Here is a 72,089-nt window from a genome sequence, read left to right as displayed (position 1 = left end):
GATCCATCTCTGTTATAAATTGCAAGCTCCATTTTTGGGTGCAACAGTTCATTTGATGCTGCTATAGTAAATCCCAGGCACAGTGTGCTACTACAGTGAACAAATTCAGTTGTTTGCGTCTCTTCCCTATCCATATACTACTCCAACAACACAGAGGGATCTAAACTGCACACTTAGAGGCCAAGCGTGACAAGTTCAGGCTGCCATAAACAGGGTGCACAAAAAACAACCACAGCAGAGAAAATTTTCAGGTATTGAAAAAAACACTGGGGAGAATACCTCCACACTTTAGCTATAATAACAGGGATCTGGGACTGCAGAATAGCCCACCAACCAGCCCACAGAAAATATCCCCAGGTAGGGCTGATTTCAGCTTGCCTCAGCTCTATGTTTTCTCTTTGCTCTTTCTGCTCTTCCACAATCCTATCTGGTCACCACATGATGTGTCACAGAAGAGGACAGTGATTAGTGCCAGCTGTGAAGTGCTGAGAAGAAGCACTTGAAGGAATAGTAGACCCTACTGCTTCTGTGTGTGCCAGGCAAAACACAAAATCATACCGTCTGAGGTCTCCAAAAGTTGTCTTACATCTTTGGGGGAATTTTTACACTAGCCCTTGAAGTGATCTAAATGCTTTTATGTTTAAGTACACAATAATTAGTGAACTATGCATTGGGAAGAGTTCTACCACTATAAGTGGTTCTACAAGGAGTCTGAATAGACACAATCACAAGCCAATTTCTTATACATACTTGCACCAGCACCAGTACTCAGCCTGGTCTTGGGTCTGTGCCCCTGCCCAGCTCTGCTGTGTAGAGGTGGCCTCTTACCACCAGGTTATTCCAGGATGAATACAAGACCATGATGTGTTTGGTTTTTATCTCATCACCAAGGAAATCCTCACTTCCTTACAGGGAGTCCTTCTGTCTCTGGCATCCCTACCTCCAACCGGTTTAACGTCTTCTGCAGTTGAACCTTCTTGCCCTCTGTGCCAGGTCACTTCTTGGTCACAAATCATTACTGCTGAGTAGTTACAATTTGAATTTCCCCTTCACATCTTCTAGAAAACACATTGTTCTCTCTTTTCTTTAACTGTGGGCATTATACCTGTAGCCTGCTCTCAGTGAAGACAGTAGAAGTGTTTTCAGGGTGGGACGCGAACTTTGAAAGGCACATGGCCGCAAACAGTGCCCAGAGGAGCCAGGCAACTTGTCATAAGGGCTTCCCTGTTGCAAATAAACTTGCCATGGGACACCAGAGGAAGCACTAGAGGGAAATCTTTCACACTTGCACCACCTCCACCTTTCAGAGAACACCATATTCAGCCCTTCATGCTGATACACAGAGCTTCACCAAGGGAAGAGACACTTCTAGTAGACGTTGCCTATGTTGAAAATCTATGTGCATTGAAGCAGGAAAGGTCTACACTTAAAAGACAGAAAAATCATAATAAAGAGGTTTTAATTTGCATGCTAGCAAAACACATGGGTTTTTTACTGCATGCTGATAAGGACCCAGGGCATTTGCCTACTAGCCCCAAGTTTGTTGACATACTTGAAGTGAAAACTACACAGTAATTACCTAGGCCTTCCATTTGTCTTTCTACTTACCTAATCTATAGAGAAAAAACAAGAAACACAAACTGACCAGTCTGATTCACTAAAATTGTTAGGGACTATATTCAGAATTAGGTTTCTGCCTCGATCACTTCTGTCTGTAAGCAACACACGTGCACCATTTTATATGGTGGACCCATGCTTGCACCTCTGAATTGCCAGAGAGGACTGAATTATAATTCTGACCTGATTTACACTGCGCATTCTGTATTTCCAATTTTAACCTGAACCACTGGGTCAGAAGTTGAACTCTGTTTACACTGGGAACTGTTTCGTCAAAATCCAATACAAGTTTTTTAATGAGAAATTTGTTCTAACTTAATTGAAAGAAAAAACCAAGACATAATTATTTAGTTATGGGGTTGAAATAGAAGTTCAAGCAGTAAAATGTATATACCTTTACACATTCACCAGTTTTATCCTTTTATATCCATGGCAAAGTTTGCATTTTGTTTTGGCAAGCAGCCATATCATGCTGGAAAATAAAAGGAAGCGCAGTACAATGATTGAAAGGATAGCAAAAGACTTGGGAGATCATGTTCTTACCCTGATACCTATTTCTAGCATGTCCCTGGGCTTTCAGCTTTTCTGATAATACTGTCATGCAGCTTTGAAAACAAACTCACAGGTTACTCATTGCCCCCACTGCACATTCCTCTGCCTGCAGTCCAGGACATGCTTCCACAGCCAGATAATCTGATGTCTTGCTCAGAGGAAACCTGTAGAAGAAAAGCTGGAGCCCACTGACAATGTTGTTTGTATCTCTGTTCAAAGAAGGGTCAGCCTTAGCCCCGTGTGAACAGCACCAAATCTACAACTGCTGAGGCTGTGTGTTTTCACTTCCTAAGATGCTTGCTTTGTCAACCCCTACCAAACATACAGGCAGATGAAGGGGGGAATGAAAGCCTGAGCATGAAAAGCTCAAGGTTGACTCTCTATTTTTGCACAAACATCACTATCATGGGATGTCAAAGATTGAAACTGCTCTGCCTTGCCAGAGGGACTCAGGAGAAGGAGTGCAAGGAACACAAGCAGCCAAAATGGAAAGCAAGTTGAAACATGTTCCCATGCTGAAAGGAATGAGTAACACCAAAAAGGTGTATGAAGAGTAAAAGTCCAAAGAAAATATCCAACCTTTTTGCCCCAATAACTTCCACACTTACAGACAAGCAGCTGTAATCTGTGGTTAGGGAAAGAATTCAGGGTGACCTTGATTCAGGAATAAAGACAATTTACAACCCATATAATATTGTGAGGAAATGGGCAAACGTCTTCAGAGGGTAATGGCTCTGCATTTTCCTATGCTCCCAATCTCACCATTACAAATATTCTGGCTCCTAGATCCATTTTAAAAAGTAATTGGATGCATTTTCTTACTATTATTAGTTGATTTAAATGTTTCTACTTTGTCCACCCACAGAAAAGTACTAAAAGAGGGGGCAGAGGTATTCTGTCCACACAGCATTAGAGAAGAAATTGAACACTGTTTTTTTGGAAGCTTAGGACATTTTAAGAAATCTGTTTAGACTGAAGGCATTCTGTATCACTAATAGCAGTTAGGAAGAGGAAGCAAACCACTCAATTTGTAAGTGGTAAAAATAATTACAAGTTATTTTACAGAGCTTGCAGCAACAAATACAAACCTGACATACTGTCACCAGTACTTAAATCATGGGTAAGCCAGTCTGAGATTACTTTGAAGTTCACTCTCTCTGAACAGAGGGTCTGACTACGCAAATAACATTTAACCTGATTTTTTCTGTGACTGCATTTAAACAATATATAAATTATATTTATGAACAGAACCAATATAGAAAGTCAGAGCAACAGATAATTTTTTTTCTGAGGATAAATCTTTCTTTCACCATGAAAGCAGAAAGAAGAAATTAGCTCAAGTGAGGTATACAGTGATGTCAACCATATATGCTGCAAGGTAAATGATAAGCACTGAAAAGTGATAAGCACTGGAAAACACATCAAAGTTCTTGTAATAATTAACAAAGAGCAGTATAAACACTGACATGTCAAAATATGGTATTATCAGCATGTACACCAGTGATAGACAATAATGCACTAACAGCATTTCTTTTACACTACTTTGCATTATCTTAGCATGAAAATTTTATCAAAACAGAACATCTCAGGTAAACTCATGCCTCCCCTCATTTACTCTTCCATGCTTTACACAACAGTACAATTATGCTGACACTCAAAAGAACTGATTTCTGGTTTACACTTGAGTAAGAACCAAAATTATCTTTGTCAAGTGGAAGAAATGGGTTTCAAGAATATGACCTAACACAAAAGGATGAATGCAAATTTTGAATAAAGGTGTGATTAAGTGGCTATGTAACTACATGAAACACATGAGTTCAACAAAACTGAAAAAGAAACCTTAGAGTAAGATATGCATCAAAAATCATTCTGGGAAGTGTAAACAGAGTCAAACCTACACGACTTATGAAGCAATTCTTTTGCTCCACTCCGTATTGATGAGGCCTCTTTTTGTAGGATTTACACTAACAAAGAAACTACAGAAAACAATGAAAGTAACAAAAATCCAGAAACTATGACCCTCGAGAAAGATCAAATGAATTGGGATTGTTCAGATGGACAGAAATAAATTGAGAACATGTTGTTAATAGACAATTAATTGTTCCTTTGTCAGCATAATTATGATAGTTAGTTCACAATAGCTGAGTAAATTGATGAATGTTTCTACAAATGATGAATGTTCTCAAGCACAAAGAAGCTCACAAGGCACATGGGGTGCTTTTACTTGGAGATACATGGTAACAAAAGTAATATGAGATATATTGTCTCAAATCTTAGAGATACGCTGATTATTTTTTGGGTTTGGTTGTCCAAAACTTGAATGTTAGCAGTAATAATCTGCAGATGTGGGTTTATGATATACATAACTCTGAAAATATATTTCAGAGTTAGAACAAAAATATGAGGGTGCCAAGAAGGAGAGGTAGAGATCTGTGGTAGATTCTTTCCTCATTTTCTTAAGGGCTGTACTATTAGCTTTCCATAGACTAAGAAAATGTTAAATTTGAACTGAAGGCACTGTTTGTAGCACTTCAAAGCAAATGGGAATAAAATACAGGTTCTTACAAAGAAAAATTCTATAAACATCCTTTTTTTCTAATGAGGTCTTATTTTAAAGAGCATAAAGAGCAGGACTGTAGCAAAGGAGTGCCTTCAGACTTAGGATTTAACAAGTGATGGTTCAAGAGTGCAAAGAAAATTCACTGTGGTACAGAAAATGTGCATCCTGACTTATACATGGTAGAACACAAGTAAGAGTCTTATAAAGTCAGGCTTTATGGCTTATGCATTCATGAATTAAGTTTGCTCTTTCAATCCACATTTTGTAGGAAAAAAAAGAATTAAAAAAACTGTAAATAATCTTCTCCTCTGCATAGAACAAATAATTTAGAAAGAGGTGTATTAAACTGGCAGATTGCCTGGTGATCACAAACATATCTGAAGAAGAAATAATTAAATTATTATGTTCTTAAGGATATAATTTTTGCAGCTATTCTTTGACAATAAGCTGAGCACCTACCAAATCAACTGAAATCAAAAGACTTAGCAGAATCAGCCATAGTTGGCTGATAAGTAGAAAGCTTATTTCCTCTCTACTTAAATTTCAGTGATATATAACAAAAATTTTGTGTGAGATTTTAATTATACAGATTATAAACAAAATCCCAGAACTTTTCCATATCAAGGCAGGGTTGTCTGGATTAGATCCCTTGTTCCTTACCAACCCATACAATATTAGTGCAGATATTGGTGGTTTTAAATGACAGGTAGAACTTGTACTTCTTTTATCTAGTACTTTCTTACGCAGGGATCTCTAATGACATCATCACCTTTAATTAATTAGTGTATGCAGACTACCTGAAGTAAATAGTTATGCAAAGCACTTCACGCAGGCTTTAGAAAAAAGCATTTTTTTCATTTGAAATCATCATCATCATCATGATGGTCAGGCTTTGAGAATGAAGATTTGAGAAGGGCTCTACCCATGCTTACTACAAGCACGCTGATGGCTAAAAAGGTCAGTGCGAGATAGACAAGCCCGGTTGCAGAAGGCACAGCAGAAAGACTCCCCAGGTGATACAGACGAGACGTGATTCTTTCTGCGTTGTCTTTTCTCCTCGAGAGTGATCCTGCGTGTGTTCTCAAAAGCAGCAGCAGCGTTATAGATGGTGTGTCTCCAGGCCTCCCTGTTGGAGGCCAGGGTAGACCAATGGTGGTGATCAATATGGCCAAGGCTGAGGGATTGTTTCAGGGAGTCCTTGTATCTCCTCTTCGGGGCTCCTCTCTTGCAGCAGCCAGTGGCAAGTTCCCCATAGAGCACGATCTTAGGGAGGCGGTAGTCCTGCATCCTGGAGACGTGCCCTGCCCAGCGCAGCTGTGTTCTCAGCAGCATGGCCTCAATGCTCGTGACTGCTGCCTGTTCAAGGACAGACGTGTTGGTCACATAATCTGTCCAGTGGATGTTTAGAATTGTATGGAGACAGCACTGATGGAAGCGTTCTAAGAGACTCAAGTGGTGGCGGTAAATGACCCATGATTCGGATCCATATAAAAGAGTAGACAGTACAACAGCTCTGTAAACGCTGATCTTTGTACTTTTCTCCAGGTGTTTGTTTTGCCACACTCTTTTATGGAGTTTACCGAAAGCTCTGTATGCCTTTGCTAACCTGTTGTCTATTTCTTCATCAATCTTACCGTCTGAGGAGATGATGCTTCCCAGGTAATTGAACTGCTGGACTGATCTGAGCTCTGTTTCACCAATGGTTATATGGGTATGATGGGAGACTTCGTGAGGTGCAGGCTGATATAAAACTTCTGTCTTCTTCAAGCTGACTTCCATTCCAAAAAGCTCAGCAGCCTCTGCAAAGCAGGATGCTAGACGCTGTAGAGCTACTTCTGTGTGGGCGATGAGGGCAGCATCATCAGCGTAAACATCAATTAAATATAGCACATCCACTCAGGACAAAATTAAATCAAATGTTTCAGCCTTTTGAAACTGAATGAATATAATAAAATCAGCAAATGGGTGACCAAAGCTCTGTAATTAACATCAGTATTTTGCACAATGTGCTGCATGAACTTTGTTAGAAATTCAGTGTTACTCCAACAGTAAAGTTCTCTTGACTTATAAGGAGTCAGGATTTAATCTAAACATTTACAGTGCATCCAAGGAACTCTTTTATTGCCAAACATCCAACTTCTGTTTGACTTTCAAGTCTTACTTGATTTTCTTCATGAAACAAAGAAAAGAAAACAAATCATTGAGAAGAGCTGCTTCTTAGTTCCTTGTTAAAGGTTTACAGGGAATTAACTGTAGCAAAAGATCATTCACAATAATGGAAAGGATAGACGGAAGAAAAGTGACTCAAAGGTCCTAAAAGTAGTGACCTACCTTTACAGAAGAGCAAGTCTGATAAATCTTTCAGAGGCTAAACAAATCACAGAAATTCAAATTGTTGTTGAACATCCTATGTAGGTTCTTGCTATTCTCACCCTCTGATGGAAAGAGATTAAAAAGTTGATACTGGGATACTGTAAACAATAAGTTTACTGAATGCCTAAGGAGGGCTGCCTTATACAAAATCTTTGAACAAATACTACTATCAAGATTCAAAAAATTCTGAGGTCTACAAACAGGAAAGAGGAGAAAGGTCAGTTTGATTGACACACACACTTCCAATTACTTTCCAGTGAGCTAAGAAAGCCAGACCAGATTCAATCCCAGCACTCCATTCTCAACCACAGTGCTTGCACCAAGACCTGCTTTGTTCCCCACTTGAACAAGCAAAACAAAAGTCAGTCTGCACATCCAGATACCTCCTCTGAAGTGCATAAAGGTACTTTTACAGGCAAAGTAAATAAAGGGGTTTTCCCCCAGAATGTCCTCACAGTGCTATTATAGAAATATTTGCATTACATATTACCAGAAATATGTTGAGATCAATAGTACGGGTTAAAACCCTTCCATCATGGCCTTCACTACCAGAAAACGTTGACATTCTACCAAAAGCTCAGTATAAATGGTACAGAGCAGAACAACACAGAAAGGCATTTCTTTGCTAAACAGCAAAAGACTCCTGGTTTTCTGAGACATTTAGAACAAGAATATTGTTAAATAAAAATAGTATCTGTTCAAATATTCTGCTGATGAAAAGTTTAATTTTCAGTGTAACAGAACAGCAACTACGTATGAAAAACATATATGCTCTAGTTCCAAGACTGATTCAGTTGTGAAAAAGTTGCTACAGTGTGGGATTTTGCACATTTCAAAAATCAAAAGGCAGTTTCAATTCTGATTGAAGGAAATTTAAGACATTCATTTCAGATCCATATTTTAATTCGTTATGCCTGTGACACAGTGAATGTCAAACAGAATAGATCCAGAATGACAAGTGTTCCTCAGAGCACATGAATTGCACAAACTGAAATCTGGGTACAAGGCAGGACCAGAAACAGATTGTTTTTCTCAACCATCACCTGATCTGGTTTTGGAAAAAAGCCAGTAGAACACCCCCCTAGAGATAACCCCATTTGTCTTGAGAGATGTCTTGAGAAATCATTTCACTTTCACAAAGCAAAACCTTCACAAAGCTGTGTTGAGAGAGAGGTCTTCAGAAAACCATATGCAGAGGAAATTGCAAGGTATGAAACCTTAAACTTTGGGCAAATTTACTCTTGGAAAGCATTGTAAAACTGCACAAACTATACAGTAGTCTCTAGCACACACGACTATCAGACAATTCCATGGCTGTGTTGGGTATTTATGCACACTGTAGTGTTTTAGACCTAATCCTTCTTTTCCAGGAACACCATTTTGCCTGGGGATCACAGACTGGCAAACATCTGCCGGGCACTTCAGCAAGTCCCAGCCACCTAAATATATTTGTCATTTCCATGATTTCTGGACAACTTCAGCTTAAAGATTTTTTTGCAGTCAAAACCCACAAGTGCTCTGTAGCTGTCTGAACAGCCTCATGCTACCCTTAAAGCACACTGGGTCTTTAAGAGAATGAACTGCAGGCAGAGGAACACAGTGCAGAGGAACAGTACAGTCCTTATCTGCCTGAACCAGCAGAGCTGTGCATGCTGTCCTCTGTGACTGTGGCATGGAAAGAGACATGTTAGGAACTGGGACAGGTTACCCTTGATACTGCTTTAAAACCTGAACGGAACTCAACTTTTCCTAGGACAGCTCTGGGACAAATGAAGCAAACACACAAGGATACTGCTCTCGTCTCTACTGGATGCTATGCTTTCTGGCCTGAGCAGAGGAGCTGCACATTCTATTTAGTGAATAACTTTCTGTTGTCCTCTGTAACTATTAACCGTGGCTGCTTGTGTTAACTGTCCTTTTATGTAATTTCAATCCCAAATTTGTCAATTGAAGGCATCCTGTCAGTATACTGATAGAAACAATTTTTTGTGAGATGGGAACAGAAAAGCATTTCAATCCTTTGCTCTAATTACTAGATTACCCTTCTTCCTGTCATATTTCAAATTTCAGTATGTCAATACAGTGGCAAGAAATCAAACATGCAAATTACAATTTTTATAAGTTTTAAAACCACATGAATAGAAGTAGAACATAAACAATCAAAGTGTTCCAGTCAATTATTTCATGACCAAAAAAATATAGAGATCCTGTCACTGAGAGCTTTTGTCTTCAGTAACTCTGGGAACTGTGATTATCTCGTTGGTACTGCAGCTCAGTAATATTCTTATTTGCTCTGCAAGATTATGAACAGAATAAAATTGCAAAGGAAATACCTTCTCTAATCATTTACAAAGATGAATTTTGCAACCAGATGCTTTGCACTTCATACAGTGCTCTAGTCACTGGCACTTTCTTTGTTGCCACTATCCTCTGTTAATGCAGTCTTGACCTTGTGGTTTCTAAGGTAAGAAAAATTTATTCCTGGCAGCAACTTCAGTTTTCATCTCACAGAATCCTTTTGATAACAAAATCTCTTTTGTTGGAGGTGCAATCAATTACCAAAGGACTGCATTGGAAAGTTTTCCATACAAAAAAACAATAATAATAATTGTGAGTTCTTGTATCCAGAAAGTGAAAGACTTACATTTGCTTGCTATGCATACCATTCAAACTCCTTGTAGCACATACGTGTTATCACTTTCTGACCACACAGGAGATATGACAGCAACCATGAAGAAGTAATAACAATGTTCCCAAAAGAAAGGTCACGAAGAAGCTCTGATGCTTGCCAACTATGTTTAATTTCCTCACCACAAAACAAGGTGAAAGGGTTTTCCTTCAAAGTCCTCTCAGACGACTTTTCTGTACCCAGGCAAAATCACAGTTTTGGGGTATTGGTTATGGAATAGTGTACTTTGTACATACAAATACACGTGCATATACACACATTAAATGGACCTAGACACTGACCTAGTTATAGTGGTACCTCTAAAAACTCCTATCTGGCAATTACAAGACCAATACAGAAAATAATTTTATTTCCTAAACTCCCAAGTTTGGCTGCTGGTATCATAATTAACACTCAATTACATCAGCATGTAAGATATCTTAGTTAAAAATGAGAATGTTATTTCAGCTATACATCAAACAAGTAATAGTAGGATTTGAGACATATTTTAGAGCAAGTGATTAATGAATTATGTTTAAAAAAAAAGGAAGCTAACAGCTGATACTTCAATGGGGATGGTAAACAAAGAAGTTATGAAAGGTTTCAAGAAAACCCCAAGAAGTCTACTTTTAATTGGCCAATATTACGTAGAGTAACAGCCTGACATTATAGAAAGGCAGTGTTTAAGGAGAGATTTTATAGATTATTTTTACAAGATTTTTAGAATTTCTATGATAAACATTCCAACTTTTTCAGTGAAAGTAAGACAAAAATACAACACAATAATTTCTAACAATATAAGGAAGTGTGCTGTTTTTGGCTGGGACAGAATCAATTTTATTCATAGTACTCAGTATGAGGCTGTGGTTTGCATTTGTGCTGAAAACAGTGATGATAGCATTGAGGTGCTTTCATTATTGCTGAACAGTGCTGACACAGAGCCAAGGCCTTTTCTGTTTACAGAAATGTCCTGCCAGTGAGGGGGCTAGGGGTGCACAAGAAGTTGGGAGAAGACATAGCTAGAACAGGTGACCCCAACTGATCAAAGGAATATTCCATACTGTATGGCATCATGCTCAGTGTATAAAACTGGGGAAAGAGAATGAATGGAGTGAGTATCACAGTGATGGTGTTTGTCTTCCCAAGCCACTGTTTCCTGTGATGGAGCCCTGCTCTCCTGGAGACGGCTGAACACCCGCCGGCCCACAGGAAACAGTGAATGAATTCCTTGGTTTGCTTTGCTTGTTGATGTGGCTTTTGCTTTCCCTGTTAAACTGTCCTTATCCCAACCCATGAGTTCTTTTTTTCCTCACTTTTACTCTTCTCTCTATGATCCCACTGGTGGGGAAATTAGCAAGCAGCTGCATGGTGCTTGGTTGCCCATTGGGACTTAAACCATGACGGGAATAAGGAGTGGATGGTAAACACTACTAAGGGAAAACATTGTATCCAGCATGATATAAGTGAGAAAAAACTCACCACCTTGAAAAGATTTTCAGCAAATTTAGGAACAGATATAAACATTACTCATCTGTCTGACTGTGGCATATTCCGCTACCCTCGCACCAGTAATCAGAAGGGCTTAAGCTGGTTTGAGAAAGAAGAATTGGTCTCTACTTGTATTTCAGTTTACAGCGGTGCAAAAAAAAGGGGACTTACGACCTTGCCCTATAATCCATTCAGGCAGCCACTGGTGTGCACTGTTGGCACATGCAGCATTTTGGAAGTGATCATTAAAGAACCGCCTTTACAAGCCGATGAGGAGAGCACAGCAGAAACAGAAACTGATCTGGGAAACTGACCTCCTCCCTGCTCCCTCAAAGTGGTAGTGCATATTGGTTCTCACAATCAGCCTTGCATTGATTGAGGCATGCACTGCCCAACACCAAGGAAACAGCATGCTAGCTACACTTCAGGCAAATGGTACTTTGACAAAATGTATGTCTCAAGTGTCATTGTTCATTAAAACAAGAAGATCAAGAAGTACATATAAAAACCAAGAAGTGCATAGCAGGTGTTCCTTCAACTCGCTTATGGTACTGTGAGTGAAGTCAGATTCAAAGGTGTATGAAGTAAACAGCCATCTACCACGACAGTAAAGCAAATGTGGAAATGGTAAGAGTCCAACATTCTCTAAATATTAGCTTTCTGTTAGAACTGGAAAACTGACAGATTGCTCAGCACAATTCACCTTGTTTTTTATCAGTGAGTAGGGAAGTCAATTGCAAAAAAAAACCACCAAAAACCAAACCAAACCAAGCAAACAAGCACACAAAACAAACAAACAAACAAACAAACAAACAAAAAACTTCTGCCTGGCAAAGTTGAAGAAAACAGCTGTACAGATTTAATTCGAATGTTTTAAAAGTATAAGTACACTGAAGAGTTCTCTGAAAAATACTTGAATTTAAATAAATTAATTTAATTAATGGCTGGATTCAATGCTGAACTGAAGTACACTAGCTTTATGATCACATATGCAATAATGAGAAGAAATTAGCTGGGAAAAAAACTTCAGTGTTACACGGATCTCGTGCTGGGGATCAATACAGAGCTGAATTGCACCTTTTTGGAAAGTATCCATACAAGTGATCCCACTGCCATAAGCAGTATTGGAAACTAGAAAATAAAAATGTTAGGTACTATTGGTAGAATGTAGGTTTTGATTTCATACAGTGCAAGTGTCCTATCAGAAACTGTTACCAATTCCATGAATTCAGGCAGAGAAAAGAAAATAGGGTTGGCAAAGTACTAATGTATGGTTCAAAATAATTTGGAGTCAACAGATCAAAAGTCTTCAATAATTCTTGCTCATTTTTTACTTTCATAAAAAAGTGGAATAAATAATGGCATGACTAATTTCTTTCTTTGAGTGAATACTCAAGTTTCCTGCTCTTCCTGGTTCTTTATTGGCAATCAGTCACCCAGCTCCAATTTTCAGAAAGCAGCAGCCTGACACTCAGCTAGTACCTTCAAAGTCTTCTCCAGACTATCTTTTGGAAGCAAGGGACAATCAATAAAAACATAACAAAAGAAAGCAGGATGTTCTACAATAATGTTTAAAAAAAAAAAAAAAAAGAAAAATAAGTAAGCTTAAAAAACACAAAGTACAAAAGTTTTTGACAGGCCAACAAGAGAAGAGGGTGCTCTGGGGCACCTATCTCTAAGTGCCTCAGTTAGTATTCATTGCATGCTTGGGAATCCAAAGTATTTTCCAATTGTGAATCTGCATGCAAAAGAGAAATTACACTTCTACTGTCCAAAAGACTATCCATCTTCCAGGACTCTGTTCAGATAGTCTTAGGAGAGCTTAAATACAGCTTCTCTTCTCTGGTACAGTAACTGATTAAAATTCCAAGCTGTTTGAATATGAACTCAAAGAAGGTAATATAAATTATCTGTGTTTGGTTTGAGTCCATCAGTAATTCAATGCCAGCACAGTTCTACTTAAGATATTTTTAATAAACCAAATTCTAGGCCCAGAAAGCACTCAGTCCAAAGCTATGTCAGATAAAATCAGAACAAAGCAATTTAACACATGAGCAAGTCCATGCAACAGTTTGCCTGTTAATTTTGTTTGCAAAATGGATAATTTTCCAAAGAACTTCACAGATAATGCATTTCATTCTATTTCTGTGAGCTGGAGAAATGTGTAATGTTGTATTAAAAGTACCTCATGCCTCTGGCCTTTTAAATAATGGCAATAAGAGGCAATTATAAGCAAAGCCTGGAAAATCACTCTCCTAAAATGCATTGGTCACCTCTGCATCCTGGAAAAAAGTGTCTTTGGCACAGTCTTTCACCACTTGCATTAGGGAGGCTATTATGAAAATCAGAGTGTACCTATGTGGAAAGTTTTGTAATTATTTTTCTACCCCAAATTAAAACCACTATGTGGTGGCTTTGAATCACATCTCTTCAGCTTTGTAGCACTGCTGGTACTGATGTGATGTTCACCAGTGTCTCAGGATATTTGTACCCTCAGACACTTGTCTCAGCATGAACAATGTTTAAGACAGAAAACAACCAACAGACGGGGAGCATGTTAACCGTTCTTCCAGCATTCGGAAAGATAGAGGAAAAAAACATTTTAATACTGACAGCAAGAAAACACCTGGAGTACATTGAAGCCTGAGATTATGTTCAAGTAGTAGAGAAGATCTAGAAGAGCCTAATACAGACAAGACACATAAAATACAGATCATAAAAATAGAGGTGATATGCAATCAATACTTTTTACCATCATGTCCTGAAGAACACAAAGTATCCAGGTAATAACATAACACTTTTGTTCTGCACAAACCATAGTTGGAGCTTTAGCTTCCTGAGCAACATCTTCACTGCTTGCAACTCAGGGCATAGTCAAAGAAGTTCTGCTTATTTGCTCTAACTAATGATTGGGTCTAATTTTACTCAAAGTATGAATTTAAAAAAAAAAAAAAAGTATTTCTGTTATTTTATCCTGCCTACATTTACCTTGCAGCTGCTTAAAATACCAGAAAATAGAGATTTTCTGATGCACAACCACTGCCATTTGTCAACTGCTAACAATGCTCCAGGAGTATGAAAACAGGTCAGTGAGACCAGAGTGAACTCAGTATTGAATTGTATCGATCACACCCAAGACATCTGGAGGTGAATAGTGAGGTATTCTGACAAATGCATGAGAGTTCAAGGATCTTCTCACTTTCTCAGTTCTACCCGTACTATTTTTGAAGGAAAATCTTCACCTATTAAGACACTGGAAGACACTGGAAGACTCTCCCTAAAAGCCAGAGATAAAAGATGAAGTAAGAACAAGCCAACAAAGTTCTCCTAAACAGGAACGTCTACAGGGCACTTGAGCATGCAGTCCCTGTTCTCACATTCCATGAACAAATTCTCACATTTACACTTTGTATTTCATTTTTTAGAGGAACAGCAAAACTACGAGAAACATTGATTCATGTCTGATCAATATTTACTAACACTTCCTCAGACAATTCTGGATTGCCAGTGTGCTCTGTTGAAATACGTACACTCACTGTAACATGATCAAAATTTCTGCATATCCCGCAGTCAAGGATATCCAGGAAAACTGAATAATTGCTCCATATTTTCAAATACCACCAAGAAATATTTTTCGGTTGAAAAAAAGGTATGTTTTCTGAAAACCAAAGGTATGTCTGCACATCTGCAAATTAATAAAATTCTATAATATTTGAAAGACAACTTCTTTTTGCTCAGCATATCAGATGAGTGGGGTTAGATGGTTTCTTTCCAACCGAAGACATTCTGTGTTTCTGTGAATTCAATTTTATTGCTAATCTGGATTTGGGGTTTTTTCACCCGGAAAGCATTTTAAGATCATCAGTCTCACAGGTTTTTTAATGAACGTTATGCTTTTGGAATCTAGGTTTGGCCAAGTAAACTGTCTGCAACTCTCTATAAAACAAAATACTGAAAAAAGTGTTAAATTGAAATTAATTTTTAATACCATTTGCATATGCAGAAATATTTTTAGCTGCTAAAAATCACTTGCTTACAACTGACTGACTGAAATGTCAGACTGAAATGACAGACAGATAGACAGTCAATGACAGACTGAAAAGTCAGAATGACTGACATTAAAAGCTTTATAACGGTTTGACTAGATGATCATAAGTAACTGACTTTGGTGGCATCCCTATGTGTCATTGGCAGATGTTACCCTTGTATGTGTAAGAGGTTAGAATAGATGTATTTTCATACATGGAGAGACCTCTAGAAAAAGCACCAGTATTAGATAAGTCACCACTCATTGTAGAGATGTGCAGACCAACTCCTTCCAACCCCAAAGCACTGGGCTATGAATGTGTTTTGTGATGATGTTAGCTCCAGCTAATAAAACCTCAGACGAAAGAGGAGCTCCTTCAGAATCAGAAGTACTGGGAGGCTTGTCTCAGGTTTGCTATATCATGTCCTTTAACACCCATCATAAAGTGCATGGCATATTAGCACGTGTTTTCTCAAAAAACCTTATATTTTCAGATCCAAGTATCTCAGATCCTCAACTCAAGCCAACAGGGTTTAACTGAGTGTGTCCAAATGACATTTGTAAATTTGATTCACCATGACATTAGCTCAGTAGCTTAAGTGCAGTGAAAGAAACACATTTTCCAAGAAGAAACTTCATTCTCAGTAAGCTAGCTTTGCTTACATAGCACTGCCAAGGAAAAACTTAGGGGAGAAAAACTCAACAAAACAAGAAAAAACCTTTCAATTTAGGTTCCTTCCAACCACATGTCAAATCAATAGTCCTTCTGTGGAATAATTTACTTTGTGCCCAGGTAGACAAAATTGAAAATTTAATCAATAGCAAAGAAAAAATTAGTCTGACACATCCTGGGTGATAATGACCAATGAGTTTGCTTTTCTGCTTTTTTTTTTTTTTTTTTTTCAGGAAAATCATTACTTTGTGCCCAAGGAGCTATAACAATAACACTAATAATAAATAGAAAACTGTCTTACCTGTATCAGAGCCGTAGCTGCCAGGCATAGTTCAGTGGCACATTAGAATTCTAAAACAAAGGAAAAGAAAAAATAAAGTGATGGAAAGGTCCCAGAGTACATCTTGGCTATGAGCACTCTTCTACTAAAATGTTATTTGATTACATTCCAATAATAAAGAGAGGTTTATTTAGGACCTAATGGCACCCTACTCTTTACTGGAAGGTACACACATTGCTCTTGCAAGCATTAAAAGAAAAAAGAAAAGGCAAATATTCAGAATAAGACAATTCAATTTTCCAGCCTCACTCAGCCAGTAAACTACAGATCTACTTTAATAAGAATTTCTGCTCAAATTGAAGTGATTCTTCATCCCAGGAAGCTACACTCAACTCTATTTTAACAGCCCTAGCAATGAAAAAGCTTCTGTAACATGGGCAATCCTCATATTTGGGCTACTGTAGGCTAAGAAAGAGATTCAAGGTCCTCTGGTACTCACAAACCCATCATCCTAGTATATTCTTTTTCCACAAAAAAAATGAGGATTCAAACACAAAGCAGTAGCATAATTGATGTTCCTCTGTCACAAGAAAAAAAGGCAATCTCACAGGCAAGTTTATGGCTCAGCATCAACCATACAGGTTACATACCTGTAAGACACAGCTATAAACATCTTCAAGGTTGAAGGGGAAAAAGCATAGTGAGAAAAGAAATATTTAAGTTTTTGACAAGCAATACATGACACATGACAGCTGTTATTGTAATTAACACCATCACATTTTAATTGTACTTCTTTAATAGCATAGGAAAGAGTCATCATATAAATGTACATGTACATAATATGTAAAATCAATCATTAATAATTAGTCAACTCACATTCTTTCACTATAATACATACAAAGTACATATACATACTAAATTATATATATATTATATATGTATCAGGTATACCTACACATATTATATATATGTATCATGGAAATGTATGTAACTCTCAAATTTTAAAAAGGGATGGATCTGCCTCATCTATTTTCAGTTATTTATGAAATAGTTATCCACTACTTAGTTATTTACCCTTTGCCCTCTGTATAATCAACAGAGGGAAAGAACAACTGTTAGCATCCAAGTCCTCTGCATTTAATTGCACTTCACACTATGTGGAGTAACAGGCCTTCTAGAATTAGATGGGAGAAACGTTAAATCACATCAGTAAGCCTCACTCCCCCATGTCTTCCCACCCCAGCCCTAGGTTTCCAAGATATACCAGTTGCTAGAGGGCAATTAATTCAGAATTAAATGCAGCTCCATAGAAAATGCATGAGTATGACATCACCCTCATTTTGTCTATGCAGCTCCAGCAAATAGTCAGGTCTTTCTTCCATATAGAAACTTTGAGGAACAGTTAAGTACAAAAAAACATGGACCAGATTCCATATCTCAGCTGGTAAATAACACCACTGGAAGTGACAACATGAATTAAGTGTGTTTGTTTGTATGCAGCACTGTCCTTTTGATGACCTGACTGGAATTAACATACTTTTGACCTCAAGTTTAAATAGGGTTTAGTCATTTTACCACTATTTCTATTTGAATAAAATTTTCCAATTACTGCAGTCATGAAGTTTCAAAGACACTACCCATTTTTCTTAACAGCCTCTTACAAGTCATTACATCTTTCTCAGAGTAATTTTTTTAAGTACTGCATGCCTCTGGGAACCTACTGTTTTGAAGATCATAGTAAGAAGTGTATCGTTATGATTTCATCTCCCATAATGCTGATTCTCTAAGACGATCAGTAGCTGGGTCTTCCTGCACCTTGTCATTATTTTCTTCAATAAACAGTCTCTCTGTTTCTAGCAGCTTTATAGTTGTTGGTTGTTGTTGTTGTTCACACTTGTAAAGCACTCTTAATATTCCTCTCTCCAGATAAAAGTATTAAAATTTTTAGACAAGACAGGCAGTTGCTCAAGATATTTGAAAATTACTCTGTGAGCAGAAAGCCTTGAGCAGTTACACTCTGTGTGGATGCCCTGCTGACACACACTCCCGCAGCCCAGACTCAGGGGTACACAGGCTTACCACCTCGTGCTGATCCACTAGATACTCTTCTCTATCCAGAATGGACCAGAGAGTCAGAAATAACTAGAAAGTACATGATAGGGAGTGGCAGTATTCTTATGATCCATTAGCTAAACAAGGTCCTAGTTCCTAGTGAAGAACTGCAATGAAGCTGGAAGCCTCTTACCCTGAGGGAGAATTCAGTCTTCATTGCACAAAGCAATGTTTTAAGAGATCTGTATTTAAACAAACCATATAGATTCACATAGCAGGAGGATAATCACTTAGAAAAGTTCAGCTTGCAGCAAAGCAACCTGCAAATTAAAATACAAGCAAAGATTGTCTGTCACATTTCTGTGCTCTGTACAGTCGAATGACCGTGAAGGAAACTACTTAATGTATAAACAAAACCTCTTGCAGAATTGTTGAATCCCCATCTGGAATAGCCACTGAGTGATTACACATGGGTCTGGAATTATGTAAAAAATCAATCAAAGCCAAGGTGATGAAGAATGGGCTTTCATCAAAGAATGCATTTCTTTGATTAACTGACATAGAAGGGGACAGAGGGAAAACTAGTGTGGTTAATAGAAAAATTTATATAAACAACTCACACAAAGGAATCCACTTGTCTACCATAAAAAAGCCCTATAACGGTTCCTTTGTGCTTCCATTTTGCAGAGTAGAAAAGGATGTACCTCGTGGAAGAGAGTTCTTCCATAAGAGCTTGTTTACTCAAGAAGCATCAAAAAATAATTGTGGACAGAAACTCTATTCCTTGAGATCATTGGATCAGGGATCAGAGACCAGGGTAGATATTCTCATACAGGGGTAGTGACATAACCCCTCCAAGTCCCCTACTCTGAGATCCTTCAAAAAAAGGTAAGGGGAGTAATGCCCGCAGCTTTCTCTCACCATCTTATAAAAATTCTCCAAAAGTCAACTCTAAAGAAACATTCGTCTTATTCTGGTAACACCCAGGAATTATCAGCTCCTCTGAACTACAGCATGCAAACTACTGTATGCTTTTCACTCTGAAATAACTGTTTTATTTTAGTATTTTATTCTAGCTAGTAAGGGGATTCAAGCAAATTGTGAATTTCATCAAGTATTCAAATAACTGGAAAGAAAACAATTCTTTAAATGTGTAGGTGTCCATGAGAACTTAGAACCTATAAAATCATTAGAGAAGGGCAGTCTTAAAATACTGCTGTTCTTAAAAATATGTGAGAAAGCTTTCTAACTCTTCAGGGTCAAAGAGTCTGGGGTAGTTCAGATATAAAGTGGAAAGCACAGGAAAATTAATTTAGTCATTTATTTACATAATCACAGATAAATCTAGCTCACAGCAAATGAAAAATTGCAGCAGTTTTCTAATGAGTGAAACGTTATTCTATTTATGTGTAGGAACATATGGTTCAAGAAAAACTGGAACAGAAAAATTCTGACTACTCTAATGATGGGGATGTTAACACAATTGTTATTTAAGCACTTTGGCATTTCCCTTTCTTCATTTTCCTAAAACCTTGCCAACTGTTAACCTTTTTCACTGCAATGCAGAGACCTCCAGGGCAGCACAGAACTGTCATAACTACTATATCATCCTTTCTCTTCCTGCTATTCCCTGCTTTGTCCACTACACATCTTACAGAGTGTTCAGTGAGACAGCAGTTTGAGAGACAACAGCTTCTTTTGCAAAGGAATCATAATTAAGCCTTGGAGAAGCCTTTCTTCTGCACAGAAACATACATTCTGAGGAAAATAATATTCAACCATGTGATCAAGGGCTTAGTAACAAAATATCCTAATCTTCATAAAGGTAATACATTCTTTCCAACATCCATTTGAGGTATTACTTACATCTTACTGAGTACTATTTTGCAGGCAAAACATGCGTCCCTACTTAAAAGTAAGCTAAAAAATAATTGTGATATGCAGCTGCACAAAACCAGTTTTAAAATGTATCTGGAGTACACAACAATCAGTAATTCCTGTTTAGCTCCACTCCTATTCATTACTTCTAAAATACTTCACTAACATTCATTTGCTTCATAGACTTTGAGTATTCTCATTGGGATTTGGGGGATTTTCCAAAGTTCCCAACTTTACTTTCTCAGGGTCAAAAGACTTACAAGAAATTACAGCTTTGCAGCAGATTATTCCCTATATCCTAATTTTTTTTTTTTTTTTTTTTTCATACTAGCTGTGCCCAAGAGACAAAATGACCCAGTTTTTCAGTGGCTTGACTTTCCAGCTTTCAGGAAAATCCAGCTTTCAGCAAGCAGCTAAGCACTTCCAGTACAGCCCAATGCTGGTATGACAGTGATAGGGGTTGCTGCAGGATCCCCACTCCCAGGTACAGCAGGTAGCACATCAGCAAAGGCTGCTGAGTACAGCACCAGCAGCCTTCAGAGAGATTAAGTGCAAACCCTGTCTTAGAGATTCTGGCACACAGTTCAGAGAGTCAGGGAAATCATTACCTTCTTGTTAAACCATCATGAAACAATTTCTAAACCGCTCCTCTTGGCTATTACGGAGGTGTTACATATCCAAGTCCTAACCATATCCCAGCAGGAGGACATTTTCAATGTCTGTGCTATGCGTCTTCATATCTCTAATGCTTCTTAAAAGTGTTAGAATGGTTAAAGCCTAGAGTAAATAACATACTAATGACATACAGCAAAATTCTGATTAATGGATATTCCACAAGCATCTCTTTGTATAGAACCAAATCCTACTTTCAGACCTTGTTTAACAAAGTTCATAGAAAACAGTATAATAGTCTTTCTACTTGCCATGATTATAAATTTTTAGATAATTACATTTTTTAATTATTGCAGTAAAAACTCCAATATTGTACGTAACTCATAAGAGCAAATGGGTTTATGTGTTTCTAAAAAGAAGTAGACCTAACATACTTTTCAGGAAAGGACAGGTCAAACAGATGCATTTTAAGAGACTACAAGTCAACAAATTTAGGTCTCCTTTGGTCTACTGAGAACGAACAACATTGTCTTCATATGTAATTAGCATGCAGTACCTTTCCAGCAAGGTTGAAAGATCTCTTAGTGAAGTCTGAACTCCTCCGTACTAATTAGAGACTACCTCTATAGGAGAGCAAGCATCCTAAGACCTGAGGAAACATGGAGAGGTATTTTTAACTTGCATAATCTCCTCTGTGCTATCTGGGAGATGCTGTCTTCGCTACTGGACTTGGAAGCAGTGGTTTTTCCCCACCCCACTGGACAGCAGTAGTTCCTGGACATGATTCTTTTATCTGTCTAAGTGCTAAAGCTAATGGTCTTAAGTTCTTCTGAGTCAGAGTCTATTTGGGGGATTCCTCCAGTGTAATTAATTCTACCTCACAATTCTCCTTGCTGTATTAGAGGATATTGCTAAAGTGTCAGAGAAGGAATCATCAAGGCCTAAGTTTCATCTTCATTTTGGGTTGTCAGACACCTTTAAGAGGAAACTAGTCATAAAAAAGGTACCTGATCTGTTGGGCTGTGAAAGAAGAAAGAAATTCTTGATCTTAACCATACCACTCCTCAGCATGAGTTAAAAATAGTTGTTCACATTACTCAGTACTCCACAATATCAATTCCTAGTAACAAAATATGTGGATCTATTTCAGCAAGCAGCAAAACAAAGAATTTCACTCATGCTACAGTTTCAGCTCAGCAGTTCAGCTCAAGTAAATTTTCATTCTGACCAAAACAGAGTAAAATTGACCATTGTATCAGAGTACCTGAATGTGGGCTATGTGTCAGTAATGCCCTGCTACAGATTCCATTCCCACAGAAAGTGTTTATTGAAATTACAGTGCCAGTTGTAACATTTCTTTAATATCACAACACATTTAAGTTCCTCTCCGGCAAAGCAACCAACAGCAGAGGGAGGGGAGAAAAAAGAAGGAAAGAAAACTTAACTTCAGATAGCAAATCTCTCCCTAGCAATGCCCCCACACACATGCTTGAAAAGACTCAAGGAGATGAGAAGACAGCATGGACTGAGGGCATTGTGATATATGTAGACTGATAGGAATTCAGAAACTCTTGCCACATGCCTGACTACAAAGTGTATCCATGCCAGGGATCCCTACTGACCTCCCAAAATAATTGTAACATATATAGATCACACCAGGCTGTGATTTTAAGGACCAACACCTTTGCTAACACCAGAGTGCCCCGTGAGAAAGACTTTGGGGTAAGGCATTCCCACCTTGTACCAGTGGAATCAAAGCAGAGGGGTTTGTGCTTCTGCTCCTCCCCAGACCTGGGCCTCCAATGATTTCCCTGCTCCACAAGGTTACAGTAGCCCCAGGAGCAAGGTATTATCATTGCTAGGAGAAGAACATGAGCTCTGTACTGAGCTTGCCAGAATGACTAAAAGCACTGCATATTTTTGGCTGAAGGTTTGTTTTCCCACCTGGCAAGAGAAATGGAAACTCCGTGGAAGGAAGGCTTTGTCACAATCAGCAAAAAAGCACTAATGTCAACATTCCACGCTCCAACTCTGCAATCTATGCTGCATGTTTACATTTAATGTTATGTTAGAAAAAGGACTTCATCCTCACCCACAGTTCTCTCTACACATTCTTATGAAACACTCTTTAATTGTAGAGGAATTTTGAGAACACACGCAGGATCACTCTCGAGGAGAAAAGACAACGCAGAAAGAATCGCTTCTCATCGATATCACCTGGGGAGTCTTTCTGCTGTGCCTTCTGCAACCGGACTTGTCTATCTCGCATTGGCCTTTTTAGCCATCAGCGTGCTTGTAGCAAGTGTGGGTAGAGCCCTTCTCAAATCTTCATTCACGAAGCCTGGCCATGATGAATTTTCTTACAATAATGTATTTGAACAGACAGTAGAACGATTGTTGAGGAACTTACTCTGCTCACTCAGCAAGGCCTGATGCATCTCAAAAGAAGAAACTAGTTGCCTGTACTGGAGAAGGACGTAGGCTAGAAGCCAAGAATATTTCTCCCTCATTACAGTGGTATTTGGCACAGAAACACTGATGAAAACAATGTCAGTATGTAAGAAGTACAGCATTTTCTGATTACTTAAGAAACTGGAGAAGGGACTTCAAGAAATTCCAAGGAAGCAACATGTAAGAAAGAAAACACTAAATGAAAAAGAAATTTACATAGGAAAAAGGAATGGAAGAGTACAGAGGACACAGAAAAGAGAAACGTAAAATAAGAGCCCTGCAGGAGTGAAATTCATCTCACTTCATTTCAACTTCATGAGTTCTCTGTCTTCCCTGTATAGACAAGAGAGAGGTGATCATAACCCCACCACTGCAGCCTAGGGTGTGGTTCAGCTGGCCAAGATTGGACCCCACTTCGTGGCGAGATAAACTACATAAGAATTTCCCTCCCAGTACTGGCCACCTCTCCACAGATGAGAAAGTATGACCTGTTCAGGCACCAACAGAGCATCTTATTGCTCCTTCTAATGCAAAGGTTAATTCTGAAATTCTTTCTTTCTGTCCCAAGAACATAGATCTAGAAATTAGACTACATTCACCAAATTAATCACCTACAAAGAGTACACTTTCCTCCACCTATTCTTTGAAAAAAAATATTTCAAAATATACCTGCTATTTTTCATAATTTCTCAGATGATGAAAGCATAATTTATTTTTTGTCATTTCAGAGTGAACTGAAGTGAAAAGAAGGCAAAGATATAATGAATTATAATGTAATTTAAATAAACTGTCCTAAATGACCTTGCCAGTTTTCTTTCATATCTAGGAATGTGCCTACATTGTGCAATGCAGCACTGTGCAAAAATTAGTAATAAATCTGTAAGCCTAGTCAGCATAGGACCGCACAACAACAAGATACTGGAAGCAGAAAAGATGTGCTACTGCTGTACTCTGCCCGCAATACATTCCCAAGAGAATTTATCCATCAACTCATATGGAACACTGTCTTAGAGGAACCAACTTTCTTCAGGTTAGTGAAGTGGTTTGGAGTAAACTTGGGTTCATTTACCTATGAAGTATTGCATATGGACCCTCACTCTCAACAAAGAAAGATGAATTGATCAGTCTTATTCTAAAAAATGTTGTTTCTTAATACTGTAATTTCATTATCTTTCCATAGCTGACTAATGCTGCTCTTGCTGCTACATGTGAATAACAACTGCATGATTATTTTCCAGATTAGAGAAATCCATAACCCTAAGTCATTATTCTACTAAAGAAGCTCTCCTTTACCCAAGGAGTCCTCCATCATCCCTTTACTGACAGATTATTATTCCTCTGTGTCACCAAGAGGGCCCTGGAGGGCAGTATCCCAGTAAAAATCTTGCTCAGTATAACATGGCAGTCTACGTCAAGGATCTTCAATGCTAAAATTTGGGTGAAATTTAACACTTCAAGGCTCTTCTCTCTGGAAAATCACATTGTCTAAAACAGGATTGTTACTGGCTATGTCAACAAAATTATTGATTTCTCTTTCCAGCTCCAGAGAACTAAACCAAAAAGGCAATAGTTTTCAGTTGGTTGATTTGGCTTTTTTTTGGAAGTCAAACTTCTTTCAAACAACTGTTTCAAATATACATATTGTTCTGAAATAACCTATTTTTTTCTAAATAAAGTCTGAATTATGCATTTAGACAGTCTTCGCTCAAAATATCTTTTTTTAATTCTCGGAAGCTATCTGATACTCAGAGTTTCCATACAATTTGAAAGGGACATGAAATGTCAGCATTCCCAAATACTGAAAACATTGTTTTCCCAGACCACTGGTTTTAGCACAGCTAACCAAGACCTGTTCTCTCCATACAAAGATCAGGTCCTTGAAACAATAATTATTACAATCTCTCCCCCTTTTAGTTCCAAAGAAACCAACTCCGGAAAATCACTGTAAGCAATTCTTAAGAAAATACAGACAGCATGCAAGACAGCCAAACTAGAATTCCAAGTGGTTGAATCTCATTTTATATGTGCTAGCAAAAAGACCAGGGAATGGATCCTTTCACAAGCACGAGCATAAATGTAAACCTACCCCCCACCGGGCTTGTACCACTGAATCACACAAATTATGTGAGTGGATTAGAACAGAATCAACATAAAAAAGGGAGGTAGGGAATGCTGTTTCTCTTTCTATTCAGTCTGTTCCAAACCCCAAATATCCATGATGTTTCCTGGTGGTTCCAACCAAATATTTTATTAGCAAAAGTAAAATATGCTTTCGTATGTAAGCTCAGAAGTGATTGTTGAGTTATTTTGAGTTTAGCCCCCTACAGTCACAGACAAACAAAAAAACCCCAAAACCAATCAACCAAACAAAAAACCACCAGAGTCAAATAAGAGATGTTTGGCTCTTAACATACCTTTATATCTTCCTTTTCTGAGTCCCTCAAGGCAAGAGAAACGTTTGGCTCCCAATAAAACAAGGTTAAGAGGATTTGACAATATTTTTTTCATCATCTACATCAAATCAGATTGCCTTAGAGATTATCGTGTACCACAAGACAATTTCTGGATCATCACATACAGCTTGGGCTGCTCTCCCCCTTCTAGACAGTTTGTAAGAAAATCCTTGCTAACCAAGATCTTAAGCAATAATCAACTCAACAATTGCTGTCCTTAACAGCTGATTACCTTTGTCGTTTTTTGAATTTTTAGAGCGCTCTGGCAATGGCACACAGAGGGTTAAAATCACTTATGGGTGATTTTATGGTGAAGGGAGAGAGGAAAAGCAAAAATAATGCTGAGAATTCACCAGCCACTGCAGTTACTTGCTCCTCCTCGTCTTCCCTGGGCTGAGAAAATGGGGATGAAGTGCCAGCTCCAAGCAGGGACAAGGTACAAAACATAGGTCACTTTTACAAGCTAGGTCACTCCTCCCTCATATCTTAGAAGCACCACTGTAAGATGGAAAATGGAACTTATCAGCTTTGAAATTATAACAATAAATATTAATGGGAAGAATTTTTATTAATATGAGTTTAAATACTAAATTGCAAAGAATTATTACACAGTGCATTTCAACTGCATATGCAGCAACAGTTAAAGAACACTGATATCAAATTGGAAATTCAGTAAAGGCTCTTGATTCATGCGACAACTGTTTTGGAAAATCATAAAAAAATATGCTCAAACAGAATAGTTCAGTGCTTCTTTGAAACATATTTTTGCATTAATTTGATATTAACCTTCTTTAACTTCTAGCTATGCAGTTAACTTTCAGAAAATGTGCAGAAATGCACACTGGAGAATCTTCCTTTCCAACCGAAAAAAAAAAAAAACCGAAAATACTAGTCATGAATTCACACCTTTTCTTTTGTTGAGTTCTCATCTTTTAACACTGGTAACTTGAAATAAAAAGTGGCAATACCACCTGCCAAAAAGTGGGAATGAAGGATGTTTTCAGCAATTCTATCTGGTAGTCAGAAAGAGAAGCAACACAGATTACCTGTAAAAACCCTTCTTTCAGAGGTAGCTTCTGAATGTTGAGTGGAACTCTGAAGGTAACATGAATCCAGCAAATCTGGAAACTTAAATGCAGTTTATTGCCTGTACTTGTTAAAAGATCAGCTCTACTGACAAGGAGTCAGCTCCAAGTGTAGACAATGCAGGGTTTTCTTCCTGTGTTTGCATAATTTTTCAAGCAGGTTACCCCACTAGACTCTGCAACAGCAGTAGGTTAACAGACGTCACTGAAACAATAAATCAAAATAAAGAGAATAAAACATTCAATGATGCAGTCAGGAATAGAGTGTAGAAGTTTTAAAAGTATTCAGGAGTATCATATTTCTGATGCTGCTAAAACCAGAGATAAAATTACTGGTAGGTGAGGTAATAAAATTAGATTTCCTTATCCTAGGTCTTAAGGGGCTAAATAAACCCAAAGAAAGCCCTTTCTAAGTTCCAAGTAGACAAAAAAATATTTTCCTATATAATTTTTTACAAAGTTTTACTTTGTACAATTACTTTTTGCACAAGGAAATATTTTTCTCCATGCTAAATTATTTTTGCATGTAAACATTGTCAGAACTAAATTCTTCAGCCTTGGACAGAAAGGATTATGCAGTCAGACAATTTCAAAATAACCATTTGATTTTGATATGTGGAGATAGTACCTAACGACCATATTTAAGGATTCTTTTTAAACTATGGAATCAAGGTTCTTTAATCAATCTAAACCTGTCAGTTAGTAAAAAAAAAAAAAAAAAAAAAGGCAAAACAAACCTACAACAACAACAGCAAAAAACCACTAACCTGTCATGCCATTAAAACTGGGTTGAAAACATGACCTTTCTTCAGGAAAATAATTTTCAAGAGCAAATATATATCACTTTTATTCAAAATTCTTTATAAATCTGTCCTTGATTTGTTAGGCCTTCAAAGATCAATTATGTTTCATGCTCTGGTAAATGTTCACATTTTTACAGGGAAAAAACTCTTTATAGAAGATGTTTTCCTATTTTTTTGTATCAACCACTATTTTGTTTGTAATGTGTGGTCTCAGTCTATAACCATTTATCTTTATCATCCAGAAATGCTTGACAATACAGGACACCATCAATCCTGATTTCAAACTGGCAGACAATTTCACACATACAGTGAGCTTCCCCAAACAAAGAATGCTTCATTACTACCAATTTTATGGTGGATGTTACTACCTCTTTTAAATACCTTAATTTTCATAGCTAAAGTTAACAGTTTACTTAGAAATCTGAGTTTAAAAATAATGTTTAATGATACAATTACTTTAATATAGTAATCAGTTAGTAAATATTTGATTTTCTGCAATTGACTGGCCACCTTACACTTTACCAGTATTAAACTTTATAGACATAGACATCCAAAAATATCTCATTGCCTTTGCCATTCTAAAGGAAAAGTTTTGTTTCAAACTCTTCTTATAACTGTCACATATCCTTTCATTTCAATGTACCCCATACTGTAGTAAGCAACTCGGAATTTGGGGAAGCTGGAAACAGGAACTGAACTTTATGTCTGGAATCTGTGTTTAATATTGTTATCATCGAATGTCTGAATGCTTTAGAAATAGTGACAGCCAAAAATCAAGCTCAGAAGGAAAGCATTTGTTGAAAGTTGAAGTGACCCACTGCAAAGTGGAAGACTGACCATTCTGTAACAACCAAGGCACTTCTCAAGTCATTTCAGCCCAGCCTCATCCACACAAAAGACTTTAGCAGGATATCCTTCTCAATCCTGGTGCAAGGCAGCTACCAGTTTCTTTCTACCTCTGCACTCTTGTTATTAAAAAAATCTGTTATATTTTCTGCTGCAAAATATTCCAAAGCTTTGTCATTCAGAAGACCAGAAAGATAAGCATTATAAAGAACACCTCCTACTGCCCACCTTTTATTTAGTTCTGTGCATTACTCACTTTTTTTTTTCTCCAAATAAAAGGGTTTTTTAGCCTTTCTCAGAGCTCTTCTCATCATTTTAAATTGGTGTTAGGACCCGCCCCAGAAGGGGAGAGTAACCCAGGCTCTTGTTAATAAATCCCTTGGAGTGGATTAGAGTGAAACAACACTGAATAATCTGTGTTTGTAAATATATATATCTGTAGGGTTTATTTTAGAACAGTTTTGTTTCAAAGGTAAACAAGAATGTTGCAGTTTTGGATGTTGTCTTCTATAGTAATAATGCAATATTAAAGAGAAAGAAAGGATAAGTGTCCTAACATATATATAGTCATCAGCCACTGGGTCCAGCAGTGAAATTTAGTAGTTGCAGCTTCCGTATCTGTTGGTTGAAGTGGTGGTCGCAGTCCTGTAGAAGTGATGGTCTTGATCTGTTGAGGCTGGGTGAAGTTCCCTTTCCAAACTCAAAGATTTTTTGAGTTGTTATATACTTCAAGCTTAGGTGCAAAAGCCTTCCTTGTACCTTCCCAGAGGGCAGGGAGTTTTACAATGGATAACGTCACAAGATATTGATGCTTCCCAGAGGGGTCTTCACAGCAGAGTCATCATGTAAGGGAGGACAGTAGCACCCCTTATCTTGCGATCCAGTGTGTAGCTTCAGGTATGCATGTCCTCTGGCACCTGGGACAGTTGGACAATAGCACTCACTTATCTCATCTGAAGGTCCTTTCACAGCATATTCAGGGAGGGGTAGGCTTTGCTGATTGTGTAGTTGTTTGCAGTTTGACAAAAGTCTGTTGGTTTTCTTACCAATGTTTAGGCCATTAACTATTTCATTCTCTGACAGTTGGGTGAACAACACTATTCCCTCTTTTGAGAGGAAACAGACTTAAAAAGGACAAACAGCCATGTAATGAGGGGGCTGATTTTTAGTCCATTGCTACCAATTGATGCCCATAAGCAAATAATTTCACTTCTGTTTTACCTAGACTGTACTTCAAGCAGATTGCTCCCACTTGAATGACAACTTCAACTGGCATATAGTCGATCATTCAGCAGCTTATGCTAAATGAAACAACTTCACAGAGCTGGATATCTTCCATAAAATAAATAGGACATCAAGAGATGTCCATAGGATCTTTATTTTCCATAAAATAAAGGGACATCAGTATAAGTTTCTTCACAGTAAGGGTGGCTAAGCACTGAAATGGGCTATCCATGGAGTCTCCATTCCTGGAGATGCCATGGTCTAGTTGACAAGACAGTGATCAGGTAAAGATTGGACTCATTGATTTCAGAGGTCTTTTCCAACTTAAATGATTCTGGGATCGAGTTTGAAAATTACTACAACTACAACAAAACCCCCACCACATTATCTCTCAGAAAAACCTCCAGAGCCTTCAGGAGGATATGAGCAGGAGATTGGGCACAACAGCTCTCTCTGCTGCTGGTTTGATCCCCTCGGATGACTACAACCACCACACAATGCACTGCCTTCTACATCGCTGCAAACCTCAGGCATAATAGCATCTAATCCCATCCTGATCCAGAGTAGGGTCAGTTTAACCTTGCAGCAGCATTCCCAAAGGCAGGCAATATACCTAAAATCATCACTGCTGGTACACAAATGATGGTTTTGCCAATTGATAGAAATATGAGGCAATCTCATTTATCACACCATGAACTGAAATGCAGACAAGAAAAGAATGATACTTGAAAACCACACGGGTTTCTCTAAGTACTTTTTAACCACTGTTATACAACCTTTCACAGTAATCAGGGGTCTGCAGCAACAGTCATTACCAAGCCAGCAAGCCCTGAAAAAAACAGATTATTTTAAACAAGCCAGCCCACTGCCTTGTCAAGTGGAGGTGGTACCAATAGATCAGCATCGCCTCTGCTGCTTAAGCAGAAAAAGGTAGCCCACTATGCTTCATAAGCATCAGAACTCATAAATAAAACTGCCTTAAATTCAAGAGGGAATAAGTTTTCTCTACTGTGCTCCCAGTTTTAACTGCTTTATGATGAATCTTGAAGAATACTTCTTACTTTAACCCAAGTATCTATGAAAGCTTCTGGCCAGCAAATGAGGTTGTACTTCATAGCCATACAGACACTTTAGAAATCACATTGTGAAAGTATCTGAAAAATAGGTATGTGAGTGCAACATAATCCTCCTAAGAGCTTGAATATCTTGAAAGCTTCAAATTCGTACGTTGTTGCAAGATCATGAACAGTGGTAGCATTTAGGAAATTAATTGAAGATGTTTACAAGAAACTGATTTTTTTAAACTGGAAAAAAGGTTACTGCATTTTCATGTGAAATTAAGAACACAGAGTCCAAACAAGCAGCTGTATTCAAGTTCCTGAACAGGACAATCCCAGGAACAAAAAGCCAAGCTGTCTTTTTGTCTTTCCCCAGATGGTCATCAGAACATCTAATTATCAACTTTGCTACTTGCTTTGAGGGTATATTTCAGTGACAAAAGAAGTTTCTTCATTTGCTTTCTCTACTTCATTGCTTCAACAGTGATTTATAAATGCAGTAAAATACTGGGTTTGTTCACAGGAACACCTCTGTGTTGAATCATAGAAGCATTTTCTAAAATAGTGCTGGAAAATATTAGTTTTCTAAAAGTGGAAATCTGCAAATAACAGCTGTGTTTCTTTTTCACTATAAGCCTTTTATGCATATAATTACATTATTTATCAGATTGATTTTGTTTCTCTGCAACTTTACATATTACATGCTAGTAGAAAGGACAAATTAGAAATGCAAAGAATCCATATGTTATTAATGCCATTTGCTTTATCTACAGTGTTGCAGATTCTCTTTTGGCTCGTAGTTGATTTCATAATTTGCTTAGATGTACAAGAATCTGACTCCATAATGAACCCCTGTGAGCCTGTATTTCCATACAATGTATCTGAAGTGCTAAGAGCTAAGTTAAAGGTATTTCAGGACACTCCTGCAGTGTAACAGGCAACACAGCATCTAAAATTAATTGGCACAGTAATAGTAAAAAATTGTGCATTTTCATCTATGATTCAATATTTACAATGGTAAAGCCACCTGGAGCTTGTAACCTGCCTGAGTGGGATCACACTTCACTCTCCTCTGTTGTGGCTCAGTCAGTAAATTTCAAATGCAACTCAAACATATTTCTAGACTCCTAGGCCAACAGTAAAACTGTTCTTTTAGCAGCTTTCCCATAATTTCCTTTCCTCTCAGAAAATGAAACAGAACCTTTTGGCAGCGGAGGCTGATTCTCTGGCAACACTGTAATACCAAGAAGTCTGCTGTCTCCCTCCAGCATAAGGGATAGCACTGTGAGATGAAAAGACAGCAACCTAAGACAAAGCATGGGCTGAGATATTAAGGAAAGGTCATATAATGTAATTTCAGAGTTTTAGCACATTAAAGTCATAACGCAGTATATTATTCTTTCTTCTAAATTACCTCCACAACAACCTCACCTCTGTGGTCATTGTAAAAAGCTTAGCATTTTCTCAGTGAAAAAATGTTTCCTCCCATCTGTTCCAAATTTGTTTCTCATTAATTTCCATTTCTGCTTACTTGCCATATTTAAATTAGGCCATCATTACAGATTAGAATGGCACAGATTCAGCACTTAGCTGGCCACAAAGACCCTGCCTTGTCCATATTAGTTTTAAAGGTTCTCCATATTAGTTTTAAAGGTTCTCCATATTAGTTTCAAAGGTCTTCCACATATGCTCACAAATGCTTATGAATGGTTTGATATATTTTTATTAGACATAAACTTAAACTTCCTCGAGTATCGAAACTCAGGTCTCCATCTACATTTCAGCAATGCTTTCCTTTAGTAATGGACCAAATTAGGAATCCAAAACTGCATCTCAGATTTAGCCCATAAATCTCAGGCTACCTGATTGAACTGTCCTGTCTGACTCTAAAATCTGTGATCTTGCCACTGTAATACTGAAGTGGACCTAGACATTTTTACACATGTATATTATATGTGCTGCAGAGCACAGTAAAATTTTACTCATTTACAGAAATTAATTTCCAACAGATAGGGTAAGTCTACTTTGCTTTTTGTGACCACTGCTCCCTTCTTTTACTTTCAACTTGCTCCCATTTAATTCAGTGTTTCAAATCTTAGCTTCTTGCTCGTTTGAAATCAAAAATTTTCTTTATCATTGCACCAGTGTCTCTTGTATTGACCTAGGAAAGAAGGAATCAATAAAAATAAAGAAGGTATAAGTAGTTATCATTTATATATATATATATGTGTAAATATTTAAATATTATAGAGATATAGCTAGGAGTCTCAAACTTATAAACATTATATATTGATTATCTAACTATAGCACTTCTCAGAGTTAGATCATTATCACTAGTCCAGTGTTAATGCTCAGAAAACTGAAAATAACTATCTTTTGTAATATTCTACTATATATAGTCTAATTCTAGAGATGCCTCTGCAGTTATTCTAGAGAATAAGTCCTATAGGGAGTGGCTGGAGTTGTTTAGCCAGAAGAAAAAGGGTCTCATGGAAGACCTTATTGCTTTCTATAACTGCCTACTACATACCAGTTTCCAAGAAGCTAACCCTTTATCACAGTTTACTCCTGTATAAGCATGCAGGCAGATAAGCCGTCTCTGCACTCAGGGATATTTCCTAACTGATTCAAATTCATTGGAACAGATTCAAGGACGTTAGCTCTGTGAAGGTGCTCTAAGTGTGCTGATGGTACTCAATCATCGGGAGGAGCTGTTGACTTCCTCAAAGGCAGAAGACCCTTCAGAGAGACCTAGAAAAATTAGCATCTGGGCAATCACCAACTGTATGAAGTTTTACAAGGCAGCTGGGATAGGTCAGCCCCAGATGTACAGAAAGACTGGAGAACAACACTGTAGAGAGGGACCTGGTGGTCCTGGCTGATGGCAAGTCAAATATGAGTCAGCTGTGTCCTGGCAGCCAGAAGGGCCAACTGTGTCCTGGGGGGCATCAGGCAAAGCATCACCAGCTGGTCAAAGGAGGGGATTGTCTCACTCTTCCCTGCACTGGGGCAGCCTGACCTTGAGTCCTGTGTGCAGTTTTGGACACCACAATATAATAATGGTACTAAGCTCTAGAAAGCATCCAAAGGAGGGCAAAAGTGAAAGGCATATGAGGAGCATCTGAGGTCACTTGTCTAATTCAGCCCAGAAAAGAGGAGACGGAAGGCAGACTTCACTGCAGTCTACAGCTTCCTCATCAGAGGAAACAGAGGGACAGGTACGGATGTTTTGTTTGTGGTGACCAGTGACGGGGCCCAAGGGAATGTAATGAAGCTGTGTCAGGGGAGGTTTAGGTTGGATATCAGAGAGTGGCCAGCGCTGTAACAGGCTCCTGGAGAAGTGGTCACAGCACCAAGTCTACCAGAGTTCAAGAAGCATTTGGACAACACTCTTGGGCATGTAGTGTGATTCTTGGAATTGCCCTGTACAGGGCCAGCAGTTGGATTTTGATGATTTGGGTCCCTTCCAGCTCAGGATATTCTATGTTTGATTGATAAGTCCAGCCCCACAGACACTACAATATCCTGTCTGAGAAGTACTAAAGACACCTTGATAGCAAATCATAAAACACAGAAAAAAAGGTGCAAGTGTTTTAGTCATGGATTAAATTAAAAACCACCATGTCACAGTTCTGTCAGATGATTTAAGAAAGCTGGGAACATAGCCACATTACACATTTTGGTTGTATCTGATAACCAAACAGCTTTGACAGGCCCTAAAATTTTACTCTGTGAAGTTCACCATGCTGAGCAGCTTGCCTTGTCCAGACACTTGAAAAGGCAATGTAACTGCCATCTGTAGACGGAGCCAAAAATATCTCAGTCAGGATTCATTATGCGCAAAATCAGAACAGCTGCATTACAATAACTTTGCAGTTCTATTTATTCATTTTGGCTTGGAAACAGTTCTTGTGTATAGAAGATCTATATCCATACTACTTTAAAGAGCTACAGAGGTCTTGCACTGCACGATACTCAAGCTGGAAGGGAATGCAACTCAGACCCACAAAAATATGTGTCAGAGTTCTCTTCTCGAATGCAGAAGGGAAATACATATCACAAGGACAATGCAGCAGAAGAGCACTAGCCTGGCCGAGGATGGAGTCAGAGGCTGATCTGCATACAACAGTGTCCCTACTCATTTTGTTCAAGGCTCTGGCCATTTTTCTCAGCATGAACAGGATGGGTTTTACAGTCCCCTCAGGACCACTGCCAGTCACAGTTTATATAACCGTAAAGCTGCCTTTGTCCACAACTCACATCTAACCATAAATATATGTCAGGAGTGTGCTTATATATAGGTAGATAGATAAGATAGATAGATATAGATTGATATAGATACAGATTCAGAAAGTAATATAAATGAGCAAACAGCTAGATTATCAGAACAGCAGTGCAGCTGTATCCCAAACATTTAACTACTTTAACAATTTTCAGTGAATGCTTACAGGCTGACCAGTTTAATTACTACCATGTCATGATCACCAGAAAATTAGCTGCTGCAAAACACTGTTCAGTAACTCTCTGAAACACTGGAGCTTTCTATGGTTTTAAAACTGCTAAACTGTCTAAAAAAGTCTAAAATTCAGGAAGACGCAGGACTGTTCAGTGTCAGCCCTACCCAGAAAAGTTAGAAGAGTGAATTGCTGTTAAGTATAATTAAAGCATCTAAACTGCATTTTTTCCCTTTTTATGTCTTTTGAAGAAGACATTACTAGTTTTTTGCAAATAACAGATTTTCCAATTATTTAGTATAATAAAGATTTAGTTTATTCAGTTTTCTGCCTTAAAAAGTCACAGTTGTCCATATATATATGCTTATATGTGTAAAGAAATAGATTTGTCTGAGTGCTACAGCCTGAGGGTAAACCACATTTAGCCAAGGCTAGAAAAAGGAAAGTCACTTTCATAAGGTTACCTGCATCTATCTTTGTTGAAATGAAATGCATACTGGAATTTAACCACTTTTGCACACTAGGAAACAACCTGGGACACAGAGAGATGCCTGGAAAACTGGAAACAAAGCTTCATGGCTGCAGCAAATAATGACTGTAAAGCAGAGGAAACAAAATAGCTTTGCCTAAAATACCTTACCAGTGGCTGTAATTGCAGTCACCAAGCACAGCTCAGAATATGTTAGACCAGTGCAATGTCTAACAATTTAAAATTGCTGGAATCACCAGATTTTCCATTACAACTCCCTAAATCTACTGGTAAGCAACACACAGGCCAGGAGGACTAACACCACTTTAAGGAATCCTAATGTGATATCTTAACTTCATACATAGACTCTGACAATCTTCAATAAAAGCTGAACTCAAGACATCCAAAGGATGTTATCTTTTACTAAAAAGCTCCCCTGCACTCATCATCAGTACTTCTAACTGCAAGTATAAAGTAAAAAGAAGAAATACAGGAAAATAAAAGCACAATTTTGAGAACAGTGTGATGCCTACGTACATCTCATTGGATAAATTTTCAAAGCAACATAGAAGTTAGAAAAATCCAGTGCTTCTTGAAAACATTTTTCTTTTCCAGTCCCTAAGGAATGCTGCAACACTGAATTCTCAGTGCAAATGTTGTTCACCAACTAGAGCTAATTTACCAGCTTCATATCTAGCCACAGCAGGCAAGACTACAGTTGTCCTAATAGTGACCATTTAGCATAAACCTAATGAGACTCAGACAAATTTCAGCCACATCCACAAGGTTAAGCATGCATATTTTCTGCTATCACAGCGTGTGCTCTTTCCTGAGAGAGGAAACGGGAGTGACTAGATTCTGACTTTTACACACACAAGAAAAATGTGAATCACAAATGAGTTTACGGAACTATCCTGCCCAGAGATCAGAATGATCAGCTGTTACGTGTTCACAACCCACAAGCTATATTTACCCACTAGGCTAATATTTTAAAAGTCTTACTGTCAAGACAAAACATCATGGTTTATCTACTGCCCAAATCTTTCTCCCACCTACCATGTACCCCACAATCCCTACCCATTCCTTGGGAATGTCTCTTCCCAAGAGGATCCTGCTCTTTTCTCACTGTCTCTTGCTATGAAACAGAAAAAAATCCCCGTTGATTCCTGGACTATTTCCCAACTGGGAATTAAATCCATCGGTTTTGTAAGAATGTTTTGTTTGTGCACCCTCACACTGCAAACAACTAGGAGGAGGGGAAGCATTCTTTCCTTTTTGAATTTCAGTGGAAACCTCTATCTATGACAATGAATACTGATATCATTCAGTGGTGATAGGCTAAGCCATCAGTCTAAGCCTTCTGAATAGAAACTGAATAGCATGCTCCAGTGATTTCTCTCAGAAATAGTTATCTAGTTCTGTTACCTACATTGTGGCAGCTCTTTTTCCTTTCAAGACTGAAATTACTTTTGCACAAATATTACTGTGACAGCCAAATGATTGTCTGTCAACTTCAGAGTCAGGTAGAAAGACTGAATAAAAAATATCTCTATTAAATCAAAAAGAATCTTAAGCAACTGTTTATAGGAATCATTTGCTGCTGACACACTGTACAAAAATTAACTATTCCCTGGACTTCAAAATAAGTGTTCAACTTACCCATAGGTGATCACAACAAACTACAAAGGAAATTAAAACAGGGAGACCCAAGAGAGCCGCTGTGTTAGTTCTCATTTCCTATTTGCCAAGAGGGAATGATCTGATTTCATTTGCGCGTGGATTTAATTGGTGAAACTATAAAAAGCCATAGAAAACTCTAGAAACTATGGACTATAGAAAAATAAACAACGGTTTCATTTTTTTAGTTGGTTTCTTTTCTTTCTCGTATAATTCTTTTAAATTTTAGCATGTCATTTTTTACCCCAAGTTTGCAGTGTGTTAGTTCCCTCCTGCTCTGTTTGCTACTGTTCACATTACAGAGCCCTTCGGGAGCTCTGCCCAGCATTAGAGTGGTATTTCTGCCTTGCAAAAAGGTGCTGAAGAGCAAGTACAAGACAATAAAAAGTACAATGCTGCTCCAGAGATTTTACTTTGCTCCAAGTAATTGCTCCAATGTATAAATGGGATATTGTAAGAATATAATACAGCAATTGTATTATCTCCATTTTGCCTGAGGTGATCTAAGGCACAGCAGGACCCAGACTGTTTCTGCCTTTCTATTCCTCCTTGCATCCCATCCCCTAGGTCCACATGGACGTACACAGTAATCAGCAGCTTACCTCCCACAGAAATTGCCAAGAACTAGAGGATAACCACTTGCCAGGTCAAAAAACGGTTTTCAGCACAGCTAAGAATCAGACCCATGTCACCTATGTCATGCTGGTTCTGTGCCTCTGTTCCATTAGTGACCACCAAGTTCCCTGTTCATGAATAAATGAACACAAGTTTTTTTAAATACAACTGCTAATTCAGGAATAAGCATTTACATCAACAGAGGTTTTAAAATGCAGCATGTGAATCAGTATTTTAAAGAAAGGCACTGAGGAAAAAATGAGATGATATTCAGTCTTGTTCTACTGTTCCAATTTTTACGTGTTGTTACATTTGTAGAAAAGGAATGAGGAAGAGTAGGCATTTGAAAGGCACAAACCTATCCAACCAGCCCTCTATGCTTCACATGGAAAAAAGAAACTTTTCTTTGTCCTTTACACTGAAAAAAACCCACTTAAGGGTACCTTACTATGGTGACAAGGAGCTAACTAGATGAAAATTCCATTTTTATAGTGTAACATATATTCTTTGAATGGCACTGGTCTATTATCACAGCAACCTCTTAGACCTCTACAGAAGACAAATTGGAATCAGCTGGTTTTGTAAATGCAGAAGCTGTACTGTACTGAAACTGAATTGTGGCTAATTGGCTGACCACAAGTGAACTTTTCATCAACTCTGGAAATAGCACTTGATACTTTAGATGGAAATACTATTATCATTACTACTTTGATTCCTCAGGCTTAATAATTGCTGACTCTCAGACAAAGAGCTCTTTTTCTGTGGTGAATAATATATTTCACTTACAATTTCTGTAGAACACTAAGTAACAAGTAGCTTTGTTCCCTGGCCTGAGCTTTTTTTCACAAGCAACTTCTAGTTAACAAAATCCTAGCCGGCCATTTTGATATTATCTGGAGGCATTTCACAAATCCAGAACTACTAGGAAAGACTCAATCACTCTTTTCAAAAACTAATTACCCAAAGTTTCAATTACCCCTCAGTGTCTCAGCTGCACATGGACAACAGACATCCACTTACATGATAAGTGCAAAAACCCAGTCACGCATGCATGAATGGCTGAGAAATGTGTAACCAATAGCAGACTCATTACCCAGTCCTTCTTTCTTCTATATGTCCTAAATTAATATTTGCCAAGTAGTTTAATAAAGCATCTCAAGTATGGAAGGGGCAAAAAGCCAAATATTGAAGTAAAAATTTGTTTTGTTTATTCCCACATATTAGACTTTCAGCCCAGTAATATATTTTTGGGGGAATGAGAACTCTAAAGTTTGCTCTGGAAATGGGGACAGACACATAGACAGACAATTCATTAAGAAGTGAAATTGCCCTTTTGCATTCTCCATCTTTCAAATTCATCTATACCAATAAACTATATATTCTTAATGAGAAATTGACTATGACAAAACAGAGAGAACAAGAAACTGTATGGCCACTGCAACAGCACAGCAGGAGTGCTTCTGTAATGAACACTGACATCAGTCACTGTAAAGCACAGGCTCTCTGCTCTGCACAATTAAAAAATAATATTACTAAAGCAATTATATCCTGGCTAGGTGCCACTGGAGACAGACCCAAGGGAGTATTTATGAACATAAGTATCTCATGAGCACCAAGTCTTTTTAGTATTCTTACACTTTCATTCTGCAAAGTGGAAAAACAAAACTGAAAGTAGACTCTTAGACGCACCATCCGTCATGGGTAGAATTACATGTTGTACATAATTAATCAATTTTTAAATTGCTGTGATCAGAGTTCCAAATAAAGCAATGAACATTGCACAAGTAAATTTTGACTCCATGTTAAGTTTCTGCTATGCTAGAGAGGAAGTATGAAGTTTCTTCATGAAACTTCATGAAACCCTTCGTTGCATAATCAGGATCCTCACACCAAGGCACCTTAATCACCCAACGTCTTATTAACATATATGTGAAAAAGAATTAAATGCCTCTTCCGCCCAATGTATTCAGATTTGTGGTGAGGGAATTCAAATGAAGAAAACCTAACTGTTCATATGAACTACTCCAAAAGACAGATCCTTAAATTATCCAAAACTAGTGGAAGAAGGGTGCACAAATCCAGGTTTGTATTGGTGTTTCTGTCGCCAGCTGGCATAAAGAGGTGGAAGTTTCACAAACAAGAATTTCGCCAGAAAATTTAGCCAAGTACAACTCAATGAACTCCCAGACTCAAGAGTGCTGTGATGAGTTGAAAGGACCATTATGTTCTTTATATTCATACTAAATTAGCTAATTTGCCATACTTCCAGCTGATGTGCCAAATCTCATTCTAAACTTAAATACCTGTGAAGAGAGAGCTCCCACACAGCTGTGTTGGCTTGATATTCAAACTGTTCTTTCTTCCACATTCAGAGAAATCATATAAAAGCAAAGTAGACCCAAATTGCATGAGAAACCTCTTTATTTTAAACATGATCTCACAAAGCAGACAAATTTTAGCTAATCCACTCTTAAAATTCTCCTGTGATGTTAATGCCATAATATCATAATGTAATCTAGAACTTATTCAACCTTAAACTCCTTCAGAGCAAATGAACCATTTTCCTCCTGCCCAGCTCTTAACTGATAGTCAGAATAGTTGACTGTGGTTATCTTTAATAACAACCTGCCTGTACTTGAAACCTTTCCATTTAGCTTTCTCTTCTCTAGTTTAGACAGTTTTTTCTAATTTTTTTCTCTGGTTTCTCTTTTCTAGTTTAGACAGCTTATCTTATATGATGTTTAATAAAATTATAATTTTTGGTTCATGGCTGTTCTCCTGATCATTCTTTAATCTATCTCTTTTTTGTGAATGGTGTCAAAAAACCACACAACTACAACTGAGGCTTCATAGACACCAAGACCAAGAATTCTCCTTCAGTTTTTAAATACTACATTTGTTAGTACCCCCTAAATCAATATTTTTCTTCAACAAATCTATGACACCAGTTTGTGTACAGACTACAGTAAATCCTGATCCTTTCCTCCACTGGCATATTACCCAATCTATATATATTCACATGACACATGACCAGCAATTGCAAAAATTGTCTTGGCACAAGGTTTCCATCCTCTCCAGGACAGAAATATTCTTAGGGGTGAACTACTTTCACTTCCCACTTCCTTCTTTGGCAGGCCCTTTTCATCCTTGTCTCAACTAATACTCTTAAGTAGTCTTTAACCCAATACTAGCCTAAACCCTCTCAAACCCTGCTCCTCATGAGTAGTCACTACACATAGGAAACATGAAATTGTTGGTGGGAAAAGACCAATAGAGCTTGTCTAATCCTAAATCTAAATCTTTCCATGCCTGCTCCTTATATCTATACAGTCACTGTATTTTGGCACTTGACAAATTATTAACAACCTTTATGATATTTTTTTCCTTATAGAAATGATTGGCACTTGGGACACTCACATAGGATGCCGCACAGTCTAAGTCCTTTAATCCTAAATTAAAACCTTTTGTGTAACAGTGTAGACCAGAACTAATTATCTTTTTTTTCATCTGTGTTGCTGTTTTAACCTGTTGTAATTTGAATGCAGCACGAAGACCAATCAGCACACGCTCCATGCGGTTTCATAGAGCAAAAAATATTATCAAAAAGAAAACTGGTTACTTCTCCTTTGTATATATTGTACAATGAAAGCAAAACTGTCCTGACTCACTCAAGTAAGCAAATGCCAGTGCTTTCGTAAGGAGTTCCCCAAAACCTCATCCCTTTACCTCTGGTTATAAGCACAGCATGTTGGCATAAAATAATCAAATATTTTTATTGTTTAAGAAAGATTGTTTCCTTGCTTTCTGGAAGTGTATCCAAAGAGAAAATCAATACCACAAGGAATAGTTGTGAGCGTGTGTTCCTGACAAATACAACCAGTACACTACTGGATAATGAGAGATTGTTTGAAATGGGAGATGAACTCTTACACAGAAGTGTGTATATAGGATGACTGTACATGTTTTAGGAAGAAGGGAAACCTTCTAGGACGGAGAAACTGACACCTATTTAACCTTCACATAATTGTTGAATTGCAGTCAGAACCTTAGACCAAAGCAGCACAGGACTGACACAATGATCACAGGAGTCAGCATCCACCCAGAATATATGCTAATGATATCTTACAATCTATGCCTCCCAAATCCACCACAACATTTACAGTTTGTAATTCCTAGGTAGGAGCCACACCTCACTGGCCTCTTCAGGGAACTGAGTATTCCACCCTACATGGCAGTCCTATGTTACAAACTTTTGAAATACACTGAAAGCTCCACTTACCAGCATCAATCTAGTCATTTTGGCTAATACCTGGTTCTGCAAACATAAAATCTCCCAAAACTTACATACAATATTGGTTCATGTAAATATTTAAGTGAAGCAGTTCTTTAATTAACTTGGAGATCATATAAGTCTTCAGTTACTTAAGGACAGAGAAAACATGATATAAAATTTTAAAATAAATATTAATTTAAAATAAAATTGCATTACAGCCTCAGGCAGTTCTTCAGCATTCTTCACAGTACCATTGTTTCTCCAGCACTTTTGTAGTTAAAGAAAACACTATCAAACTTGTAATATCCCCGAAAGTAACAGAACACTCACCAACATGCATGTGTATATCACTCTTCAGTAAACTAAGTTCTACAGAATCAAGAAAATGCTCAGATGACTACACAGAATCACAGGATGGGCAATGTTGGAAGTGACCACAGTGGATCATCTGTTCCAAACTCCCTGCTCAAGCAGGGTCATCCTAGAGCACATGGCACAGGATTGCATTCAGATGGTGTTCAAATATTGAGGGAAAGTCCACAACCTCTCTGAACATTAATGTATTCACAATCTTACTTAAGGTAGGTGTATGTTTGCAAATCCAGTTCACAAATATGTTTCCTTCCAAACATAAGTAAATGCAAGCAGCAAAAAATCAATGTGATGGCTTAGATTCATTGATGTTTTAAAACTACCACAATAGAGAAGATGCACACCACTCCCTTTCATTGGAACAACAGAAAATAATTCTAGATTTCTAATGCTCCAGAGGCTTTCTCAAATTTACCCTGTCACCCATAATGCCTCATAACAGTAAAATCACAGTGGCAGAAACACGGAGAAAAAGAAGCCTGACTCTCCTCTTCCACATGCATTAAGGAAGGACCAGGGAAATATTCTTTGAGTGGTTCTTAAAAATGTTGATAGCAATATCAGCTTCCACAGCAATCTTCTGTAGTGCTCCATTATTAAGGCTAAATTTAATACTTCTTTTTTTTTTTTTTTTTTGCATAACTTCTATGCTCATTAATTTTTTCCTTACTCATCACAGTCACAGGAAACAGAGTGCTCCCCTCCACTTTACAACAAATCCATTTTTTTGAAAACTGCAATCTAATTCCATTCTTATAGTGCACAGGTATATAAAATTATGTGATTTTTTAAATATTCTTCCTCTTTGTAAGTGTATGAAATCTAACTAGAAATAAAGGTCAGTTTTCATCAGCTTGCTGGTTCTGTGTTGGTGTTCTCCATACTAACATCAACCTGGATATCTATAAACATTTTGTATTAAAAAATTTTACAATTTTATATTCATATATCATAAAAAACTGATTGACCAAAAACTAAGGATGGAAGGAGACTCAAGAAGTCATTTAATTTTCCCTTTCCCTGGGATGTCATACTAAAATTTAATCAGTGTTCTTGTTATTTTTCTGTATAAAAGGGGGGGAGTTAATTAGTCTTACATCTTTTCTGTATAATAGTCTTGATTTACTTTTTTGACTATCAGAATCAATACTTTTATCAATATCTAAAGTGCTGTAATGGTGAAAAGTCTGCTCAATGATTTAAGTTCAACCAATAAAATCAGAGTTCTAGGCTGCATGTTGTAGAGCTCCATCTACTGATACTTTACCTATTCAGACACCTTGGAGGCAACTGAGCTGGTCCAAGGCCAACTGCACTGAATGAATTACAACACAGTTTGCTTTTACTGTTGACTACAGTGACGATGGTTCTTTTCCTGTAATCACAGACAGTATCAGAGGGTCTTCAGAGCAATAAGTGTGTGGCTTGACACAAATTGGAGACCTCAGCCATAGAAGAAGAATCACATTTTGGATGTGAATTTGTGTCAATTCTGATTAAATCGTCAGAGAAAGATGCTTAGTTTCGCCACACAATAGTATAAATCCAGTTAATTTTAACACAGGTATATTACTATACTATAAAATTTACACTACTTTTTACCTTGTCAAGTTTTATAAAATCTCAGAGGCCTTGAACAACAGTGTTTGATAGACATGAAAACTTATACCTCCTCCCACAGGGCACAACAAACACAATTTAGTATTACCTTATGTACTGGTTTGGCTAGGGTAGAGTTAACTTTAGCATAGCAGATAGTAAGGGGCTGTGTTTTTAATTTGTGCTGAAAATAGTGTTGATAACAGAGGAATGTATGTTTTCCTTACTGCTGTGCAGGGCCTACACAGTGCCAGCGCCTTTTCTGTCCCTCATCCCACCCCACCAGTGAGCAGGTTGGGGGTGCACAAGAATCTGGAGGGGATAGAGCCAGGACAGCTGACCCCAGTGGGCCAAGGGAATATTCCAGACCATAAAGGTTATGCTCAGAATATAAAGCTGGGGGAAGAAGGAAGAGGGGGATGGTCGGAATGATGGCATTTGTCTTTCAAAGTTTCCACTAAAGTTTGGTGGAGCCTGGATTTTCTGGAGATGGCTGAACACCTGCCTGCCCACAGAAAGTTTGGGTTTGTTTGCATGAGTGCTTTTGCTTTACATATTAAACTGTCTTTATCTCAGCCTATGATTTTTTTCCCTCACTTTTCCAATCTTGTCTTCCATCCCACTGTGCTAGGAGGACAGTGAGCAAACTGATGTTAGGCTTAGTCAGTGGCCTTAGAATACTATTTTTTGACATATGAAAAGCAAGTACTCTAACTTTTAACAGCACATCCAGTGAATGGGTAGCTCATTAACCCCTATACCTCTGTTCCTTAGTGCTTCCCCATTGATTAGGAAGAACTGGAGTTAACAGGATACCATGCTTTTTCAAGAGGCTTCTGCATCCACATCATCTACAGGACCCTAAAAACATATAAACTAAAAAGAAAAGAAAAGAACATAAACTGAAAACAAAAAGGCTATCTGTATGATAGGACATGGTGATGGCAAAAATATTGTTTTGTTTTCTATGGGTCTCAAAAGAAAGGTTTATAACATAAACCTGTAAAAATTGTCCTCACTTCTTCTCAGTAATATGAAAGCGAGTTCTGGTTTCTCTCCTAATCATTCTGCTACACTCTGCAGAGAGAAAAATGACTTGAAGTTTTATGATGCAGACCACAAATATTACTATACCACAGAAAAGGAACAATAAATGCTACTTGACCAACCTATAATTAGATATGAATCTGAATTATTGATAAATAATTTTCCTAATACTAATTAGAACATGATGCAGCATTTTCACAATGTCAATTTGACAGATAAATCTGCCTCTGCCAGCCTAAAGCAGTATGGCTGAATCTGCACATGTGCTTTGTCTTGGGGCAGGGGAGCAGTTTCAAAGCAAAATTTCAAAGCAGTTTCAAATTCAGATTCCAGGCCAAACCACAGAGGAGCTTGAGTGCATACAAAGTACCTTCCTCTTGGAAGAAGCAAAACCAGAATTGCCACTCAATGTACACAACTAAGTGCTCCAATCCCTTGCTAGATGCTTGAAGGTTTCCAGCACTTCATCCACTTCCCAATCTGTGCCAGTCACTGTACACTGCATTTCCCCTAGGAAATCACTTAAACATAGACTTCCTGTGGAGACACCTGTAGCACGTGCTTGGCACAGACTTGTCTGGCCAGGTTTCACCTTTGAAGCAAACATGGATTGATTTAGAAATACCCACAAGGAAAAACTGCCCATGTGTGCTCTAGCTGAAAAAGCCTTTGTGGGAAGGCAGTTACACCAGATGCTGATTTCAGCTTTGGTGTCCTTGGAACATCCTCCAAAGAGCTGATTTTAAGCAGGCTGGTTCTACCTGCTGAAGACTTAGTCTTATGCAAGGCACACTGTGGTGAAGGTGAAGGATGAGTAATTGCCTGGTACTTATTCACTAGAACAGCTCCCTAACACCCAGTGTTACAAATCTGAATTTAACACTCAAGATATTATCATACCTTTTTTTCCCTGCCTGATAGTGACGACTTTGCCCCATGTTTAGAAGTCATCTCAAGGGACAACTGTGTTGAGAGAAAACCAGCTAGGTTCCTCTGCTACATCATCAACCATGGCACCTCACTTTTGTGTGAGGTGTACATAAGGCCCTAAGCATTTCCTGTCATTTGATTCTGGGATCATCAAAAACTGCTGTGAGAGACCTACAAGTAAGGTGTCTTTAGTTTTTACTTTCTTTTGAGACTGGTATTTAAAAGTATTCCAACCTCATTCAGGCTTTGCCTCTCAGTAGTACTATGCCAAGAACTCCAGCTGTGGACTTTAAAAATTAAAGGACTTACCATTATTCTGCTTATGAGGTAAATGAAACATTTAATGTGTGGTATAATTTAACACTCATTCTTCATTTAATGCTTCCATGTTACAGCTTTTAGTACGAGCTTTTGCATTTTGTTATGTCTTGTTTAGTATACAAAAATAAAATGCTTTACTCAGTACCTTGTCTTAAATTCATTAGGTTTCTGTATTTCACTTTTACAGCTGTACACCTGAGTCACAGTGTCCCACCAAAACATGTTTAAAACTTCTGATCCAGAATTATGATTTCAATTAGTTTCACAAACAAGCCTGTTTTAATTACAAATTAAGTTATGAACTGAAGTGCAACATCTTTAAATGTTGGGCTGTTCAAAAACAGCTACATTTTCCAGAATCAGTTCAACTGCAACAGAATATAAATCTCAAAATCAAGACAATACCCAAAATTCTTGACTTCAAACAAGTCAAAGAACAATTAAACAGCAGACCTCAAACCAAAAACTTGAATTCAAAATTCCTTTAACTTCAGCAGGAGTTTTTTGAGTGTAATGGTTGCAGTACAAGGCCTCATTGCATGTTAGTATTCAGTGTATCATCATATCTGAAATAAAACAAAACCTTTTATGAGTCATATCCAGATCCAGAATGTCTGATATGTCTCATATGCAAAAAAGAAACATACAACTCAGCAACACAGGTACTCAGGTAGAAAACGAAGCACAGCTGTACACATTCTTGCATTCCCAAATTAATGGCTACTACATAAACACGTATTTAATATTTACACACTAAAAGAGCCAAACCACTCTTTCCCTAAATAATTGAGTAATCCAGGTGTTAATAATTAATACGATAGAAGTGTGCATTTGCCACAGAATGTGATAAATTTCTGAACAGAAAAATGCTGAGATGATTCCCCAATGCCTTGCAAACTTGTCCCAGATGCTGGTGTACACAGGGAGAAGCACAAATTCCCAAATTACAGCAGTAACAAGTGAGCTTCATTCTGTGCAGAAACACACCTTACAAAAGAGAGGCTCATCACATTATGGTGGAGTAGTCAAGGGATGTTCATTAAAACTTTTGAAGACTCAAATATATTAAGTGTAATACAACAAGAGCTCCACATAGGATAAAGACACAGAGTCTGACCCACACCTCAGAAAACCTCTAAACACTTAAATGCTTCTAAGTTAGTGGAGCTATTCCCTACTTACACTAGATGGGATCAGAACGAATCACAGTGTAATAAAAAAATGTACTCCTGACGTGTGTTTTCAACTTGGCTCCCACACATTGTCACTCAGAAAACCTTAAATTTTGCAGTAACTGATTGATACACGCAGATAACCCTGCCTTGTGCTCACAGACCAGTTCATGGAACAGTGTCAGCATCAGGGATATATGTAGAGCACACAGTTCTCAGATCACCTCTACTTCACCTTCTGCTCTTCCAAGCTGTCCCTGCTCTCACCAGGCTGCAGTTTACAAGTTTTCTAAACTTACAAACATACTACATATGGTCTTACAGCTTAATTTACAGAAGTGTTACATAGTCTGTATTTTCGCTTTAACTGGGTTGTCTCAACCCTTCTGTCCTCCAAATACTCGAATGAATTAGAAAGAAACCATAAAATATTTGCATGACTGTATTTTACTTTTGCACTAAATCTCTCCCTGATTCAGTACTTGTGAGAAAGAAAAAGTGTCATGGTGTAAAGAGGTAGAGAAAATTAAATGTAAAATTACAAAATGGGATTCTAATTAGAAAAGGAGAAGATTAGGAAGTTCAGTGATTAGATCGGAAATTTTCCCACTGCTCTGTCATAGAGTTTTACGGAGTAATTCCAAGTACACAAATCATTTACTGAGTAGTTGATCTCTTCCTGTAGATTTTAAAATTTCTAGAGTTGTCTTTGAGATTTGAACTAAAGAAGAACCAAGTACTCCAGACTGCAACTGAAGGCAATATTTGATTGCAGTTTTTATACAGTAACTGCTACATAACGTTCAGTGCTCTGAAAACCATACTGCATATCTCAGTTGTTGAATTCTCAATTGCCTCTGTGCCTCAGTCTTATAAAATGGGAATGACAATATCCCCTGAACTTTCAGGAATTTTGAGATTTACTGGTGTTTTAGGGTGCACCAACATACTCTAAAGAAGATCTGCATCAACTGTCTTCAAAACAGTATTTGAATGTTATTTGATAATTAATTATACACCCTGAAAAAAAGAAAGAAATTACCTAATAGAAGGTCATGAAGCATGCAACATCCCTTTTTGTTCACCTTCCAAAAGGTTGAGGAAAGAAAGGAAAACAAACAGAAGGTTAGACTATGGTTAGACTATGGTACTTCCTCTTAACACATCATCATCATGGCTAGGCTTCGCAAGCGAAGATTTGAGAAGGGCTCTACCCACGCTTGCTACAAGCTCGCTGATGGCTAAAAAGGCCAATGCGAGATAGACAAGTCTGGTTGCAGAAGGCACAGCAGAAAGACTCCCCAGGTGATACAGACGAGACGCGATTCTTTCTGCGTGGTCTTTTCTCCTCAAGAGTGATCCTGCGTGTGTTCTCAAAAGCAGCAGCAGCGTTATAGATGGTGTGTCTCCAGGCCTCCCGACTGGAGGCCAGGGTAGACCAGTGGTGGTGATCAATATGGCCAAGGCTGAGGGATTGTTTCAGGCAGTCCTTGTATCTCCTCTTCGGGGCTCCTCTCTTGCGGCAGCCAGTGGCAAGTTCCCCATAGAGCACGATCTTAGGGAGGCAGCAGTCCTGCATCCTGGAGACGTGCCCTGCCCAGCGCAGCTGTGTTCTCAGCAGCATGGCCTCAATGCTCGTGACTGCTGCCTGTTCAAGGGCAGATGTGTTGGTCACATAGTCAGTCCAGTGGATGTTTAGGATTGTACGGAGGCAGCGCTGATGGAAGCATTCTAAGAGACATAAGTGGTGCCGGTAAATGACCCATGATTCAGATCCATATAAAAGAGTAGACAGACTGTGGGATAAATAGACAAATGACGAAATCTGTAAAGGTGGTCTTGATCCAGCTAAGTTTTGAGGAACTGACTTTATAATATCAAAAAATGTTATTTTTCTGCAATAAGAAACCAAGATTTGAACCAATGGGTAAGAAACAACTAAGAAGACCATGCAATCTAGTCAGTGGGATGCTGTTTCACAGTGAGATTTCTTTCACACACAGGAGATGCCAGCCCAGTTCTCTAGATTCATATAAGAATTAGCATTTTCGATAATGGTAACTTTTGATAACAAAGTTAGACTGTTTCATTTAAGTTCAAGTTTATCATGCCCAGCCTTCATATCAGATACTGCACTACCTCTCCAGTTCACATTTCTTATTGCAACAAATCTAACAAATGCAGGTTGCACTCACCTTGAGGAAAGATAGAGCCAAATGCCAACACTATTGTACTGATAAGGAAAGATAAAAAGTAAATTTCATTTCCTGTCAACATGTTTTTCTCTGGGCCCTTTGATCTTATCTTGTGCTGAATACTGATAACACCCTGCATTCTATTATGTAATTATACCTGTGTTGTCCTCACTGACTGTGCCTTGTGCCTTTATGTGCCTCAGTTCTGCACTGTACCTGTTGGTTCAACTGAGGTAGCTGACACAGAAACTTGTTTTTATTTGAATAGACAACTGGTGCTTTGAAACTGTTAAACAAAAGTGAAGACCACATCAGAAATAAAGACAAGAAACCTCACAAAAGACTCCCAGTTTTGAGGAAAAAGTTTTCACCCCATCAGTGTTCTTGTTTCTATGGAGAACATTTATTCTCTGTGCCAGTGGAAAAAAAAATAAAAAGTAAGAAAGCAGTTGCAGTTTGAGAGCAGTAGCAGTTTGACATTACATGAAGTTGCTTTAAAGTTCATTACTTTGCCTAACATATGACAAACAGACTTTCTGTAGTGTAGATTTCAAAAACAAATAGTTCCTTACTAAGCCCACTTGAGTTTCAAAGATACCAAGGTATTAACAAACATCTTGTAAAAATGTTACTTGATCAAAGCTTCTTGAGCCCTTAATGTATACAATAACATAATATAATACAATAAATTCCAGATAAGCACTTCTAGTCTTAAGCTTATTGTTTTCCCTTCCTCCAAATGGTAACTAACTTCAACCTCTAGCAGGCCCTCTGTGGGGATGGATGACACAAACTCAGGAAGGCAGCTGACACAAATGTGAGGAAAAAAACCATACAAGCATCTTCAAATACACCAGAGGTGTAAATGACCTACTGTTTACATATCACTTACTTTTCAGTAAGTACTTTCTCATCCTAGCATCCTGAGCAAATTCAGAGCAAACTTCCTACCAGTTCACAGCATCACACTTAAGTGAGCACTGGGACCCAAAAAGATTTAGAAAGAAGATATTCAGTAACATAATCTTGCCAGCAAAAAATGGAGTTTTAATGCTGATTAGACTGAATTGAGCCTTGTAGGCCCAGATCTGCATAAGGTCTGGTCCAGCAAGTTGTGGTCCCAGCCGTAGCACTCAGTACCCCATACCATAAAGAAGCACATTACCAAAAAATACACACTGTCACTTAACTACTCTCAGCCCAAACAGTGCAAAGGAAGGCATTTTCTATCCGCTCCTTCTCCTCTGTCTGCTCTCACAATTGTAAAATATGCCTCTTTTCCAAAGAAATCTTCCTGTCACACAGTTTGGTGGCTTAATATGAAGATACATCACTCCTGCATCAATGGAAAGAGGATTTGCCTCAGGACTGCAGAACTTACATTCTCCTCATATGGTGTCCAGTTTTCAGAGAGGGTTCACTTACTTGTTTGTAACCACTGCTATCTTTAATACTTTATATTTTAGTAGCTGTGCATGGAGAAATTAAAAAGGACTCCCACGTACTGTTCTGAAAAATGTGATTTGATTATAAACCTAATAAAAAGCTGTCAGCATCAGCTTTTTACCTTTGCCTAACAGATGTAATCCTGCTCTTTCTTCTAAGTACATGAACAACTATGGAATTCATTGATTTAAGACTATGAGATACAAAAAACACCATTCTTTTACCTTCTGGTTTCCTTCTCAGCCCCATATGCAGAAATCAGAGCATCTTTGATTAAAAAGGCTCCAAGCTGAAATGAGCCTCTTTCCTATACACCTTCAGCTGCCTCTGTCAGTACATCTTATCTGAATGTTGAACCTGATTCCTAACTCAGTTTCCAGTTTTGGAATTCTTAAACCTTTCTCAACAAGGCTGAAAAAACCTGTCGTCATAGTCTTGTTGATTTCCAAACCTCACCTAACTCAGATCCTGAGGAACATGATCCAGTTTTGAGATGAGTCTCACTTTAAGAAGTAGGCTGGACTACATAACCTTCCAAGATCTCATCCACCCTAAATTAATCCTATGATTTTTTGTCTATCTTTAGCATCTTCCCATCTTTCTTTTGTTACAGATGGCAAATGTTCCATTTTATTTAAGATCACCAGCTTGGAAGGAAACGTTCACTTCTTTCATTCCAAACACAAATTTGAAATATCTGCTGCATCTAAATGCTCCTAAAAAAACCCTAAAAAAACAAACCCAAACTTTTGGAATTTTGCCATCCACCTTGAAGAATTACATATATCTGACCTGGAATTTGGCTGTAATAATTTTAAGGAGTAAAACAACCCTATCATTTTTAGGAACTCTGAAGAATTTTCTGTCATTTGAGATGTCACCCATTTTGAAATCAAACCTTAACGGAAGTAGTTCTTTGTACATATTACAAGTATATGTGTACGAACTAACTTACTACTCTCAAATGCATAGGATAACAGCTTTCCATGCACATTTCATTCTTTATTGCATGTAACAGCACCTTTTATGCAGGCAGCAACACCTTCTTTTTATGCTGGTTTTTGGTTTGTTTGTTTTAGGTTTTTTGGTTGTTTGTTTTTTATTTGCTTGGGTTTTTTATTCATGGTAATTCAGCATAGTTTAACTAATGCTTTTAAGTGTCCCGTTAATAAGAGCCAACCAACAACTTTTTAGTAAAGTCAATATCTTTTCTTAAAAAACAGCATGACCATCTTTCCAATTTTTTCATTATACAGTTCTCCTATATTTCTTATATAAATACATCCAGAAAATCTTTTTCGTTATTATGGTATGATACCATAACTTCCAGTTATCCCCATTGAATTTCAGGGTTGGTTCAAAGGCCACTTTATTCACATATGGACTGAATTCCTTAGTATTATGGTAGGGTTATCAGACCACACAAACCATCCTTTGTATGGTCCCCATACTCCTATGAAAGAAGATTTCTTGCTGTAAAAAGATGTAAAGCACTATTTTCCTGCAGTTGTTTCTAGAACTTCCCTTTCTTTCTTGAGCTTTCCACAATTTGGAAACAATTTGTCCAGATCAAATTTTCAAGTTCATTTGATTGTCTCTCCCTTCTAGTCATCCCATGCAATCTTACAGCACCTCTGGAATACTGCTTGATGAGGTCCCACAAAGCTGCATCTAAGGCAATCCTTCCTGTTCACATCAGAAGGTTAACTCTTCTTTTGAGGAGGTTTTTTTTTCCCATTTCTGGAATGCAGCTGTCTTTACCAGTTTCTTTCTTTGTTTTGTGAAATATTCTATCCTCTCTTTTTAATATGGAGATCTTCAGAAGAACTGTTCTGACCAATTCCAGAAACCCTTTTTTTGTTTGAGATCTGTTGTGTTTAAGATGTTAGTAGCTCTTAGATAATTATTGAGCTGACAATTTACATTCCTACCATCCTGTTGATTTCAGTGATGCAACTACCTCATCTTAGAAAAAACACTCAGATAAGCTGTGCAAAGTAGACAAAGGGAGTCAGGATAAAACTTCAGAAAGAGAAATGTTTCCCAAAATAGAGAAAAGTTAACTGGAAGAAAGAAAAATTGTCCTTTCTTCAGAAGATAACTAGAAGAATGTGTCTGTATTATTAAAATGAACTAGACTCTTAAATGCTCTGTAATTTCCAATGAAACTTGAATAGTATATCATTTTTACTGCAACAGCTTTAGAATGTATGTCAGATTATTGAATCACATTCTAATGATTAAGTAGGTCTGCTTCAAATATTGTAACACGAATTTAAATATGATGATGAAATGAAGCAATTTCAAAAATCTGAAGGTAGACTCAAAGATTAAAACCCAGCAATCAGCCTGCAAACTGACATAGCTTAAAAGGATTAAAAATATCTCAGCAAGTATTAAAATCCTTTGAAAACCACAGTCAAAGGAAAGTGAAGTACCTACTGTCTTACTTTTAAATGCAGAAGAATCTAAGAGATCCTTTTATTTACTTTTTAAAAGTAGAATGGTAAAATATCCTCTTATCTACTTCATAAATAAAATCATAGTCAATTTATATTAAATTCTGTACATGCTGTTACACAAAGAATCAAATCCCCTGACTGAGAGATCTCTCATTAGCTGAGAAAGCAAAGGTGGTTAATTTGATTGATAATGTTATGCATATGATTACTTGAGGCAATGGTAGAAGAATAATCCCAGTAGTGATAGCATGGTGATGCTGTGAATGTTGTGGTTATTTCTTTTAGAGAGTTCTTGGAGAAAGAGTCATTTAAACAGGAAAACTAATAGTGGGGGAATTCCTGTTAGGAAGAAAAATGGATGCATACAAGGTAGGGACTTTTGCTCATATGGTTATTGTTGTTGATAGTTTTAGAGCCTTAGTTGGGTTAAGTGGAGGTTATTAAGGCAGGATAGTTAGTAGGGTGAAGTTGGGTTTATAAACAATGATAATGGGTGTTTATAAACAATGACAATGGAAGGTGGATGAGGAGGCCAGGATTTTTCAAATTTGTGCTGATTTTAGTCCTGTTTTTCCCCCTAGGGATGCTGAGGTGATCGCTACAGCCTTGACAGTGTTGGGTTAAGTGACTGAAATGTTAGGAAGAGAAGGGTGACTGGGAGAAATTTCATTATTGTAGTAGGCCAGTTGTTAGGGACGAGCCTTGAGCACTCCTGGGAATCATAAGTGGAATGGCACTAGTCCCAGTTTTATTGTGGTTGTTACTGTCAGCTGGAGATGTGATGTGGGAAGGGTTAGTTGGGTATTGTCTCATTGTCCAGTAGATCATGCCTTAGTCATGCCTGAGAAGAGGACTAATACCCTAACAAATGACCTGTTGAAAACTAAGCAATGCCATCTACCCTAATACCTGTACTCATACCACTATTCTCTTCCTGTGAAGTAGACACAGGCCTAGAAATACTACTTGCTTCCACATGAACCCAGAGTTCTGATTACTTACATAATCTAAACCTCCTAAAAGGTTAATCGTCCTTCCGTTGACTACACTCCTCCCTCACCACAGCCTTTCTATCTCCCCACCAAATTCCTATGAACTAGGATCATCACACATAGGCTCCTAATCACCACCCTTGGTCAACAATGACTACTCCTAACATACTATCTCCCCCCAAAAACAAGCCCAATGAACCAGCACTGAACAAATCTCATCTCCCACACTAGTACTGTCCTGCTGACTACTGTCTCTCATAATCATAGCAAACCAAAAACAAAGCTTGGACCAGAGCTGACATCCTCCCACCACAAAAAGGAAAGAGGAGACCAGGTCAGGAAACCTGGAAACAGACCCTTAATTAAACCCTAGCAGCTTCTGCTGCAATAAGACAGAGAGAGGAACTGGGGTGTCTTGAGGTATCATTAATGCAGGTATTCACCAACATATCCCTTGACATCCAAAGTTCAAAACCAGAAGCAGACGTCAACTGTTAGGGCAGCACAGGCTGTTCTTCCTTTTTTCTTCTAGCTCAGAGCAAGCAGACATCAGGACCATGCCTGGCCCAGGTAATTAACAGCCATAGGCAACTGCCTGTCATAACTATAATAAAAACTAGATCTGTACAATGTCCCAGTGTAGTAGTTTTCCATCCACTTTCAAAATAAAATAAGAAAGCAAATATACTAGAAGTGGGAAAAAACAGATGTAGCAACTTAAGTTCACAAATAAGAACCAAACTAGAAGACAAGATAGGAAAAAACTGGTTCAAGTGACCTTCATACATCATACTTCAGGGGTTTTTTTCTACTCTTTACTACAGACTATGTAAGATTGTTTAGCACATTAATGCCTTGCTGCCTTATAAACAAGGAAGAAAATTAATTTTAATTGGGTAAACAATTAACCTTGAAGAACATTTCATACTTCTAAGTCTAGACAAATTATTGTCTGCTCTTGGTTTTAATGAAAATATATATACAATGTCATTCTTCTGACAGAAATCTTACCTCCAAATCAAGGACTCACTTTTGCTGTTAAACTTTAGTGTGTTTGAAAGCAAAAGTTAAATACATAAAAATCCAAGAAATTATATACTTAAGAAGCCTTCTACAGATAAGAAATTTAGTTTGAATGAAGTTTTAGTCCTGAAAGACAGAAAATTTTTACAGCTGACATCAGCTGGCACTTCCTAGTTTTAAAGATGCTATTGTGTTCATAGCTGAATTCTGGCCTCTGTTTTGAAAACTTTCTTTAGAGAAATCTGAGCTTCTCACTGTGTGGAACTGAACTGTAAACAAGTATTTTTGCTTTGATCTGAATTTCCCGATTATCTGAAATGGATCTGTATGGTGACGTTTGGATAGGATTGCATTCAAATTTCCCAAATTTTTTATTTTATTAATATGGTTAAGAGAAATCCACATTAATATAGTTAAGAAAAGTCCATGCCTCCATAACTGTGGTATGGCAAAAAAAGATAGACTGTTGTACAGATTTTACTCTTTATCAAAAGCATAACTCTAAATGTCTAAAATGTCTTATTCCGAAACTTCCCTTCCAAATTCTAGAAGTTAAAATTTTCAGACCTTTTTGTCCTCTTCTGACCTGTTAAAAATTGCTGTTTGTCATCCTGAGATCATCAATATTGCAAACACCATGACTGTTTCATGACAACTGCTTTTAGTACGTATTATATTATTCCCACAGTAATAAATTTTACAAAAATAATTAATTCCTTTTATTTAAGTTGTCTTCTATTATACATGGGCCCCAGTTTTTGAAGACTATTTAGGGCAAGAATTAAACTCAAATGCATGGCGTCTATATTCTGAACTTGGAATGCAAGACCATTCAAAGTAAATATTCCAGAAGCCTTTTACGTATGAGGCCATGTCTAAAGCTTGACAAAAGAAAGTAAGGAACAAGTTGTCTCTCCTACAATTGTTTACTCATTCTTTATTCAGTTCTTTCTCCTACTTCATGAGTCTCTTATTCCATCACACTGCAGAAACAAACGCAGACCTTCTGGTGCTGACTTAATATATTACTGTCACTTTCTTTTTAGGAAGTCTATTATCCAAAACCAAATGAAAGTAAGATTTTAAAATAATGCATAGCTGTTTCTTGGCTTTCTTCCAAGTAGATTCTCCAATAATTCTTCAATCTATGCTTGCTTTTAAACTCCATTGACAGAAATATTTTGTTGTTAAACACATCCCTTCATTCTTTATCTGAAGTGAAGTTGCAAATCAACTATAATCAAGGACAAAGTGTCCAGCCCGAAAAATTCCATCTGCATCTCTAAATTTCAGACAAATCCAGACCCTGGTTTTGCTTTGAACTCTTAAGTCAACATCTGTGAAATGCTTAGGCTCAACTACAACTTTTAGAGACTTCTAAATATGCAAATATGCATAAATACAAAGCTAACTCACTGCTATCCTAGGCTAGAAAGAAAAGATGAATATCATTAATCATTCTCCTCGTAAGAAACAGTTTGAAAATCAAATTTTCAGGAAATTTATGTGAAAACATAATGAACTTTATCCTGATTCCTAGGATGAGCCCCCTCTCCCTATTGACTCCAATGGAAGTCTGGGGAAACCAAGCTCTTCTGGATTTCCAGAGTTCAGAGCAGAGATTTCAGCATTGGAAGGAATGCAGAGAAAACTAGAAAATACCTCTTGAACTAGGAAAGAAAACTTGTTATAAGGTAGGAAACCAGTGCTAGTGCACAAGAACCCACCTACATATTTGAACCTGTACCTGCTGTTCCTGATGTCTTCCAGGAATCAACAGAACAATGTATAAGCACAGGTTTGATAAGAATGGAGATTGGCTGAGAATACTGAGGCTGGATTTTCTTTGAGCAGAGGAAGTTTATAAGCCAGGTTAGCATTTTTCACAGATCATCTCCTTGTCTGCAGCTCAGAGAAGAGGAATCTTTTACAGCCCTATCAAAATGATGTTTGCTCAAGCAAGAGAAGTGTGTTTGAGCTTTGAATATTTTCTAGTTCACTCCCCAGTCCATAAATCAAGACAGTGGCCATCACAGCTGCAGCATCTCCAGTTTCAAACCATTTTCTGATAATATGAATACCTTTGCCAAGGGAGCCCTCTTGATGCGTCTTCTCCACTCATGTAGACTCCAAAATTTTCCCGACGGAAGCACAACCTGACGCTGTTTTTATTCTAACACATCTATAAGCCTTCAGACAGGTTTACAGAAGCTGTACAGCAGCAATGCCCTCTCATCAGCTTGCCATATACATGGTGGGGTGTGATGAACAAGGACTGTGATCTTTCATTGACAAGTCAAGCTTGCAGTGCTGAGGAACCCAAAAAGGCAGTTTCCCCACCCACCACTGCTTTCACACAGCTTATTTCTTCTACCTTGAAATTCCCACTTTCTATTCACTGTATCTTGTTGTACACAAACACAACACCTACCCACCAGATTTCCAGATTTTGTGCTCTGCAGCCATGAGGCCACTTTCAGCATAACAAGGAGTAGAGAAAAGTCATCTGGGACTCTTTCCATCATTGCTGGATCTACCATGAGAAGGACAATATGCCACTGAGAATTATCACAACAAATTAGCAACAAATAACCAAATAAAAAATATAATAATAAGAAAGCCACTGAGATGAAAAATAGTTTTTCAATGCACTGATAAAAATAAGGAGTAATTAAGAAAATAATAATAATAAAAATAAAATAATAATAATAGTGTAATTTGACCATTTGTTATGTGGGCAAAGTAGATGATTCTAGAGATCCTTACCGATGTCACCTTTCAAGTAAATCAAAACTCAAAAACACTGACTTAATTGGTATCCTTTCCAGAAAGAGCAAGATATGTGACAATGTGCAAAATGCCATGTTCAACAGCATGTTTCAGTATCTTTCAACAAGTGCTATAATAAAAAATCTGTGGCTAAGATGTTCCACAGATATTCACATTTCAACACTAGACTTACACAAATTCAATTCTCTCCTTTTCTTGTGGGATCACGCTATTTGGGGAAAGAGGTCTTGTGAAATTTCTAATAAAAAGCCTAGTTCCTGGAATAAATTTTTATTTTGTCCTTGAAGACCTAAGTAGTGCTATTTCACTACAGAATACAAAGCAAGTGAATGAAAAACAAAGGGCATTTAGCTGTTAAAGGTCAAAGCCTACAGTCTTACACAGACATTTCAAAATCCTTTGCAGGACTGTATCCTTTGCAGGACTGTGTCTTTGCAGGTAGAGCTCCACTTCGAAGAAACGAGAGAAAGAGCCATTACAGCAGGTGAAAGCACATAGATATGGGGTGAGGGGCAAGAGGCTTTAGGGATGTTTTCTGAAGGCAGCACATTTAAAAATGATGTATCTTCTGTCATCTACAGCCACTCAAGCCAGCTGGGAGTAGATAACAGAAGAATAAAATAGTGATTCCTCAATGTTTGCTTCAGTTTTGAGGAAAATGTTGACATACTAATGGAGTATTCCCTTATTGATATACCAGTAATTAGTTTTCTAAAACCTCTCCATATTATTATTTTAATTTAAAGGAAGATTAAATAGATGAGACTAAATGATTGACCAAAGTGAGATCACAGAATCATAGAGTCAGATGGGTTGAAAAGGACCTCTGAGATCATCAAGCCAAACCCTTGATCTGCTACCACCACAGTTACTGGCAGACTACGGCACTCGGTGCCACATTCAGTCTCTTCTTAAATACCTTCAGGGACAGAGGATCCATCACCTCCCTGGGAAGCCCATTCCAATGCCTGATTACTCTCTCTGTAAAGAATTTCTTCCTAATATCCAACCTAAGCCTCCCCTGGCAGAGCTTGCAACTATGCCCTCTTGTCCTACTGCTGATTGCCTGGGAGAAGAGACCAAACCCCACCTGGCTAAAACCTCCTTTCAGGAAGTTGTAGAGAGAGATGAAGTCTCCCCTGAGCCTCCTCTTCTCCAAGCTAAACAACCCCAGCTCCCTCAGCCTCTCCTCATAGGACTTGTGTTCAAGTCCCTTCACCAGCCTGGTTGCTCTTCTCTGGACCTGCTCCAGCACCTCAATGTCCTTCCAGAACTGAGGGGCCCAGAGCTGAACACAGCACTCCAGGTGTGGCCTCACCAGTGCTGAGTACAGGGGAAAGATCACTGCCCTGGTCCTTCTGACCACACTGTTCGTGATCCAGGCCAGGGTGCCACTGGCCTTCTTGGTCACCTGGGCCAGTGACAAAGCCAGCATTAGATTTCCTGATATCTCTAGGTTCAATATATTTGTCATATCTTACAAAAATTTGTTAAAGCATATGCCTCTTTTATTAGTTCACTTAGATATGTTTTAAATGCCATATGTTGAAATCAAACTTTATATTCCATACTATCTATTCTGTCTTTGAAAAAAAAAACAACCATAAACAAATGTTTTCAAAAAGTCACAATCACGGTAAAATTTGAAAAAGTAACAACAGTTTGCCCTTGGAAGGGAGTAAAAAGCCGTTAGGAGCACTACAATTTTTTTTTCCTTTTTTTTCCTTTTTTTTCTTTTTTAATAAAAAAATATATGGCTCAGTATATTTACCATATAGCCAAGGAGTAATGCTAACAGAATAATTTCATACCAGGGTTTTGCCACTACCAAAGTACTTTAAATTATTTGTGCTACCATAACTTTCTCAAAGGAATTCCTGCCCTCTAATCAGAGTCATTCAAGCTTTATTCCAGCAACATGTAACAGTAATGCTGCAGCTTGTGGGGCTAAAAGTAAATTGAGAATGCACACTTCACCCAGTCATCTCTCCATCAGAATTTCTTCATCTGCAAGTCCTGTAGGGTAGATAAATACCACACATGCATCCCTGTCCCAAAGGACAATCAGAATTTCAGGAGTTCACAATTTGCCTATGGCATCATCATTTTCCACAGCACTTTACACAGAAACAAGGGAAAATTATCTCACTGAAAACATTGCAGTTTGGAAAGCTGTCAGGGTAAGGAAAATTTGCAGAAGTGAACAAAGCAGTGCTATCAACCAGCGCAGGTTGGTTAGCAGCACAGGAGTGTGCCCAGTGCAAGTTCCATGCCACCCCAGTACACCTGCTGTACACTTGCACCATCCCAGCTCCTCTACAACAATGGAGGAAGTGAAGGCAGAGGCAGAGGACATGGCTGCCTAAAGGGCTTGAACTTTGGAGAGACACTTCCAGGATAACAGCTACAATAATGGCAGGAGAGGACAGGAAATGGGAAAAAGTAGAACCTGGTGCTGAAAGGACCTCTACCAGTCGCAGCAGATGACCAGGCAAAGGCACTAGGGAAAAGAACGGAGACCACTTGCACCTCAGCCCTGACCAGAACACTCTTGCTCTTCCTGGCCACAAAGGGGTGCAAAGAACTCCTCCTCTGGAGCCTCCCCATCACCTGTTAGGATTCATGCTGACTAGCTCCTGATGCACATTTAAGCCATATGTACCATAGCTATTTTCAGAGCCCAGTGCTAAGAGTCCATGACTGCTCATGCCACATTTTTCAGTGGTTGTATATGTGGTTTTGGTAGTTCTCACCATCCAAAGCAAGACTGCCTTCCCAATCTGTCTTGCTCAAGTAATATGAAACAAAAGGTTTTTGTTTTCCCTGCATATTTTTAGTTGAAAAATTGCCCATCACACATGAATGTGTTGAGACTTAAGCCTCCATATTAATTTCTGTAACAATGCTCAGGTTTTTTATTCAGCTGGGTATGTAACATAGAATAGAACAGCAAGTGTTATTAATCATAAGCTAGCCAGAGCTAATGAGAATGTGTTTTTACTTCACAAATTTGATCTCCTGAAAGTATATGTATCTGGTACATTCTATGAAACTCAGCCCTCCCACTCTTGGAGCTACTCTGCTCAAATCACCCAAAAGCTACCTGCTTACAGTTGGTGTAGCAATGAACCCAACTTGTGAGCCCTGTGGAGAGGCAGGATATATTTATTTCAGCTCAAAGCTCTGTTTTTTGGTTTCCTCATCTCGCTGGCTGAGCACTTTGGTGTTTGCCCAGGCTGAGCTATATGGGAACTTTCTTCAAGAGGCTTCCTTTATCAACTGATGGAACTAGGGAACTAGAGAGTAGATCACTAAAAAATAAAAGGAGGAATATTGTTTTCACATGTAAAGATTGATATTTCCTGCAAAACCAGACTGACAGATCCTAAAATTACCATAAATGTGGTGGCCTGTTGCAGTAGTAGGTTTTATCTCATTCTCAGAAAATCTTTAAGAAATTAACAAAACTCTACCAAGGAAGCAGAGAACTTAAATAGCAACTTGAAATGCTCCTGAAGCCTGTAGCCCCTGCCTCCCTTTGGGACTACAGGCTTTTACCATATAGTCCTTGAACTATGCAACTATACAAGATAATTTAAAATAAATAGAGGAGGAAGGTCCATTCCCACTGTATTCATGAGGATCTTGCTGTGATTTCTGTTACATTTTTACAAAGTCCTGGGAATTTTTTCAAATTGTGTTTCCTAAGTTTTGGGGGAGCAACATCAGGAGATATGTTCTTTCAAGTTTTTATCATTGTCCTGGGGCATGGGGCCACTCCGAACCTTGAATTCACTAGAACCTACATTTACTGCCACAACATTTGCTCAGCCTTGCATCATTTCATTGCTAGGCACAGTTCCATCTAAGCATCCACCTCACTGGTTCTTTGGTAGAGGTGGTAGGGAGAAGAAACTTTTTCATTTCTATGAAGATTTACCTGAGCCCAAGCTGTCTCCTTACAATTTGCAGTGGAAAATTGGAGCAAATACTCATTCTGCAGAGCTTTGAGTGGAGGAGGACGGTGTTTTCTGTCTGGAAAAACTGAGTGTTATTCAAAGTTAATGACTATATCACAGTGCCTACCTTTTCATCTCTAGATGCAATTGAAATGTACTTTCACTTCTAGAGACTATTTCATATGTGGAAATCAAAATTTGTATAACTATTTTCCTTTATTTTTATTTCCACATTTTCTAATAAGCATTTTTAAAATTCAATGGCATTTTTGCAGTGTCTTTCCTCTCATGTTAGTTGCTGCTTTTATTTTACCGAATAATAAAAATTAGAGGATGTTGGACCAGCAGAAGTTACTTGATGTTCTAGGGCTTCCAGAAATATTTACCAAGCCTACTACACTAATGTTCCCAATAGCATCTGAGTGGACAAAACAAGAATAACACTCAACTGGAGCAATCGTGTCCAGGTGTTGCATTATTTACCACTAGCAGAAGCTTGATAGCAAATTTATAGCAAAGTCACAAAGTCACACCAGGTCATGTTGAAATGGTTGTTGCTCAGCATCCAGTTAGATGTTCAGTGGGGTCACAACACTTCGAGTGTGGCTCAACAGAGAAGAGGCAGATGAGTTAAAAAAAAAAAAAAAAAAAAAAAAAAATGTTCAAATAGATAAGGAAGACACAATCAAAATATGTAATGATTTGAGCTGCAGTAGTTGAAAAAGGACAGGAAAGATAACTGAAAGTGGTCTGCAGTTATGCAGAGAATTTCAGCAAAGAAAGGAATTTTTTTCAAATCTTCTGTAATTAGGACCCAAAATGAAGGATTCTTCTCAGAGGTTACATTGTTTTCTATATTCTATTCTTAGCTATGCACCTTGATCCTTTTACCTCATGGGCACCCTAAGCATCTAACTCTCATCTTATTCCTACTGTAGATAGATGAACACATAAAAGTTACAACCCACAGAGGCAGCTTTAAGGCACTTGATAGTAATCCCTCAGAGAGAACCTATGTAATAAATATTATTAAATAATACAGACGTGTTAGAAGGTTACTTTAGGGAGATACAGTATTTTATACTTTGAAAGTGACTAACTTATCAAGATACTATTCATTTCATGATAGGCAACACTGTTTCCCTTTGTCTACTATTCTGATCAAGAGATCAAGAGTAGCGAAAGGAACATCATCTGCTGCAACTGAATCAAGAAAAATATCATAAAAGGAGTCTCTATAAGATGTTTTACTCCCCTAACTGCAAAAGCCTTTACATTTTAAAGGTTAATGAGCAGTCTGAAAAACTTCTTTTACATGCAAAATAAACCTTTTTTTTTTTTTTTTTTTTTTGAAAAGTGTGGTCTTTTATTATTTCAGGATCCAGATGAAAGCAACTAACACTACTAAATAGCTGAAGAGAAGAGAGATATAAGCAATAGAGATTATAAATGAATTCTGGACTAAGCTCCAGATCTCACAGGGTTCTCTAAAGCAGTAGTTCTACTTCCAAAATATTGGCTATACTGCAAGAAAGAAACCTCATGCTACAAGTCTTAAATCCATTATGCACAAGTGAGCACACACTTTGAGTGTTTGACTGCAACCTGAAAGGGATTGAAAAGCCTTGACCTGATCAGTTTGATAAGGGCATACTCAAAGCCAGTGATACCAATTGCAGGTTAAGGAGTGTGTTAGACACCAGATCAGTTATTATTGGTTCAGAACCACCTTACGGGGAGTGTGTGTGTGTGTGAAGGGGGAATGAGTGGGTTCAACCCCACAGAGTGGGGTGGTGTTCTATTCCTCATGGCAGCTCCTGGAGCCCCCTGGGGAATCCCCAGAGTAGCTGCCAGTCACAAACAGCCCAGGAAAACTATAACACACCACACCTCCTATAACACACCACACCTCCTGTAGCCCCTCACCCAGTCTCAGATTGGCAGCGGCAGAAAGGACACTGCCCCTCATCCAGGCCTGGAACCCCGAGACCCTGCCTGGAGGGGTTGGCCACAGGGACCAGAGCAGATAAAACCATAGGCCTGTGTTTGCCCTGTGTCATGGCCCTGCCATTGGATTTGTGAGAGTTGGCCTTCTACATGGCTTCTACAAGGTCTTCTTCTCTCTTCTTGCTCCCTCTGCTCTCTTTCTTTGCTCCTTTCTTGATGCTTAGGGTGGCTTGGAGCTGGAGGGATTGGATCTTTATTAAAGCATTGTGAAATTGGTTGGATTTTGCCTTAAGTGTTGTGGATTTATTGGATCTTGATTCAAGTGTTGATTTATTGGATTTTGACTTAAGTGTTGTGGATTAACAGTATATGTTGAGTCAATACTGTGGTGGAACGTTTTTGTCTAGCTTGTGCAGTGTCCTTTTGAACTTTGGTCAAGTTCCCTTATTTGGTCCCCTAAATTAATCAAGAAATTCCTTGGGAATAAGTCCATGGCTTATTCTCTTGATGCCATCTCAAGGTATTAAAGAACCCTATATCTGCATATTAAAGTAAAACTCCTAGCCAAGTCCATGAGCTGACAGGTCCCGGGGCTTGGAGTCTTATAGAGAGTCACCTCTAGAGCACATGGAGCCTGACCCCTCCAGGCCCTGGAGCCAGGACCTCATGCCTTCTCAGGTATACCCTTCCTTGCTGCAGGCTGTCAGCACCAAGCAAATACAAGGAGACCTGATACTCCTCAAGGAGAATACTGCTGAACAGTATTCAAGTGTTACTTTATTCTAAACAAAGTTAGTTGTCAAACTGACTTATCCTCCATCATTGTTTTGCCTCAGCAGATAGGACTAGATGTGACATGCCTTAAATTTAGATAGGCTTTATCATACACTTATGTAGAATTCTCAGAACCAAAGTGAAAAGCGAAATGTGGTCAAGATAAAATTACCAAAACAAATGATCAGAAGTGAAAATTTACAGCTGATAACAGTGCACAGCAAAGTGGAAAGTAGTACATGTGTGGAGGAACAATCACAGGCATGCACATGCAGAATCAGGGAAGATAGCTGGAATGCGTCAAAAACTGAAGATGAGTGAACATTTGGTTAGAGTATTGTGCTAATAACACCAAGGTTGTGGGTTACAGGTTTTATCTCCATACAGATCACTTAAGAGTTGGACTCAGTGATCCTTGTAGGTCCCTTCCAACTTAGAACATTCTGTGAAATCTGTGAACACAATAACATAAGATAAAAAAAGATAGATTTCATTTCACTGTATTGTATGTAAAACACAACAGCTGATATTCTGCTTAACTTAGTGCTGGCAGAGCATTACCTGGAGTATTTCATCTTGTTTCCAAATCACACTTACAGAAATACATTATTTAGAGACAGTTCAGAAGAGAGCAACAGAAGTTATTAGAAGCAGGGAAAACAGCAGCCAAGAAAAAAATCTGGAAGAAATGGGCTTAGTCTACAAGGAACATTGAGACTGACCATCAAAACTTTCTGATAATTCATAGAAAGTTGCAGAGAGGAGCATAAGTTCCCCATGTCCAATGCATGATGTGCCTCAGAAAAATATTTATTTGTAAACTTTAGATAGGTATTTAGAAAGCCTCCTAACTTTTAAGACAATTAAAAATTTCCAGTGAGACTTACCTCAGAGGCACTTTTGCAATTCTGCAAAATTGTTTGCTAAATATCTTTGGATCTTTTTATTTTAGTTCACTTGTCCTTATTTCAAAGCAAATTAATCTACTCTCTGACTTCCCAAATTTTCTTTCATTAATATTTCTGAAGTTAAGAAAAAGGAAATCCAAAACAGGCCATAAAAATGCAGAAATAGTAAACAAACACATTTAAGTAATTTCAGGAAATTCAAGTAATGTTGAAGGTTTTTCTTGTAAGAACACACTCAAGCACTATTGACGTAAAGAGCCTAATCTCTTTTCATTTCCTTAAATATTGTAAAAACATGGATTTCAAAGATCAAAAAGTGGCATTTAATGACAAAGACACTAGTAAACAAAGTAACTGACATTTAGAGTAAAATGTGAAAAGACAGGATTCATTTTCTGTCTTTAAACAATACATCACAACACATTTTTCTGCTCTGTCAGCTGAGCATTATGAAGAGATAGGAACATTAGGGGAAACTTTAGATGCAGAATACATCTTTCAAAATTAAAAAAAAAAAAAAGTAGCTGCAGGCAAGAGAGGATTTTTAACATTTTCAAAACCTCAAAATTTTACATAAAAATTGCTTTTGAAATGCTGAAATAAGAAGATATCTCAGTACAGGAAAACCTGAACCCTACTGCTGCTCTGAAAAATCGTCATGAGAATTCCTTCAGAAATTGTGTCTGGATGTTCAAAGGGGCATGCCGTGTCTCCATGATTTGAATGTCCTGGAGTTAGCACCAACTGTTTCAAGCCCAGAAATTCATGTCCACAACAGAATACCTGAAAGCCCATGGCACTCACAGCTGCTCTCTGCCAGCAGGATTGCCAGTAGCCAAATGATGACAGGGATTCAGCTCTTGGAGCCTCGGATCCTCGTCTACATAGAGAACCAGGAAAGTTTGGCTTGGCTGGCTGTCCCAAAGTCATGTGCTTGTCTCTTCAGCTCCAGAGTAAAGTTACAAGATGGATTTTCACAGAGCTGGGAAAAGAAGAAACATCTGCTATGTATTTAGACACATTCTTTCAGAAAATACTTTCAGATTTTGAAGAAAACTGCTCAACAGAAGATATCTCAAAACAAGATATCTCAAAACAAATTTTTTGCATAAAATAATTTGTACTTTGTGGTCACATGAATTATAAAGGAATAAAAGGTGTGAGAATATGTAAAGAGAAACAAATCTGATTGTGATATGAGTGACTAGCATATGCTGTATGCTTCTATTTCAAATATTAGTAAAAATAAAGCAAACTTCTAGCACAACTCACAGTAAAGGGCAGAAGCAATTTTAGAAATAATTGGGTTTCAAACTGAATTCACACAATCAGAGCAAAGGTTCTGATAAATACAGCTGTGCACTAAGCTGAAATTCACATTCTGTGTATATTTTCATCTTGAAGGCCTGTTAATTGGAAGAAATTGTACAAGTCAAAACTTTCATGTCTGGCAAGCAGTTACCTGAAAGCCAGCTATGAATGTTTTACAGCAGAGTTTTAGCTATGCACCATTTTCTTTACAAGTTTGGGAAGATTTGTACTAGCTGACATGTTTTTCAGAGTTAGTTATTTGAGTTTTAGACTGGAAATGACTATTGGAACATTCTTAGAGCCACATCTCATTTCTCAGACCAAAATGATAAACATATTTGCCAAAAAAATTGGATCTTGAAGGCCTTATTTACTTTTGTAGCATTTATTTGCTTTAACCTAGATAATTTTCAAGTTTTCCTCAGGGGAAGGATTTTTCATATTTAAGGAGTTTGGGAACTTGCCCAAACAAAAGGTAGTGGGAAAGACAGGAGAGAAAGTAGAAATAACATTAAATTACACTTAATGAGTATTTCTCAATAAAGGAAGGAGAAAAGTACTTGAAAGGAAACAGTTCAGGACAGGATGAACATACCCACATCTGATGAGAATTTTCCTAACATTTTGGTATTTCCATGCATCTAGAAAAGATACTATCATCATGATGACACAATAGTAAGAAATGGAAGAATTTTTTTATTCACCCATCTCTTTCTAGAAAGTCTTGGTGCACAGCTGTCTCAATTGAGCTGCCAGAAGTTTCCCTAACCTTTGTGTCTGTGAATGACTGCAGAAACTAAGGTCCAGAAGAAGCTAAAAAAGCTAAAGGAGTTAATATGAAAAATGATTGGTGACAGTGATTAGAATGTAAAGATGTGACTTGTCACATATGTGAGACAGAAAAAGGGTTAAGGGGTAAAAATACTGTGTGGAGAGAAGTATCCTCAGAGGGCTGAGCAGAGTGGGAGTTGTTGGGAGCTTTCACCTCCCTCACGTGTTGAAGTAAGGGACATTCTCTGTGTGAAAGCAAGACGTAGAAAATTTTGGAAAAGTTGCCACAAGACCTCTGAATCAGTAATGGGTAGGAGAGAGAGATTTAAGTGTTAAATTTATGCCAGTTTTTATTTATGTGACCGCCACACTTCTGCAGGAACTGACTGAGGCTACAGCTCAGACGTGGGATTGGAAGCAGGTTGTATTTGCTCAGGTGTGTACTGAGAGAGGACTCATCCTGCTTACTCTGACATGGCCATCCCTTCTTCTCAGCTCTGTCTACAGGTTTGCTACCCACCTTTGAAATGCAAAACAATAGATTACTGCCACTGCATAGCTTTTTCAGCACACTGAATAGTTAAGCTGTGAACATGTGCCTCAACACTGTAAAGGTAACACTGCAACATAATTGTATCCCTCTGTTTCCTGGCAGATACTAACAGACCTTTAGCACTGTCATATGCCCAGCTAGTGAAAGTTGGTTCCAACACAAATATCATAAATATCCATACAGAGGAGAACCTCATCCCTGCTTTGAATATACCAAAGACAGTCTGGGACAGAGTATTAGTAGATCTGAAAAGTATAACTACAGAAGATGTAGGTTAGAAAATAAAAACAAAACCAACTAACCAAACGACAAAAAAAAAAAAATAAAAAATCAAGCAAACAAAAAATTAGGATCCTGGAACAAACAAAAATAATAAATAAATAATGGCCAGTCTTCGCGAGCGAAGATCCGGGGAAGGTCTTTCCACCTTCCAGCCTGCGCATTGGATTTTTTAGGTGAGACACAGTGTGCGCGGAACTGAGCCCACCCTTTAATCCTGAGGTTCATCTGCCGGGGCCAAGCGAGCTTGGACAGTGGCAGCGAGGTCCTCAGGACGTAGGTGGGTTGCCTTTAAGGGCTAACGAGCTCCATCTGCCCGGGAGTGGCCCTGACCGGGAATCGAACCCGGGCCTCGGCGGTGATAGCGCGGCGCCTTTACCACTAGACCACCAGGGGCTCCTGGAACAAACAAAGCTGCCAAAAATCATACAAGCTGACCATGCCAGACAGGCTTTGGACATTTTGCACTCCAGCTTCTCTTTATCTCACTATATTTGCTGACCTCTATAAACAACTGTATGTAGCTTTCATTTTTACTATTCTTCACATGCTCCCATCACATACTGACAGACTTAGGCTGCCAGGCCACGTTTCTCTCAATGCATTTATTTTGCAGTTGCTTTGGGAAGTGACAGTGTTCATACTCACAGACAGCCAGCTTGACCTCTTCTTCCCTGGAGCTTTCCTGTAGTCTTCTCAAGGGTATGTTCCCACCACACACAAAGACTTTTGTTTTGAGGAATATGCCCATAAGCCTAAAAGGGTCTTGTTCTGCAGTTCTCTCATGAATTTGGAGGCATTTCTAAGTTACCCCACATTTTCTCTGGACCTGTAGATATAGTGCTTGATTTCGCCAGTCCTACTCAGTCTGATGAATGTGAAATAAGAGCTCAAAATTCTGAATCTTAAAGAAGTTTCTGCCTCTCTCTCTGCCAATTTTAATTTTTCTTCTTTTCTTGCTTAGGATATAATTAGCAGAGACATAAAGAGTCATTACATTGTTGCCAGGAAAAGATCTTTGTGCTAACCTCTGTGTTCAGAAAGTGAACCTGACAAGACCATCAGCCCTAATACTCCTGACACCTGGCACCTTGGGAGTGATTTATCTTAGTGCTACACCAATACAAAATTCTCCAATAGCATTATTTTAGTCATCTTTGCATTCCATTTGCACACATGTAAATCACAATGCATTTGACTCTGAAAGAGAAGCTTACCTGTTTTATGGAAAAATTTTAATATATCAAATTATTTTTAGAAATCTTCATGTTAACCCCTATGACCCTGTCTGAAATTCTCTACAGCAGTAGGAAAGCTTGAAATTATGTTAGGAAAATGTCGGTAGCAAAATGCATATTTGTAAATTTAAAGTAAGTAAGCATTATAATTAAAAAATGTTTAGATTTGTCTGATGTTTTGACTTTACTATGTTCCAGAAAAAAAATAAAATTTTAATTTATGTTTATCAGCCTTTTAAAAATATATTTATAGGAGTTTTGCACAAGATTCCTATACTATAAGACTATACTTCTGTAAGTCAAGGGTACACGCTCCAGGCAGTGTGGATATTACATCTTTTTTAATCTTTTAGGGAAAAATAACAAGCACAATCTGTAATTTTGCAGGCTACTATTACTGTAGTTTATTTTTTCTATATCACTGCATGCAATGTCACACAACCTATAGCATGCAAAGGTAAAGGAAAAATTAGGTCTCTGTACTAAAGACCTAACACAGTTAAGGGAAGTGTTTCTTGTGAAAACTGCTGAGTTCTTTTAAAATTGAGTATTTCAGTCAATTTTCAATACAGTCTTTCCACATTCCTGTTATAAACTCACTAACCATGAAAAATCCTCCACATATTGTGCCATTTTTCATTGCATACAGAATTAATCATTCATCGCTTTGAGACTGCAAAGTCAAGAACTAGAAGTGGTTTCTGAACTTACCAAGAGTATACTCCTAAGCTTCCAGAAAAACATTCTTGTATGGGTAAGACAATATTTAAAAGTCTCTTTCCCAGAGCATGAAATCTGAGATTGTATTGTATTTTACCCTATGACATTAGAACACTATCACAGTATTACAGAGGCATCATAAGAGAGCACTTCAAAAGTGATGAGGTTCTTAAAGATGAAGGAATTTCCCACATAAGTGTTCCAAAATGACCAAAGCTGTATATCAGAATACTTTATTTTGGTGGAAGAGAGACTCCAAAGAAGTTTTCAAAGGCCAGCTCAGTATCCAACTACAACTTCAAGCACCTGAATTTTTACAAAGTCTGCCCCTAGAGTTCATACTACTTTCCATTTAAATCTGAATAAGTCTACTTAGAGAAAATAGGCAAAACTCTCCTAGAAGACACCATTTTTAGATAGTCACCACTTTCCTCAAACAATATGTCAGTGATGACACCTTTGCAGACTGCGTGATTTGCTTTTGTTCTCAGTTAGGACAGTATAAATCGGAAATATCTCCACTGTCCTCACTGGAATTCCAAGAGTGAAGGTCTAGAGAACTGACCTCTTGGTATCTGCTCACAATACCCTTCATTAGACTCTCTTTGCATGTAAAAGAGACCTAATTGTTCGTAAGGATAGGAGCAGAACAAGTATAATTGAACAAGTGGAGAAGTATTCCGGGTCACACACAAAGTCATTCCTCACTTTGCAAATAATTGTCATGCAGTGAGTTGGGGAAATTGCAAAATGAAAATTTTCTTAAGCTGAAATATGAAACTATTGAGGGAATGAAAAAGGTTGTAAGTCAACTAGAAGATATATAGATGTAACGAAATATAATGAAATTGATGTAAAGTTACTGACATAAATTTAAAGAATACCAAATACTCAAAGCTGCTACTGAATTAATATTAAGTTAGCAATGAGCATAGACTAGCTGTTCTAACTAAAAGAATTCCTACCAAAGGCCAAAGCATGGATCTAGAAAATAGCAGTTTAGTTGTCTGAGGTGATCATCAGAAAGGATTTCCTTTTGCAGATTTAAGGTGACATATCTTCATCAGTGTGGTGGTTTTAATCTAGGCCTTC

General features: G+C 38.0%; 1 protein-coding gene across 1 annotated transcript; it reads right to left on the bottom strand.

Annotated features, from left to right (window-relative positions):
- Positions 1 to 59,405: 59,405 nt before the first annotated feature.
- LOC126647065 (uncharacterized) lies at positions 59,406 to 63,392 on the bottom strand. Its single transcript, XM_050328923.1, is given in 3 exon segments — positions 59,406 to 59,805; positions 59,807 to 60,013; positions 63,388 to 63,392. Coding segments are annotated over 3 exon segments (612 nt in total).
- Between the last annotated feature and the right edge of the window lie 8,697 nt (positions 63,393 to 72,089).

The sequence above is a fragment of the Myiozetetes cayanensis genome, unplaced genomic scaffold (assembly GCF_022539395.1).
Source record: "Myiozetetes cayanensis isolate MyiCay16 unplaced genomic scaffold, myiCay2020 scf4, whole genome shotgun sequence".
Classification (NCBI taxonomy): domain Eukaryota; kingdom Metazoa; phylum Chordata; class Aves; order Passeriformes; family Tyrannidae; genus Myiozetetes; species Myiozetetes cayanensis.
Note: the sequence above shows the minus strand (reverse complement) of the source record. Positions and strands in the feature narration are given on the sequence as shown.